This window comes from Homalodisca vitripennis, chromosome 5 (genome assembly GCF_021130785.1).
Source record: "Homalodisca vitripennis isolate AUS2020 chromosome 5, UT_GWSS_2.1, whole genome shotgun sequence".
In the NCBI taxonomy this organism is placed as follows: Eukaryota; Metazoa; Arthropoda; class Insecta; order Hemiptera; family Cicadellidae; genus Homalodisca; species Homalodisca vitripennis.
The window spans coordinates 67,156,504-67,222,755 of record NC_060211.1 but is presented as its reverse complement, the minus strand read 5'-3'; the positions used below and the strand labels follow the sequence as shown (position 1 = coordinate 67,222,755).

Genomic DNA, 66,252 nt, shown 5'->3' with positions numbered 1-66,252 from the left:
ATATTTTTATCAAGTTTGTATTGAAGATGAAACTTATTTATAACATTCTATCTGGGCTCTACAGGCTCAACCTTACCATCGAAATAAATTTCATTCAATTTCCTGTACTTCATTTTAAAGATTCTCCACTTCGACAAAGATTTTTCAGTTTGATATAAATTCACCTAATGGTAAAGAGAATCATGGCCTAGAAAAGGATCCTAAGATTAGAGAATTATAAACATGAATGAGGTGTACAAGATTACAATATGATTACATCTTATCTATACTTTTTGTAACTTCATGCAGGGAAAACATTTAATTTCAGCCATCCCAATGTAGTCTAAGCTGTCAAATCTGACTGAATAACAAGGATCAGGCTTGTTAAATGCAATACAGTAACTGGAAAACTAATTCTTTAAATTATTTTATGTTAGTGAACTCACCACACAGATTGCATTAGCCTGGTATAATTAATAAAATTATAATTCATGTATAAGTTTTACTAATTGTCTTCTTGAATGGTTCATAGGTAAACTTAAATATTTTATTCTTCTACACCAGCTTTACCTAGCTGAAAATACAAGGTGGTTTAATGTAAATAAATGGGATCCATTGAAAGTTTCTCCACCAAATATACACTTTGCTGTGTTGTTATTGCATTTAGCAAAATGCAGGCATTTTAAGAAAAATAATTATTTTTATAAGCAGCATAACATCAGATGCTAGTATGTTATCAGAAAAAACTAATACAACTGCAAGAATGAGTTTTATTATATTAATTGAATTTTAATAAAATAATACTGAAATTCATAAATCTTCCAGCCTCTTCAAATTTATTGAAATTATAGAAAAATACCTTAGTAAAGTAGTTAGTTATGGCTATAAAGCCATTTCTACTACTTAACCTCATAACATATACCGTAAATTTACAATAGTTGACTATAGATATAGTAAATTATTAATTTTATACTTTAAATAAATGTTATCAAAATTAAAATAGTAACTTTACACAGAAGCATTGTTCGAAAACCAAGATTAGTGTGCAACTGCCTACGTAGTACAATGATTATAATACTGATTTTTTCACATATTTCTAAATTATTAGGCACCCTTACCGTCCTTAACTCAACACAATTTAATTAAAGGCTGGTATGGGATTGCTAACCTCATACAAAATCATTTACCTACTTTACACCAGTAGTGGATGATTTGGTTAGTAGCTGGATAAGAAAAATAAATAACAAACTACACATAACTGTTCATGAGCATCTTCCATTGGATCATCGATTAGAAAAAATAACTCTTGAAAATTTCAAACTACCTAAAAAAGCTATAGACTCCTCAAAAAATGGTTTCACCTCGACCACAAATAAGCAATACATAACAGTATTTCCAGATATTCACCAATACGCTGATGGAACTCATGTGGAACTACCAGCCTTCCTTCTAAAGAAAAAGCGATTGATCCCTGTTGAAAAACTTCACAGACAAAAAGAGAATAAAATAGTAGACACCATATAAACAGATGAAATACAAACCAAGAAGACTTGCTTAATTGGATTAAATAAATGCAATGTCTCGAAAGTTACTGCTTGCAACAGTTCTCCTCTACAGTCACTGTCAATCCTAGTATCCAACCACCCCAAAAAATAATCCAGGATACAAAAGATCCAGGCACAAAAACTCCTCTAGCTCTACCTTTACATGCAGAGCTAGGAATGTATTGCTCAATGAAAACAATAAGCTCAGACTTGGCCTACAGAATCCTTGCAAATTCAAAGTTGGCCCATAAAACTCTTGGCCTTTTGACTATCACCGAAACGATTGACACAAATAACCTAACCCCTGGAGCCAGTCAAACCAGAAGAAAAAACTGAATCTCCAACCTTTGACTATTTCCATGATGACTGATAAAACTATCCTAACACCTGGAGCCACCAAGAGAAAAAAACTGAAACACCACCTTTTGACTATTCTAGAGTCAACCGACACCAACAACCTAACCCCTGGAGCCAGTCAAACCAGAAGAAAAAACTATTTTTATCCTTTGACAAATACTTACACCTTAACCCAAACGGAAGATAACTTTAACAACCCGAATAAAGCTTGAAGAAAAATATCTTTAGTGTTTCTATTCAAGCAGCAAAGTACCGAGTTGCATGTAACGTTGACTCTAGCTCCAACCCAAAATCACATCCCTTTAAGGTTCACAATGACCCACCTATGACTGCCAGACTACTGGGGAAAGATGAAACCTTTGAGGATTTTTTCACTCAAAATATTGAAGAAGCCATCAGATTACATACCAGTTCCAGGCAATTCTGACTTAACTTCTCCTTTTGGTGCTGAAACAGTTAACTACCTACCGAGGACCATTTTTTAGGCCAAATTCAGAGGAGCGCGCAACAAACAATCTTACCATCTTGCATCAAAATGTTGACTGCCAGTCTAACAAAATTGACATCATGAATCATTTTTTGAAAACAATTTACCCCCATATAAAAGTTTTAACAAAACTCGGACTGAAGGTTGACACACTTCACAACACTAACCTAATTGGTTACACATTAGAATCAGATTTTAGTCGGAAAGATCATAGAAAAGGAGGAGTAGCAATTTACTGTGGAGAATCTCTGTCATCAAATATAGAAGCAGTTCCCGTTACAGACCTTAGTCAAGAGCTTCTATGCGAGGTTGCCATGGTTAAAGTTCAAGCAAAACTACAGGCAGTATATATCTTAGGAACATATAGATCTCATGGTAATATAGAGGAATCTCTCGAGGAACTATGATTTAAAACTAAAAACACTGAGGCAACAGAAAGCTGCCAATGAAATCGCTCGCTCTGACAATAAATAAAAAACTATATGGGCAGTAAACCATGAGAGAAAGCGTAAAACTTCAAAATATCTTATAGAACTGCTCGATCCAATGAGTGAGGTTATCAGTGACCCCAAATTAATGGCTAATTATTTTAACTCTGTGTCCATAAAATTAGCGGACAATTACTGCAAATCCTAAACCAAACCCTATAGCAATTGCCCCATACCAAGAGACTCCAGTTTTGTTTTTATACCCAGTGACAGTGAAAGAAGTAAAGAAAGTGATCTCCTCATTAAAAAAATAAAACTTCAGCAGGAATTGATAATGTATCTGCTAAGTTCCTTAAAGTCTGTTGTAATGAACTGGCCTACCCACTAACCCTAATCATCAACATGTCTTTTAGAGAAGGAAAGTTTCTAGCACAGCTTAAACTAGCCAAAGTTATACCCCTTCTCAAGCAAGGTAATGCTAGGGAAGTGGGTAACTACCGTCCAATTTCGTTAATAACAACATTCTCCAAGGTAAGTGAAAAGGTGGTGCTATCCAGACTCATGAATCACCTTTTTAAGCACAATCTACTTACAAACTACCAGCATGGATTCATAAAAGGACGTTCTACAACCACTGCTGTGATAGTCCTTGTAGAGTTTATAATCGATCAATTGGAGGATGGCAACCCAACTACTACTTTACTATTAGACTTCAGTAAGGCATTTGATTGCCTTGACCATGCGCAGCTGCTGAATAAATTAGAAGCAGTCGGTTTACGTGACATGTCAGCTAGATGGTTCGGAGTTATCTGTCAAACAGGCAATAGCTGGTTGAACTAAAAAACACAGAGAAGGGCTTTAATCGAATAGTGAGATCCAAACCGCTTCCCGACTTAAGAGGTGTACCACAGGGATCCATCTTAGGGCCTATCCTTTTTTTTATTTACTAACGACCTCCCTAATAATAGAATATTCAACAGCCATAATGTATGCGGACGATACAGCACTCCTACTCAGTGACTCCACACCTGGTAGCCTAGAAGTCTCAGCCCATGTAGCAATGGAGATGGCTGTTCAGTCCTGCCATAACAGCAACCTCGTGGTAAATGAGAGTAAATGTAAGCAGCTCGTCATGGATCGCAGAAAAGAGGAGGTGGGAGTGGTGCCAAACATTGAATCATCAAATGAAGCCAAATACTGTATGTATATATATATATATTTATATATACACAGATCCGAGAAGCCTACTTTGGTCCAGGGAACCTAAGAATATCCATGTAAAGTTTCAGTACAATCAGCCCTGTAGTTTTTACGTGATCGAGTAAATCACACACACAGATACCATTAAATTTTAATATAATAGTATAGATGAATATACTCGTAAAAATCAGCAGTCTTACCTTGAAAACTTCTTCCTAGGATTCACTTGTTTAAAAGAAGCACATAACGGCCCATAAAAGTTCTTATATTTATACGTTTTCTATTGCACTGCAATCTTTCTAAGCGCATAGAGAGCATTCATGTTATCCATTTTGGGTCCAAGACAAAAGGATGTTCTTTTGATGAAATTGGAGAAATATTTCAGTTTCATAACAAAATTAATTTTTTTCACAAACCAAGTATTGTTTTTCTTTTAAAGTCAAGATTTTATAGTGCAGCACATAATGAAAACTGATGGGATTATTAAATATATAAAAAAATGCTAGTCTATTTATTGCGTTACAGAAATTAATGTTTGCCGAGTGGCGCAGGAGTGTGGGTTTTGAACCCACAATTGCTCCGACTGAGACACTGCACCAGCAGATCAACAAACGTCTACTTCTCTCGATGGGAGTTAAGTGTTTCCTTTAGTACTGATGAGGATTCTACTTAATATTCAATTAAGTATCACAATTAATATGAATTTACAAAGAAAGTATTACACCTTTTTTTCTTTCTAGCTTCCTCTTGGCCCTGAGCCACTGATGACTGAAGAAAATATGAATGAATTTTCAAGCACAATTTTTGTACTCACTTGAACACTTAAGTTCTATATGGTCAATTAAATTCAGTTAGTAATTCACTCAAATATGAATGCTCAATGTTCTTACTTGCTATTTCCGTACTTTTCTAGCTGTATTAACTGGAATTTGAGTTATTTACACATTTATTTTGTAAATAAAATAAAGCACACAGTTTTTATCTTATGCTAGAATTGGCCAATACAAAGTCAATTGGGGTGACAGGATAATTAATTTACAACAAGAGTACAAATAAAATAGTTTAAATATATATTCATGTAAAAATAACAAGGCACTTATGTAATAATGATTTATTAATACTGTTATATATTATATCTTGATAAATTAAGTATTTATAGCCTATGTTCTTTGTGATTTTCACTATATTTTATATACATATATAAGTAGCATTAAAAATAAACTTTATTATGTTTTTAAGACACAATATTAAACATAATACAATATTTTTACAATACGTGACTCAACAATTAAAAAATGACTTGGTTACAAATTAATTGTTATACAAACAAAATTTCATCAATTTCAGTAAAGGTGATTTCAGTTCTTAAAAAAAAAAACTAGTACAATAATATTGCTACAACATTTTTATCAACCAACAAACTTATTGATGAATGAAAATTGGAAATATTTTTTTAAACAAATAATAACGATTTTTAACATATCTCTCTTAATTATCTAGAACTAAACTTAGTTGTCAGACTGTTGGAATGGATATTTTACAAAAAAACCAACACCCAAAAATAATATATTAGCATACATAAAAAATTGCATTGAGAATTATTAACAAGTTCATAAAAGGAAATATTACTAATATTAATATAGATGACAATATTTGTATATGCAAGGAAGGGTGCGGTTAACTAAACATTAAATATAGATTGGAATAAAATGTTTGAAATACGTTTAGCTAACATTGATTTTGTATTTAATTTGAGAATCAGTGAGAGTATCCATAGTTGGTATCACAGAATTTAACAATCCACTGTTATAAACTTGTACAGTAAATGTTGAAAAATGGAAGTAAAGTTATACAGAAGGCAGACCCACATTAGATTCCATCTCCAACTGGGCGTATGGTTAATTCATTGACCTGAAACAAATAAGATAATAACTATCCACATCAATGTTTTGGAGTACTCTTTGCAGATTCTGAAAACCAAACAGCATTATATTAATTTCTGTTAATACATAAAGGAGAGATCTTTCCTGTCTTTAATAAATTTATATATAAAAATAGGCTACTGCATCATCCTTGTAGTGACTTTGAAATTTCAAAAACAGGAAATTTCTATTGAGCTCACTAATAAAAACATATGGTAAACGATAATTGATTATGCATTAGTAATATTCTCTTTTTGACTTTGATGTGTTATGAAAATTAGATTTTTAAGCATTCCAAGTTTAATGATCACTTTCAAGAAGTTTCATCCAGACCAAGTACCAGTGTTATTGGTGTGTCAGTTGACTATTGACTGTCTATTATCTTGCATCTCACTCCTCTCTGAAGCCACACTTTTGGTTTTTCATGTCATACTTCGGTTAGTGTGAGTCATGATCCCATTGTCAGTAGCTCATTGTAAAAATGCCTGCATTCTTATTCTTAGACAGGCCAAACATCTCTGATAAAACTTTGTTGTGAATGTCCCAATGACAGTAAATTAATAGTAACTGATCTTGAAAAAATTGATGAAATGTATCTGTGAGAAATGCTAAAACTAAGTGTCTAGTTGGCAAGGTTTCTATTTGTTGCAATTTTTTGAAATCTACAGGTAGACTACATGTTTGCATCATAATTTGCAGACCCAAAAGTAACAATTTTAAGATTGATTCTGGAAGATTGTTTCAAATCGGTTATTTTTTTATTACATTTGTTAAGAGGGTTTTTTCCTACCCTAATGGCATTTTAATCCAGTACATCATACATCTGTGAAATTGGTCCAAACCACTTATATTGACCATTATCGTTGTCTATTGTTTTCATTATTCCTATCTGGGATATATATATATATTCTTTTATTTTATTTGATGTAGTTCTACTGTTGGGTTCCTTAATGGCATATAGCTTTACAAATTTTAAAAAGACATCAACCATTGCTAATATATATTGAACATTCCCTCTTCCTCTAGGTAGTGGACGTATAAAATCTATTGATACTGAGTCTAACACGTTGTGGGACTAGTCTAACAAATTGCTTAAGTTCAAGTATTGGTTTACATTTATATTTAAGGTTGTAAAATTTCTTGTCTTAAATGGTCCCTCATTATAATTCCTAATAGTATCATCATTTAATATATTTAGCTGATTTAATAAGTTTTCAACATCTTTGGATCTTTCTACATTTTATGCTTCAGCAATAGCACTACTTATTGTCCTAGAAACATGCCTACTTAAATATGTCAAGAACATTCCCATATCGACCCTGGTTTCTAGATACTGACTTCTGTTGCAACATTCCAAAATATAGGTCACTAAATTGTCAGTCCCATGCCCATACGTTCCTTTTCCCATTAGTTCCTTCTCAAATTTCTTCTACTCAGCTATCAACCTATATTACTCTTGAAGCATCTATAAAACTGCTCAAAAATTTTCCAATTATTTATATGTTGCCTTGCCCATCTGCCAACTATTTTTCATACATTTTAAAATTATCAATATTTAAAAATCCCATCCTTCTTTGTTTCTCTCAATGTATTTTTTTCATGCCTCTAAAACCTCCATGGGGGTACATTGTTTTATGTTGGATGAAATTCCAATTAAAAATGTTTCTGTATTGGCCAGTTGATTTTGTCTGAACCCTGACATGTTTTGATTTCTCCTCATATTCTCTAATTCTGTTTGCTTGTTTGCTTATTTTTAAAGATTTTCGTACATTTTTTAATTTAAAGATTATTCAAAATTATTACCTGCATCCTCTATCTCTTGTAGGCTATTGCCTGTCGTTGACCTATTCTCCCAATCCTCTTCTACTTTGCTATTCAGATTGTCAATCCAAAGTCAAAGTCAAAATTTCTTTATTTACAATTTTCGTAGAGAAATGTATTGGCGTCAAAATACACAATGTTTAAGTTACACATTTACAGAATATAAGTTAGAGTTGAGCAGTCTTGATGTCTATAAGATGATCATCTTTCATGTAGATATTCTTCCAGTGTTTAGTACGGCCTGGTCACCAGCCATCTGTTCAGTGCCATCATCAGGTTTTTCACCTTCTGAGTCTTTATCTCGATTGGCAGCAGGTTGTAAAGCTTGCGTCCCATGTATGATGACTTCCTCCCATACAGTGAAAGATGGTGTGCTGGTAGGATGAAGTTGTCAGCATGTCGAGTGTTGTACTGGTGTACATCTGTTCCCCGAGGGAGTTCATTCATGTCGGCAAACATAATCACTTCTTGGATGTAGAGGGCCACAACTGTCAAGATGCGAAGATCCTTGAAACCTTCATGACAGCTGTCCTTTGGCAAGAAATTTTGCCTTGGGTTGCATGTCACCTTTTAGAAGAGCTGCAATTTCATCTCTTCTTTTACCAAATGCCAGTTGTTTGGTCTTGGTCATATTGACTACTACGTTGTTGGAGTACTGGTAAGCCATATTTAGTGCTGTATACGAATCAATTGCTAGTTCTTCTGTAGAGTTCCCAGTGAGCAGAAGAGTCAGTATACATTAAGGTAGAGCAGTAGGCAGTGGTTAATTTCAGTGGGAACGCAAGGGAACGGCGTTCCCTTACCTCCCAAGAGTGCCGGAACGCAAGGGAATGCTTTTAAAAACTACGAGTACAAGTTTTAGTTAAAAAAAATTGTAGGTAGGATCAATATTATGCTATGCTTTGTTTGCGAGTGACTCGTAAGCAGATAGTAAGCGCCCGTACAAGCAGTTGTGAGCTGTGCTGTGATGAGTCTTGCACGGAATCAGGCAGGAGGAAGGTGACGGGCGAGTCATCCTAGTTCGCGCATGCGCGGCTGCGCCTCTCAATAACAAAGCAATACCCACCCCACCCCCTTCCTTTCCCCCTCCATTCCTTCACCGCGCCACCGCCCCAGTGATCACAAGTGTGTTGACTAGTTGACTTGACCTTGGAGTGTTTCGCGTTTAAGTTACAAGTTGCATCGCATCCCATAACGCTTAAGTTCGTTTTTGAGGTGCAGGTCGTTGATTGTGTTCGTGTTTATGCTTATTAGTGCTGGTGCAGCTAAATAGTTTCCTAATTGACTATGACTACCAGAAAAATTGTTGATTTCTTTAAACCTAACCCTAAGAAACAAAAAGGTTATGCGAATAATGAGAACTGCAGTTCGGAAGCATTGACTACAACTTCAATTGTTGATCAAGATAAAAAAGAAGACGCAATCGGGATCAATGAGGATAATTGCGATTACCATTCCCCTTCGACTTCCTCGTCGGTCAAAATAGTATCCAGGTTGGTGGGTTTGGGATCTGATGCAGACGAAGCTAAGGTTAGTAATGAAAATAATGATTTTGTTAATAGGGGTGAACAGCCAGTTTGTTGGTCTGAAGAACAAATTGTTGAATTTAAAGCTAAAAATCCATGGTTAATTGTGAACAGAGAACTAGGTTGCAACGTTTGCCGTAGTGTGAGTACTCTAGGTGCAGAGAAAACGAAGGGCCTAAAGATTAGCGAAGAGTGGGTTTTAGGAACTGTTACCGCTTATGGAAACAATAAAAAAGACCAGCAATCCTCTCTTAGGAAAAAGATATTTTTACACCGTGGGTCTCGAGCTCATTCTTTAGCTGAAAAAATACTCATTGAAGCTAAGAAAGATACAATGAAAAAAGCTGTTGCTTCTATGCATAAAGAGCAGCAGATTGTAACTGAGCGCATTTTCCGCACGGCTTATAAGCAAGCTAAACTAAATAGGCCATTTTTTGAGTTTGAAACTGAAATTGATCTTCAAATAATGAATGGCTTAGATATGGGGCGAATCCTACATTCAAATGTTGCTTGCTCCAATATAATTCATCATATTTCTGATGAAATGAAATCAGACTTGATAAATGGCCTAATCAAGTCAGACTCTAAATTTTCCCTGCTTTTGGATGAAGCCACTTCAGTTTCAAACAAAAATGCTTTGGTGGTTTATATCAGAACTGTTCTAAAGGGAATGCAAAACCCTATGACAGTGTTCTTAACACTTTTTGAGCTAAATAGCACAACATCAGCTGGTATATTACAAGAACTTTTAAATCAGTTACAAGCATTAGGTCTAAGCTTTGAGTTCATGAAAGACCATATGATTGCTCTAACTTGTGATGGTGCTTCAGTGCTACTAGGCAAGAAATCTGGCCTTGCTATACAGCTTACTGAAACGTTCCCCAACTTGTTCATTTGGCATTGTTTGAACCATCGTTTAGAGCTTGCCGTGCACGATTCCATAGAAGAAGTAGCTGGAATCAATCATTTTAAGATATTCATGGATAAAATTAGAAACATGTTTAGTTTTCACCGAAAAACAGCAGGGAGTTGGCAGAAGTTGCTAAAGGACTAGAGGAGCAAATGTTGAAAATCGGCCGTGTTTTAGATACTCGTTGGGTAGCCTCCAGCTTAATGGCGGTGAAAGCAGTTTGGACAGATTTTAAAGCTTTGTACAATCATTTCATTGAAGCATCTGAAGACAAACAAAGGGACTCGAAGCAACGTTCAACTTACAAAGGGCTTTGTAGTACATTATCTTCTACAACTTTTGTACACAACCTGGCATTGATGTTCGATGCTCTAGAAGAGTTATCGGATTTGTCCTTACAGCTTCAAAAATCAAGCCTCAACCTTATCCAAGCCCACAGTGATGTAACACTGTTAATCAAAGTGTTTGAAAACCGAGTTGAAAACATGGGTAGACGTTCAGTGTAAGCTAAAATTGCTATTGACGATTTGATGTTTCAAGATGTTAAACTTTGTGTAAGATCCAAGATACCCAGTATTCCAGAAAAACAGTTCTATCGGAGCCTCGCTAACAACTTGACTTCAAGGTTGCTATCATCATCTTCAAATGCGGCTGAACACTACATCAAAATCATGAATGACATCAAAGTGATCCACCCCATGTATTGGCCAAAAGACTTATCCATCACCTACGGAGAATGTGAGATCCAGCGAATCTGCGATAGATTTAAGATTAGCAGCTCTCAGGATATAATTAGAGACTTCAGACACTTCAAGCAGGGACTGAAGCCTATGTTAAGTGGAGAGAAACCTACTATTCTAGAGCAACCGCCGTCGTTTAAGAAACTGATTTCCATCATAAATAGTATTGCAGTGTCTAGTGCTGAATGTGAACGTGGGTTTTCTGCAATGAATCTAATTATGTCTCCTCTTAGATCTTCACTCTACATTAGCACTGTTTGCGATTTATTGCGGATCAGGCTCCTAGGACCTCCTGTGGCTAGATACAATCCCGAGCGACACGTCAAAACCTGGCTGGCGAAGGGACACCATTCTGCACTTGACACCAAGTCAAAACAACGAGGGCAGAAAACTTACCATGAAGACAGCATTGCATTGTGGGAACTTTTTTCCTAAATCTGTTTTTTAAATATCTTTTAGAATTTCAGAAAATTAAGTTTTCATTAAAATAACTAGCCTATGCCTAACTTATAGTTGTGTTCTGAACTCAAGTTTCTGAGTTCTTTTTTGTACTTACAGTTAGTTTTGTGTATTGTTGTTTTGTTTCTTTTGTAGTTTTCACTTTAAAATATTAACAAACAACTAAAACTAAGTTTACCAACAGTCTTGGCATTGCCTTACAATATTATACTACAAATCCGTACATATTTGTTATAATAACTAATAAGCAAATAAAATAATAAACCTTAACTTTTTAAAACTACACTAAATTTTAAAAAATGAAACCGTGTTACTCCACTCTGTGTGTCATTTATTTTGTGTGTAATTAAACGCTTCCTTTTCCTTTCCAAGAAGTTGGTTTATTTTGAATGTATTAATATTGTTTTGTACCCATAAGGTATGCAATTTTTTTGTAAAATATGCAAATTTGTAAAAAAGCTGTTATATTAACAAACATCCATTTACATATTAATATGTATTATTATTACTACTGTAATGTGTATAAATAAAACTGTGAATAAGGCTCAATTTGTTTTTATTTTACCATTCATTAAAAAATTAATATTGGCGAGCTTCATTGATTCAAACAAAATGGTCAATGAGATCAAACCAAATATTTCTGGGAAATTTAAAGTAGGCAACAAGGTGTTAATGGAGTAGAGTAGAGTAGAGTAGAGAGTAAACTCAATAATTTAAATTCATGTTTTTATTTTCTTACATCCTAATCAAGCACCTTAAAGAAAATAAACAGCATTAAAATATCACTTGGTATTTTATAAAAATGAATGTATTATTATGTCTGGGTGGCCTAAAAACAAAGGTTTACAGTTATAATTTTCAAAAGTTTACCTGGGTGAGGGCCCCCCTCCTTCCTGGGGTGTATTCCATACCCACCGGTCTGAGCTTCCCGCTTTAAGAGTTCCCACACCTAAAATTTTAGAAATTAAGCACTGGCAGTAGGTATTTAGAAGATGTCATTAGTAAATAAAATAAACAGTACAAGGCCTAAGACTGATCCTTGTGGCACTCCTCGGCTTACAGGTAACAGTTCGGATCTATTGTTTTGTATTGTTCCTTTGTTATGATATCTCCATCACTTAGGTGCGTTCTTCCAAATAGCTTTTAAACCACCTGTAAGCAGAGTCAGAATACCCAGGCTTTGAAGCTTTTGTAGGATAAGGTTGTGCCCCAGACAATCAAAGGCTTTGCTGAAGTCAAGCATTATGCCAGTTACAAACTTTCCCGCTTCCAGCTGATCGCAAATGAATTCTGCTAGCTCAGCAATTGCAGTTGTTGTGGATGTGCCTTTCACAAACCCATGTTGATTATTAGTTAGCAAGTCTTGTTGTTTGAGGTAGTCCATCAGTCTCTTAAGTACGACTTTTTCTATTACTTTGGGGAAAGTGGAGATTAGTGAAATAGGTCTATTTAGTTGCTAGGTGCCCTTTGGCAGTTACTTTTATGCTTAGGATATATTTTTACAATTTTCAAGGTGTATGGAAACAGTCCCAATGAAAGTGACTTATTTATGATGCTGACCAGGGGGGGTGTAAGGGCTTCACTGCAATGTTTAAGTAACTTTGATGATACGTCATCAAGCCCTGCTGAGGTTTTGGATTTCATGTTTTTAATCATAGCTTGTACTTCTTCTGTAGTGGTGTTGTGAAGTTGAGTGAGCCTGCAATTTGCTACATGGGGTGTGAGTTGTCTTCCTTTTTTGTGCTATTAGTGGCAACCATTTGCTGTGCAACTTGGGTGATGAATTCATTGAACTTTTCAGCGATTTCATTTGGATTAGTTGTTTCCTCTCCATTTATCTTCATTTTCAGCTGTTATTTGCCTTGATCTGTACTCTACATTTCACTGTTTAATATTTGCCAGGTTGCTTTTGATTTATTCTCAGCTTTGTTCATACAGTAGGATGATGCCTGGCGTTTTAGCATATTCAGTCTAAGATCATAGTTTTTCTTAGCAAGGGCTGTGTCGGTTTTATGCAGGTCACTTCCTGTGGTCTGGTACTTTTTAAGGCATTAAAGATAAGTTTCTTTCAGTTTAAGAGCTTCACGGTCTTTATAGTTGAAATTTGGATTCCTCTATTTCTGGTTTTCTTTTTAGGGCAAGCTGCATCCATGTATAATACCAGAGTATTTAATCCTATATTTATCCTGTATTTAATTTAATCCTTTCTTTAATTTTCTTATTCAGTTTTTCCAACCTGTGGTTTAATATCTTTTGACCATTTCCAACCTGAAGAAATGTTTTCTCTATTTCTATCATGTCCTCCTCCCTTTTATTTTTATTTTCCTAATTTCTGTTGTGATTTTATCCCTAATCTGACATTTGTCTTCATTTTATTTGTTTCTACCTGTTCAGCTAACCCAGCTTTCACTCGTTCCTCCAAAATCTTTTAAGTCCTCACTAAGATTATCTAAACCTTTGTTCAAGTCCTCTTTTATTTCCTTTTCAACTTTATCTTAATGTACCACTCCTCTCTTATTTGATTTATATTCTGTCTCAATTGTTCATTGCTTTCTACATTCCATTTTTAGGTCCTCATTCATTCTATTCATTTAATTATTTTAAGTCCTTCTTTAAAACCTTGTTAAATTTTTTTTCATTTATTTAATTTCTTTATTAATCTTGTTCATTTTTTTATTTAGTTTATTTTTATCCAATTTATGATTTGTCTTTTTTAATTTCATATATTTTCTCACTATTTTCATCCATTTAACGATCTAAGCTATTCATTATAGTTCTCATAAATTCGATGAGACCTTCATCCCTACTTCTTTTATTACTATAGGGACCATTAAACATATTAGTCTCACTCCTGTCATCCGTTTCATCATCCTTCTCCAACAACCCTATTTTATAAATCACGGATACTTCCCATTCCTTATTTTGTGTTCCACTAGCAATGGGGGACAACCAACCTAAGAGCACAGTTTCTCCCGAGCTGTAGTGGCACAAATAATGGCAGATTTAATTCATTGTGATGACTTTCTATTGTAAATTTATTTAACCCTAGAGAGCTAACGTGTTCAAAAAGTTACGTTAAAGCTAACGTATCGTAAAAATTACAACAGGATTCAAAAAATGTACCAATGCATTTTATTTTACAAAAATGCCATTTAATTGCATATAAACACTTATAATACAGATTAATAAACCTTTTTAAAACTAAGTCTATGGTTAAATATCATCTGTACAATGGACACAGCATCTTCCACGATGCTCAGCACAGATTGGCTTGGCACATCGGCAGCAAAAGATTGACGTCATCCTCCGTTTTGCTGATGGACATATTCCACAAATTGTTCGACGTTGGTGCTGAGGGACATTAACTTTGTTTGTTTGAAGAGGTGCCTTAATTATTTCAGCAATTGATTCACGGAGTTTTCTTGGCAAGTTTGGGTAGTTCATACGGTGCTGAAGCCATGGTGTGATGAGGTCATATTGGATTTGCACTGCAAATTTTCTCCTTGAAAGCGGTTTCAGACCCATTTTCACCATGTTACTAGTGTAAATAACATAGGAATTTACTAGCATGATATTTATCATGCAAAAAATACACATAATGGCCACCGCCTCTTTCGGCTGCACGTCATTTGATAGCACATTTTATCCAAAGTATCAACTGCACCTTTGGTTGCGTTCTATGTCTCAATGATTAGAGGTTTTTTTGAGTCCTTATCAATAGCTTTTCATGACAAGACAATAGAAGCAACACATTTTTGGAATTCTTGACTGTATGAAACCATTATTTTCATTCCATCGAAACAAAACATACTGGTCCCAACTTTCCTATTTTTCGTGCACAACATTTCTGGAGGGATTTCTCTTTTGTTTTTTTTAAGAGTACAGACTATGTTCAATTTATATGGTTCTTCCAATAAGGAAGTTGCTAGAGATACTGATGTGAACCAGTTGTCAATGTTTATATTTCTGTTGGAACCATGACAAGTAGTAGACAGCTTTTTCACAAATAATTCGCCATGGGGCATGCGTTCTGTATTTAATGTTCTTCCTGAGTATGGAATGGCATCAACCATGAACTTTGTTGTATTGTCACACATTAAAACCAGTTTGATTCCGTATTTATCGGGCTTCCAAGGAATGTACATTCTAAATAAACAGTTTCTTCTAAATGCAAGTAGCTGCTCATCGATTGTCAAAAAGGACCCTGGCTTGTACGAAGCGACATGTTTGAATAAACATATCCCAGATTTCTCTTATATACCTTTTTTTTCGGCTCTACTTTCACTGGCATCGAAACGCAAACAATCCAGCAAGAAATCAAAACGTTCACAAGACATAGTAGCATTATATAGTTGACCACTAAATTCAGGATTAAACAGTTCATAAGAAGGTAAATGGTTGTCTTTTTTAGCTGCTGAAAGTATCACTAATCCTAGAAAAGCATCAAGTTCTATGTTGGATAGCTGAGCAACTGTAGTAGTTTATCTCCTATAGTTGGCACTTTTTTCCCCAATTTTTGAGTTGGTATGCAAAATAATGGTATCTTTCATCTCTTGAGTAAAGAAAATGTTAAATGTCTCACTTGGTTTGATTTTATTAGCGGTATTGGCAGTATCGTATGTGAATTATACAGGGTGTATATTATGTCTGGAAACACCCAAATATATCCTTTAATAATTTAAATATAAATTTGAAACCTCTTACAATCGTGATAGAGATTGGGCATCTACTTTTTGGAACAATGTTTTGTTATGTCACACCAACGGGGGACGTCCTGCCGAGGGTATCGTGAATATTCTTAATGAAAGCCTATACCTTGTGATACATAATTTTAAAGGTAATAGCTTACTGAATTGAATGCCACAAACCGCATCTCAAAGGAATTATTCTATCAGAAAATAGAGCATTTTTAGTATTGAAAATTTACTGATGTTCAACAATGTAATTTTAACATGGTTCTTGCCACAAAATGTGTTACACTAATTTTTTAGCATTTTTTAAATGTTCAATTAAAATAAAATAAACAATTTATTTTTAAGCTGGTTTCATTAGTACAAATTTACCAGTTTTTATTACAATGAATAAAACTTATGAGTCACTTTCTCTGATTAGTTATGAATCTGTACTTGGTGTTTTCCAGTCAGCAGGAAGGTTTAAAGAGACAAAGGTCACTAGCCTATGAGAAACATTATTGTGTTATTAATCATCTGGTCTACAGGTTTCAGTTTGTTGAGCATGGAGCTTTCACTAGACAGGTCTAAGCTTGGGAATTACAAATGGACAAAGGTCATATCATTCCTGTCGAGTTATTCAGTGTCTCTGAAGCATTGCTGTCAACAAGTTATCTAATTACAGTAGTTCAGTTTTTATTTGGCATTTTAATGGAATTGTCTGAAAGAGAACGAATTACTCTGTTGATGATGCGAGGATATGGCGATCGTCAAAGATCTTATCGGGAAGTTTGTAATTTGTTTAATGACACTTTCCCAGAAAGGAATCCCATAAGTGTTTCAACAATATCAAAAACTATTGAGCGTTTTGAAATGACAGGGAGTGTACGTAATCGGCCAAAGTCGGGTAGGATACAATCTGCAACAGATGAAGAACATGCACTAGATGTTTTGCAAACATTTATTGAAGACCCACATACATCGCTCAGAAAAGCTGCACAGCAACATGATATGCACCCTATGTCTGTGAGTAAGATTTTGAAAATTAATAAATACAAACCATTTAAAGTTCATTTAGTCCAACAGTTAAGTGAGGATGATTACGACAGAAGAGTTGAGTTTTGTGAACTTGTGATGCGCAAATGTGATGACAATTGAGATTTTCTGACCAACATACTATTTTCTGATGAGGCAACTTTTTTCCTAAATGGCAATGTTAACAGGCACAATTGCCGTTACTGGGCTAGTGAAAACCCACATTGGATTACTGAGTCCCATTCACAGCAACCACAAAAACTGAACGTATGGTGTGGAATTTTAGGTAACAAAATTGTTGGACCCTTTTTCATCAATGGAAATTTAAATGCCGAACTTTACTACAATATGCTCCAAAATGAAATAATCCCAGCTATTCAAATTGCATCAGGAGAATACTTTGATAATGTATGGTTTCAGCAGGATGGTGCTCCACCCCATTATGGGAGACAGGTAAGAGAGTATTTGGATTTAAGGTTTCCTCATAAATGGATTGGCCGAAGAGGAGAAATCGAATGGCCTCCAAGATCTCCGGATTTGTCACCAATCGATTATTTCCTATGGGGTCATTTAAAATCCAATGTTTATAGAAGAAAGCCTCATAATTTGGAAGACCTAAGAAACAGGATTATAGAGGAGATTGCTTTGATAACTGAAGAAATGTTAGGCAACTCTGTCGAATCATTTTACACAAGATTGGCTCATTGTCAAACCGTAGAAGGAACACAGTTCGAACAATTGCTTTGACACCAAATGCAGGTAAAACGTTTGTTGTAAGACTTTTCTAACAGCATACACTATTTTTTATTTGTAATAAGAAATCAATAACATAAGTATTTCCATAATTGTACTGTAATAAAAACTGGCAAATTTGTGCTAATAGAACCAGCTTAAAATGAAATTTTTGTTTTATTTAATTGAACATTTAAAAAAATGCTAAAAAATTAGTGTAACACATTTTGTGGCAAGAACCATGTTAAAATTACATTGTTGAACATCAGTAAATTTTCAATACTAAAAATGCTCTATTTTCTGATAGAATAATTCCTTTGAGATGCGGTTTGTGGCATTCAATTCAGTAAGCTATTACCTTTAAAATTATGTATCACAAGGTATAGGCTTTCATTAAGAATATTCACGATACCCTCGGCAGGACGTCCCCCGTTGGTGTGACATAACAAAACATTGTTCCAAAAAGTAGATGCCCAATCTCTATCACGATTGTAAGAGGTTTCAAATTTATATTTAAATTATTAAAGGATATATTTGGGTGTTTCCAGACATAATATACACCCTGTATTTTGTGCAGCAGAAACATTTCTACCAGTCACCAGTGTAGGCTTATTAGTCCAGCGATGTCCATTTTTACCCCTAAGGCTCACTTTATCACATAAAATTATGTGAGGATCAGATGTTTGAGCTGTAGAGCTCTGGGTCGGTGCAGCATCTATGATAGGCCCTGGCTGGCAAGATAAGGAGGCACTCGTACCTGGTTGTATTGATGTAGTTGTAGCCACTTCATCTACGGGATGTAAAGGTAGAGAGGCCGTGGTTTCTGGTAGTGGTATTGAAGTTGGGTTTTCAACGGCTGGTGCAGTTTTCTTTTTCCTCTTGGGGGGTGGAGGTAGTTCATCTGAACTGGAGTCATCTTGTAAAGTTTTCTTTGCAGGGGAAAAGGATGGATCAGCATCTGTGTCATCGCTGTCAATTTGGAATTCCACTTCATCAACTTCATCTTTCTCACTTTCCGAAACGTCACTTGTAGTCAAACATTCGTCATCATTCAAATACTTTAAAATTTGTTGTCTCGGTCAATTTACTTCGTTCCATTTCACGTATAGAGAATCACTACTTTTGCAACAATTAAACACAAGAAAAGAAGAAAAAAGACGCGCAGCTGCTTTTATAAAATTCCAAAAATCCAAGCGTAAAAGCTAATGTATCTTATTTCTTACGAACCTCTGTCTAATAAACCCACTTTGACGGCTGAAAAGTGACTAGCGGCAAGCTCCCCCCCCTCTTGGACATATTTACAAACGCAGGTGGCCGGAGTCCACTTGCCCAGCGCAAGGGGGTGTTCCATGAAAACTTCAAAACTCAAGTCGTAAGATATACGACACGTTAGCTTTCTAGGGTTAACAAGTACTTTAATTTTATTCAATTTAAAAACATTTAATTAATTTTTGACCTATTTATGTTTGATTATAAGCCTATTCGTAAGCTATTTTAGTTCTGACCACACTGCTCAAATTTGCAGGATTCACAGCTATGAATTGAAAACTTCGTCAGAGAATGCTTACAAAAGATGTTTCAGTCAATGGAACCTTGATACTCTTACATCTATCCTTTACAATAAAAATTAGGACCCAATTCATCTCGCTAATGACTCAGATGCAGCATACAATATCTTTCAAGGGATCCTACAAGCGTCTCTTGACATTGCCTGTCCCCAAAAGAAATGTATTAGGAAAAGAAAAAAGAGAACCTTCCCCTATGACAATGAAGCAGAAAATTTAAAATCTGACTTTCTAAAGGCTCTACATAAATATGAAACAACAGGAAATGTGCAAGACAACAAGATCATGGTAGAAAGGAAGAAAGATTACAACAAGAAACGCAGACAATTAAACCAAAACACAAATGCAAACTACATCAAATCAGCTGATAACAAGAATTAAGCCCTATGGAGCCTTATAAACAATGAAAAACAGGAAAACCCAAGTAAAATATCCACAAATGCATATTAAAATTAATAACAGAGAGACTGATAGCCCTCAGGAAATAGCTGAACATTTTAATACTTATTTTACTAATGTAGCCGAGCTGACGCTGAAAAAGAATAGAAAGGCCATAGGGTACCATGACACAAATGCACCTGACCTTCTAACAGAAATAATCTGCCAAGAGTCCTTAATTCTTTCACCAACAAACAATGACGAAGTCAGGGGTATTATAAACTCCCTTAAATCAAAACAGTCAAGTGGAATGGATGAATACTCATCTAAGCTTGTCAAATACTGCAGAAAAGAAATGAGTCCACCTCTTGTAAGTATAATAAACAAATCATTCAGCCTAGGCCAGTTTCCCTCTGCACTAAAGTTATCAAAAGTATACCCGAAGCACAAAAAAGGATCTACAAATGATGTGGAAAATTATCGTCCTATCTCTCTGATCTCAACATTTTCAAAAATTATTGAAAAAGTTGTCCTCATCAGACTTATGACACACCTCAAGAAGCTAAATTTAATCAACAACTGCCAACATGGATTGTCAAAAGAAAATCTACCATTTCTGACATTATCAGCCTAATTGAAGGCATTGTTGACCAAATAGACAAGGGACAACACATCTCCTCACTTCTTCTCGATTATAGTAAGGCATTTGACTGTTTGGGACATGACCTCATCTTAAGAAAACTAGCATTACTGGAAATCACAGACACAGCAAACAAATGGTTTGCAAGTTACCTGTCAGGACGAACCCAAGTAGTTGAGGTACAGACAACCACACTTGGAATTACAGAAACACACCAGTCAAAACCACTTCCTATCCTCCGAGGAGTTCCACAAGGATTTGTACTGGGCCCAGTCCTCTTTATTCTATTTGTAAATGATTTCCCAACACATACCCAAGATAATAATACATCATGCGTAAAGTACGCAGACGACACAACACTCCTGACAAGGAATCACACTGCAGAAGGTGTTTGTGTAGCTGCTACAGCCTTTGTAAACAAGGCTCTGAATTATTGTAAAACAAATGATCTGGCTATAAACCCACAAAAAACAATACAAATTAATTTTAGTAAAAAAGAGACACTACTCCCAGCATCGCCAATGTTAAGAGTTGAAACCATGTAAAATTTCTTGGAGTCATTCTGGACAGAAATCTAACCTGGACTGAACAAGTGAACAAAAATGTAGCATCTGGAATATATGTTGTTCGACACATTAAATGGATCAGCAACTTGGAATCACCCAAAACAGCTTACTACTCATTAGTAGAAACTCACATGAGGTATGGACTTTGGGGTGGCTCCTCAGTTGGAAACCTTAAGAGTTCTTACCTTACAGAAAAAAGCCATCAGAGTTATGGCTGACTTAGAACCAATGCAGAGATGCAGACATGCCTTCCATACACTCCAGATAATGACTGTTACTTGATATACATCCAAGAAGTTATCATATATGCACACTAGAAGAATCTCAAAACTGGAAATGACTTCCTTCACAACAACACACGTTATGCAACAAGCTAAACTCTACCCGTACACCGCACAGCACTTTTCGAGGAGAAACCAACCTACATTGGGCGAAAACTATGGAACTATCTACCACAAGCATTAAGAGAGCTTCAAGGTAACGCTTTAAAAAAAAGCACTCCATGACTTCCTTGTTGGACAGTCTTTCTACACCATTGACAAATACCTGAACCAAGACTGGAGGCCTCAACTGGAACTCAACAATCACCCTCAAATGTAATGCATCATTGGACTCAAAAATTATTTTTCCAAAACAAGTTTGTCTAATTTCTGACTCTATTACTGTTCTTTATGAATATGCTAATAACGAAGCTTGTCTATTGTGTGTAGTTTAAGTCTATGACTTGTTTATTCAATTCAGTTTTATTTCCGCATGGTAGCTATTTAATACTTTTAATTATATTCCCTCCTTTTATTAGTTTAGAAGTACTACAAAATAACAATTTTTGGACATAATATGTTAAATATTTCTGACCCCCTCTGATCTGGAGGATATTCCATACTCCTCACTCCCTGGTGTTCAGGACACCTCACAGAGAAAATTTCTTGGTGTGTCACTGATTTTGAATGCATAATCAATACTATTGAAAGTCCTCATAATGGCAGAACTGTTCTTTGACCTGCCTATTAGAACACTACTTATATTATAGCCAAACTATTAATATTATATCATCTAATCTTAAAACATGGCAGATTGTGGTCTGAAATAAATGTCAATACCTGAACATTAGGAGGTGTACCCAAGACATAATGGACAGCATCTGCGATGTCCTTGGCAGTGAGAGGTTCTATTGAAATGGTGATATCTTGCCCGCCTCTGAACGAATCAAACATCTCCGTCTCTACAATGCCTGGACTAATACTCTGAAAAAGATCATTCTTTTCAGAATCATTATATGTAAATTAATCAAAATTACATTTGTAAATCCCAGCTATACGAGAGCTATGTTTTATAACAATATGTCCGACCACCTCAAGAAAGAAAATGGACAGCGCTTAAGTAGAAAACTGACAACTTGACTGGAAGACAGAACTCTCAGCATAGAAAAAGAATTTATGGAGAGAGCCCTCGCTTGAATACGAATGCAATCTAGTGGAATAAATAAGAAACAGTTTTAAATAGTTTTCGATGTTCTCTTTAGATTGCAATTGCTCTTTTATTTATTTCTTTCAGACCCAATTGACGGTATTCAGGCCATATGACGGTACTCAATTAGTTGTATAAAGTAATTAGCTGATTCCATTTCTGTTTATGTAGTGAATACAGGTTGTAACCTCACTTTTCCGTTACCGGTTGCCTTGGTTGTAAACGTTTTGTAGTGTTTACCGTGAGTAAAAACGTGGCTGTTTGTGTAATTACTGATTACATAATGGCGCAAGAAAGACTTACAGACGAATTTTTGGCTAAGATGCTCCCCTGAGACTTACTGCTTGGCATTATCCCGCCACCATCCCTCCTGCAGATAAGAAGGACAAGCCTAAGAGAGCATGCCATGTGTGCAGATAGACCAGCAGCACCTCGCCGGGATACGATATGCCGGGATTGCGACGTTCCACTTTGTGTGCCAGACTATTCTCGCACCTTTCATACCATCAAAGATTTCTGAGGAAACTTGTGTACTGTTACTAATTTGTAACCTATACCTTAGTATGTTTATGAGAAAATACTGAATATTTGATTTTATTCTCAAATTTTGTAAATATAATAACTTTTGTGCATAAACAGATTAATTTCTGTATAAATACAAAAAACTTCAAAAACATTTAATTGAGTGTTTTTCATAACACATCTACTGCAGTAAACCCAAATCACCTAAAAAAACAATATCCAAAATTTTACAAAATACTCACTTTTTAGGGCACTCTTACTGCGAAAAACCTTCCAGTCAAAGGGTTAAACAAAAGTTATAAATAATTATTATATTATCTGTTTACTGCAGGTTATGTTTTAGAAACAAAACTTTTTTGTATACATATAGTTTTAAATTTGTAACAATTATATAACATTTTAAAAGTTTACTCAAAATAGTGTTTTTGTAAATAATAAATTATTTATACAATTAAAATATAGTACTTTGTATTTTTTTAGGTTTCAAGAAAAAAAAACTGTAAACAATTTTGTTTAAACCTTAAAACATTTGTAATTTTAAAGTGAAATTGAATTTGATCTGTAATTTGTAAAAATGTCATAAGATTTTATTACAGGAAATATATTTTGTGAACAATGTTTCAGTAATTATTGTTAAAAAATCTGCAAAAATACACAAAATAGCAGCAAATGCACTTTTGAATAATGGATAACAAATATGAACTGGTACCAACAGTTAATATCTGTCGAGGAATAATGATTATGTGAAAAATATTGCATCTACTATTACATACTTACGGTAACTTTAATTTTAGACTTTTCTGATGCAAGCTCTCTTCTTAGACCTTCACCGATGACCAGTGAAGCATGCTTTGATGAAGAATAGGGAGTGATTCCAGGGAAGTCAGGAATCCAATGAGAAGCCAGGCTAAAAAATAACAAGAGAATAATAATGGATACGCTACCAAGAAAATTTTGATTAATAATAAAATACCTTACAATGACAATGGCAATGGTGTTTCTGTAAATTTACCTGCACAGAGAAAAAAGGCATTTTATTTTTTTAAATAACCATTTATTCTTTTAAATGGTGGTTTTTACATTTAATAGTAAATTTGTATAAGAGAAAGTATAGATTTCAACCTTTTTTCTAGAATCTTATAGTCTTCTAGTTTGTTATTTTTCCTTCCAATGTTAGTGTAAGTCTACATATCTGCAATCTTATCTACTGTTAAAGGTGAATTACTTATAAGAGTCATTCTTCCCAAAACCAAACAATATATTAAAATAATCTTATTGAACTATGATAAGTGGATTTTTTAAATGCTGGTGCTCAACATGAAAACAAAACTAGTTTATGTGCTGCCCTGCTAGCAGTAGTTGGCTGTCCTAATTACTTTCTTTATTTTGATACCACCTGCAATAAATTGTGTAATTTAGCATTCAAATGTGATTTGCTAGAGATTAGGGTATGATAAAGGTGCATTATTTTAAAAAAGAAGGAAAATAAATATGAAATATTTGTGCCTAACAAACATGCTGTTAATAATGAAAGAAACAAAGCATCAAGGTATAACACAATTTACATCAAAAGATTTATTTGAAAACAAAATCTTATCCCTGTTTGAACTGCTTTTAATGAACAAATTTATATAAAAAATATAACAAGTCTATTTATTTAATATTGTCTGAGCAGCTAAATTCATGGAAGTTGCTTTGATTATGCATCCAAAACTTATATTCTGGCTATAGCAAATTAATAATGTAATGGAAGTGTAGCTAGGAAAAGACCAGGTGCAAATAGCAATGATTAAAATTAAAGTCGTCCTTTAACAGTATTGATTTTGCCATAAGAAACTCTATTTTGAATATAAATTATAAACCATTACTATTAACAGACAATCATATTTTTAACAATTCATTAGGATTGATACACTAATATCTAAGTTTCTAAAGTGAAAAGTTTATAGATTTGAGACAAGTTTCTATTTATAACCAAGTTTTAAATTTTATGAGTTGCTGTTTATGCGTTGGGAGTGTTTTTAACTTTTGAAATATTGGCATTGTGCTTTATGATCTCAGTGAGCCATCCGGTAGTGCTAATATTCATGCTACACGAGATTAAGTTGACGGTTACTGCAAATGATAACATTCATAATTGATGACTTTCTCAATGTATTTTATATAGTAATAAACTAAAAAAACCACATTATTAATCTATCCTTGATCTAGATACAAGAGTGGTTGACAATAAATTATTAAAGTAGTTTTGACATTACTTTCAGATTTAAAAAAATCAAAATACGGGTAAAAACATGTAAAATAAGTACAAGGACTCTTTTTGGATGCTATAAAACTCATCTGATGAAGTCATTGTTTGACTTTGCCAGATTTTTAGAGCTTTTCAGCAAGAAAAACAACACAATTTTGTTCCTGTGTTTTTGTTTTAAAAAGTAAATGTGCAAGTTTTATAAATATAGTTTTAGAAACAGGGTGTTTCTCCGTTCAATGGCTATCCAGTCAAGCTAGTGAGAGGTTACTGTCACTCCTTGTTGTTTTACAATAGCAGTTTAAAATGTGTGATGCAATTCCAGTGAGTTTTGAAGTGCGGTCAGTAACACAGTTTTTGTTGGCTAAGCGCAATAAACCAATTGATATCTATCCCCAACTCTGCGAAGTTTATGGGAACGATATGATTACTGAAGATGGAGTGTATCAGTGGTGCATTAGTTTTAAAAATGGCCAAAGCAATATGCATGATGATGATGTATGAAGTAGACGGCCAAGCATTGTGACCGATGAAATTGTCTCTAAAGTTGATGAGAAGATTAAGAAGACTGCTGGCTCACAATAAGAATTCTCACTTATTTGTCCTCAAATTTCAAGATTGTTACACGAAATTGTTGCACAGAAGTTAAGTTACCATACATTTTGTCCAAGATTGGTACTGAAAATCAACAACAGCAGATCAGACTCAAGAAATCCTGGATGCTTTTAAGTGGGAGGTGTGTTCACATCCGCCTTACAGTCCGGACCTTGCACCCAACAACTACCATCTCACCACCTGTTTCCAGCAATGAAGACCTGGCTTGTGATGCAGTGGTTTGATGACAATGTTGAAACTGAGGGTGAGAAATTTACATTAGTTGTAGACTCATGAGATAGAATTTTATAGCACTGTAATTTAAAAACTTGGTCACCGCTATGATATGCCTAAAATTGTATCGTGACTATGTTGAAAAAAAGTATTTTAGTGTCACCTTCAAATGTATATAATACAATTTTTTCTTGTACTTCTATTTTTGTAATGTACTTTCTGAATAGCCCTTGTATACTATCAGTTACCCGTTGCTTTGCACCCAATTTCATAAAAAACAAACTACACTTAGATATTTTATCAACATGCGATAAAGCACTCCAATCCTGTCTTCAAAATGATTTGGCCATACGTCAAAAACAAAACAGATAAATTTTAGTATGAACAAATACCCGATATCCAGACACCACAGTGGAAAGAAGTGCGCTAGGCAAGGATCTGATCTCAAGCCAAGGAGCATTTGTGCCAAACCTTAGTAAAATCCTAGTTCTCCAGAAAAAGAAGGCTATTAGGCCCTACAGACAGCTTTCCCTGCAGCTTTTAAATCCCTATACCTTCTAACAGTCACAGCACTATACACCCATACAGCTGTCAGCACGAATTATTTAAATATCAATGATACCATTATATTTATTTAAGTGACATCATAGCAGATGGCAATCTAACCTTTTCAAATATAAATAAATTAATCATTGCAAATGGTTTTAAAATGAGAGTTTTTATAGGATAAGAAGAACAGGTTTAGATTTACTAGATTGGAAGGATACCTTTTTTCTTCATAGAGTATCTATAAAGAAAACACAAAAATGGGATATTTCGTGCCCACTTTATTAACGATTCAATTTGAAGTCTCCAGTGTTACCAAATTGTAGGGGCAAAGAAGGTGCAGAAACTAATAGGTTACACTCTCACTGAGTCTATTTTACAATATACAGGCTGTGTCACCGTGCTCAGTGCCTCGTTTGAGCACGCACACTACTGTCCTTCCCCCCACTAGCAGTCACGGTACAGTCTCACTGGAAAGCGACCACTCCAGCTCACAACGCTCATTATTGTTTTCTTGCTCCCTGTTTGCGATCAACACCCTGTGTTTGTGTTGTGATACTTGTGGAAGTTTTAGAGCTGCCGACATGGCAACACCGACTGTATTTAAGTCGAAGCTGGACGGCAAAGTTCTGAAAAGTCAGACACGTGAAGTTATTCCTAATGTGATGGATTTTATGAGTAGAGAGGGTAAAGAGGGAACATTTGTTATTGACCCTAAGAAAGTGAGAGAAAGAGTGGCAACAGCTGTCGGTCTTTCGCGGCAAACTCTAACCCGTATAAGTGCCGAAAAAAGAAAATTAGCTGAAACAACGACTTCCTTTGAAACTCCAAAAAAAGTGAGAAAGGTGCCAAAAAAGGTGACTGGACTCGATGATTTTGATCTTGGTGTTATAAGACGGACAATCAACAATTTTTATTTGACAGAGTCTACCAACACTGAACAAAATTTGTTCAAAACTCGAAAGTGAAATACATTTTACCGGGTCTATCTCGAGTTTGAGAAGAATTGTTAGGAAAATGGGCTACAGATGGAGAAAGACCAAATCAAACAAACATATTCTCATGGAAACCCAGGATGTTGCTTACAAACGATTTGTATATTTGAGAAAAATTCAAGAATACCGGAAGGAGAAACGCCCCATAGTTTTTACGGACGAATCTTACATCGATTCAGCTCATGTTTCCGGAAAAGGTTGGTCCGATGACTCAAATGCAGGAGTGGCGGCCCCATTGTCCAAAGGCGAGCGACTTATTTTTCTACACGCAGGAGGAGAAATGGGCTTCGTGAAAAACTGTTTGACAATGTGGAGAGCCAACATAAAGACAGGAGATTATCACGACAATGTGAACGGCAAGATGTATTTTAAATGGCTGACAGAAAAATTAATTCCAAATTTACCTCCTCGGACTGTTGTGGTTATTGACAATGCATCTTATCACAATGTCCAAGTAGATAAGTGCCCAACTTCGAAGAACACTAAATCAGAAATGCAAGATTGGCTGATACAGAAGAATATTGCACTCTCATCGTCATCGCCGAAAGTGGAGCTCTATTAGTTGATTAGGCAATACAAACCGGCGCACATTCGCTATCAAATTGACGAGATTATGAGAGAACATGGACACGACATCCTTACGCTCCCTCCATATCATCCTGAACTCAATGCCATAGAGCTAATCTGGGCTGATGTAAAAAACTGGGTTGCAGCTCACAATGTGACTTTCAACATACATGATGTTGAGCGCCTTGTGAACCAGAAGTTTGAAACCATAACTGAAACGGACTGGAAAAAAATATGTGAAAATGTGAAGAAAATGGAAGAGAAGTTCATAGGAGTTCAAAGTCAACTGGAAGATACCATTGAATCTTTTTTTATCGATCTTGGTGCAGAGTCCAGTGAAGAGGACAACAGTGACTTTTCTGAAGATGACATTGAAGACGGGAATTTGTCAGGGATTGAAGAGTTGATTTCAATGTTTATTTCCAATCTACACCCATTATTGTTTATGGACAACGAGGAGGACAATATATCACTTTGGAATCTTTAATCCCACAATGTTGTAATTATTGTATATAATAAATATTGTTTTGTGAGTAAGTAAAATATGTAAATAACTTTTAATGCGGCCTCCGGCAGTCTCAAGTCTGCAATTGAGTATTGAAACTCTGAACGCAGAGAGAAAGTTATTTGTAACCATCCGAGGGAAATACCTTATCACAATAATTATGTCATGGATTTAAAGAAATATTATTTAAACATTTCTATGAAATCAATTTAAATAAATATTTTGGTTCATACTGTTTAATATAAATGTGTTTCCTCCATTGATAAAATAACGAAGATATTTTAATTTGTTGTGGAAGACACGAGGGCCAGAGGGACCTGCTAGAGTTGACTGTACCGAGTAAAAGTAGGGGAGGTGGAGTGGGAGCATTGGCGTTGTCTCTCAGGCCACCCTCTCCTACGCGCCGAGCATGGTGACACTACCTGTACTATATAACACACAATACTATCTGCACAGTCTATACAGTAGGTTACACATCAATAAATCTAACTTTGGTGTTTCAAATTACTCGGTATATTGAATATATACCGATCTCTATTACGTTGAATATGACAAGGGTGACTGTGTAAACTTTTTTAAATATACAAAAATGTTTCAATACTCATAACTTAATATTTAGATATCTACATTTTTAGTACTTAACATGTGGACTGTGGCAAACATCATAGTGCTTGTGTTCTGCTGTTCAACTACTTAAGATCACTCAATATGTAGATGCAGTGAAGGTATTAAACTTGCCTGTTAATGTTAATGATATGGCCATCATCCACATTACGTTCCTTCATTGAGTTGATTGCTTCTCGTGCACATGCTCCAACAGCAAAAACATTTAATTCAAACATCTTACGCCATTCTTCAATGTTGCCATCTAAAAGTTACAAAGATTACAGTCTTCAATATTGCCATGTAAAAGTTACAGACACTATAACCAACAATGATACTATCTAAAAGATTTAGATAAAGATTTTAATCCAAAAACGTACTTTTAAAAAGTAACCATTTAAAAGTTACAAAGATTACAGTTTTCAATGATAAATTACAGCAATTTCTTTCTATTTTTAGTGAATTTTACAATTCAACCCATCAAGATATCTCTACATGGCCCTTTTATGCCTGGTAAGTTATGAACTGCTATTCCATTATTTGTGAATTATTATTTTCCAGTAAATATAGTGCTTCAAACTTGTTTCGAACGCTTGTTTACATTACCAACTATTGCCTATGAAAATGTTCCAAATTTGATTTGTCAAGATGTTTGAACCTTTCAAATATTTCCAATCTTACAACAAACCTTAAAATTTAGCTCCTTTGGTTAAAAAAACTATAGCCATTTGAAGCCATGAACTTCAGCGATTTTGATAACAGATTATATTATTAGATTCATAAGAACAATAAATTACATTATGAAAACTACGTTTTAAGTTCTTCTTTTAAGGGGTAGCCTACGGCCGAGCACTTGAGCCTCTGTAAACAATAATATATTCTCAAATAATACATAGATATTCAAAAGATTGCTGACTTGTAAACTGTTCAACTTATCTAAAAAGTTTTTCAGACTGGCAAACCTGAGTATCTCAGAAAAACGTTTATTTTAAGGTATAAACACTCACAGTACTCAACAGGACAGCCTACTTCATTTGCCAAGGGTCTGAATAAAAAACCGGTAAGAAGCCTTTTAGATACTTTGGAGCAGAAATATACAATGTTTTGTCCCCTGCTTTGAAGAGCCTTAATTACCATTAGTTTAAAATTCATGTCAAATAGATTTTTATATTATTTTGTTTTAGTTTTAGAATGATAATTATTTATCTGTATGGCATGAAAAGAGTTGTCTTATAAATCAGAGTCTGTAACTTTGAAAAGCGCTTGTTGTTTAAAGACGTTATTTATTTATTTAACATTATACTCAATACCACATAAATTATTTGAGTAACTGGCGGGAATCTGAGTCAGACAATTAAAACAGCTGATTTATTATTTCTAAAACTCAGTTCTAACTTGACGCTAAGATTACGTAAAAGTCTTCCATGTATATTTATTACAACTTTACCATATAAATATAAAATAAACACTTACCTGTGGCATGGCTTGTTATGAGCACACCTGCATTATTCACCATAACATCCACACCACCTAAATTTTCTTTTATCCACTTAAATGCTTTCTTCAAATCCTCTTCTTTGGTGATATCAGTTTTTATTGGATGCAAGGTACCAGATTTGCCTTGCAGCTTGTTCTTCATGTCCTAAAAGATTTTGATTTTATTTTATTTTTCATTTGTTGTATTACTTAAAAGTATTATTTTCACATTATACCATATAAAATTAACATAAAATCAAAACTTTGAGTCAGCAACCCACTAACACAAGGAAAGATATATAGTAAAAACACAATTACCATTAGACTAATAGGTCTTTGCTCCACATAAGATCAATTCTTCTATTCCAACAAAATAAATTAGGCTTTCAAAATACCTGTACCTGTATTCATGCCAGTATTTAGTAATTCACCTCCCCCCACTCCTACTCACCTCTTCCCATCATACCCCAGTCAGTCCTGTGCAGTAACACATACAATAATTTATACTTCCCACATAACGGGCAAATCAGATTCATCATACATATAACATATATTTTTACTTTGTGGTTTTCTATAAATTATAACTACATCTCTTCAATAATCCACTATTAGTTTTAAAGTTTGTGTAATTTAACTTAAAAAGAAGTATTTAAAACATGATGTCTGTTTATTTCCACATGATTATAGACAACAATACCAATAATTACTGGAAGCAACTTGTTAGATTTTAAAAGTTTCTCCTTGAATTACAAAAATGACATTTAGCTTACTTAAGTAGTGGATTTCCTCTAGGTATCCTACGGGCAAAATCGTCCCAATGACTTCATCAAAACTTAGTCGGTTTGTTTGCCTAATTCAATACAAAACACTACCACACAAACATATAAAGTGTTACAAATATTATATATGATGTAAATATTTGAAAACGGCTTCTTAGCAAGCAATTAATTTTTAAACCTCACATTGACGGTCCAAAGCCCACATATAAACTACAAGGGTTCATCTACATAACCATATATATAAAAAGCTCGGTGGGGCACTGTGAGGTGACCAACTAAACTTCTCATTAAATATTAGAAATATTTGCTGAAGTAAATGTAAAAGATTAACATAGTAAATGATTTAATAGCATCCTAAATAGTATGCAATATTTATAATTTAGTGATTGAAATACACTTAAAGACATATCTAGAGAATAAAACATATGGTATGAAAATTATTATGCTAGACACTGGATAGCTTTACACTTCTAAAATACTACCGAATGGTCCTATTTATTCAGGTGTATTTTATATTGATTTCAAGAGTCCTTAAACGAAAGCAGACAGAATTTTTAACTCCTAGGATCGGAATGGTATTTCAGGACTTTCACTGTTAAGGATTGTTAGAGTTTAAAACACTTCAGCCATACTTCATTTTTGAGTTTTTGCCAGCTATTATCACAGAATACCATTTGTTCCAACAAAATCATTTACAAAGGAAATTCTATTTTATCTACAGCTTAGGTGAAACGTTTCTGAAAAGTTAGATAAACTTGGCTAAAACCGCTTCTTCTAAAAACTTACAAGCAAACGGTCTTCCCTCCTGGCCAGACCCACCACTACCATGCCACTCTCCACCAAGTCCTCCACTATGGCAGCTCCTATGCCGGCACTGGCTCCGGTCACAACAGCAACTCGTCCCTGCCACCTTTCCATATTTGTTCAGTTTTGTATTGTTAGGGACCAGAGACAAATTAATTTAAACCTGAAAATAAAAAGAGTTAAGTAATTTTTTGTATTAAATACTACTTAAAAAATCACTCACAGAATATTTAAATTAAAAAACAAACGCCTTTATTGATTTATTTATTTACACTTGCACGTGTCATATTAAAAATAAAGTAAAGTAAAGTAAAGGTCTTATTTTACCAGGCGAAGTTAGGGCTAAGAAGCCCTCTCTAACACAACCTGGTGACCGGCTTAAAGGTGACTTCTGAACCACCACCAATGGCCAGGCAAAAGCGGACTGCTTGCAAGGACATGATCGCTCAGTGGTCACCCATCCAAACAGCAGCCACGGTCTACGTTGCTCCCAACAAAATCAACTAGTTGTATTTCTTACTGACTTAAAAGAAAATGTTATCTATACTATATATAACCGTTTTAGAAAAAATCATCATTTAAATATATTTCAGAGCAATAACTTATATAAGCATGTCAATTTTGTTTTTGAATAAAAAAATTGCTGATATTGACCAGACCATTAAAAAAAGATACAAACAAGGTACAAAAAATCAACACTATAACGATTTTAACATTCAATAGGATAAGAATTAAATTTGAACTTTCATTGTAGTAGCCAATATATTTTAACAACTACAGGAATGTTTCATTACTTTAACATACAAGGTGTTGCACCCATGGAAATTTGCTGCAATTTTCAAATTTCTGTAGTATCATTATAATTAACAATATCACCAGTTTGGGAACTTGTTGTATCTTCTCAAATATTTCTTCACAAGATATTTACATCTTTTAATTGTTTTCACTTTGTTTAAAAAAATTATTAATATTTTGCTGTCCCATACATCAAAATGAGCAATATTCTCTGATGTAAACATTTAATATTATAAATACTATCAGTCACTTAGAATCAATTCAAGTTAATTTTGTATGTCACTCTTTTACAATAAGGCACATTTTATTTAGAAGAACAAAAATCCTTTTAACTTATATGCTTAGAAATTTTCTAACGCATGACCATCCACATAGTGTAAATTTTACACAAATGTACAGTACTTATAATATTGTTTTTATTAAAATGATTTTATTTACATGTAATTTAAAGTAGTATATTCTGAGACATAGTCAACCTATCACCTATCAGTGAGAAGATTTGCTATTGAAAGAACATAAAAAGAAGGTAAGAAGAAGGTATGTAAATGTGAGGAAATATCCTTCATACGACTTCTCGAGTCCAGGAAGGAGGCATGACCTCTAATTTGTTTAAGACAGGTGAAAGATCTGTGTACTATTGTTTATATCAATATTTATATGTACAGATAACCAATATATGTATGATATTTCTTTTTATATATTATCAGTGTCTATGAGATAGCACTCTGCAAATATTACTACACTAATGATGATCTAAGATCGAAAACTAGAATATATTGGTTTTTCACTGTAAATCATATTTGTAATATAAACCGGTGAAAAACTATAACTTTTTTATGTCAAGTAATTTTATGTAGGAACCAGAACACTTATTTTTTGGGGGGATTATTATTCTGAGCTCTAAAATTTGCAAGTAAAACCTTTAGTAATGAATGAAGTAAGTGAGCTGTGTAAGGAGAAGGTGTTTGAGTTTGGAACTGCTATGTTTATCGTACATAATGTAAAATTTATTATAATAGGAGTATACCGAGCTCCTATATAAGATGTAAATCTTTGTTTGGATAGACTTAGCATTTTAATTAAATGTGCATGTAAAAGAGTATCCAAGGTAGTTTTAGCATGAGATGTAAACATTAATATTCTAAAAGATAGTAACAAACATTTAAAATTTAAAAATGTTTAAAAAGCTACAACTTTACTTTATTTAGTTAACTTCCCAACAAGAGTTATGGTTCTACTTCTGCTTTGGATAATATATTTACCAATTCACAAGAGAACAAACAAAGTAAGTGGTGTCATTACCATGTTATCAGATCATGATGGGAAGTTATTGGAGCTATTAAATGTAAAACATCCATCAGATAATTTTGCTGTTGAAACACGCAGGAACTTCTCTAAGGAAAATGTAGACCTTTTTCAAAAGCTGTTATCAGAGAAAACTTAGTAGGAAGTATATAATGCTGATTGTGGAGACAAATATAATGTTTTAACAGAATATTCAAATATTGCTTTGACTGGTCTTTTTCTTATAAAAGCATCAAAGTAGACAATAAATATAAACATTGGGTAAATGAGCAACTAAAATCTGAAAAACAACAGCTAATACATCTTAATACATTTACAAGAGCAACAAATAACTGGGTATTATTAAAATACACCAGAGAAAAGAATAAACTATACAAGGAAGATCTATTAAAAACTAAAAGGAATGTTTTTATGAAAAAATTTAAAAATTTAGTGACATTGCTACTACCTGGAAAATAATAAAATTAGAAACCGGAAATAAGACAACTAAAGCTCTTCAATAATTATCAAGCCCCAATGTTAGCTATTCTGTGTTGGAGAATAACTGTAGTTATAATACAACTTTTCATTTGGTTCCAACCACCTAAGGGAAGTTCAAGAGGTGATTGAATCCTTTGATAACAATACTCATAGTTTTCATGAAATACCTGTTACTATAATTAAACATGACAAAACACAATTGTACCCAATACTGGTTCATTTAATTAACTCCTCTTTCGTGAATAGTAAATTTCCAGAAATACTTAAAATTTCAAAATCCCAATACATAAAAAAAATGATCCTAAAGTGGAAAATAATTATTGACTAGTTTCTTTGATTCCAATAATTGTAAAAGAAAATTGTTTACAACAGACTATAATCATATTTAGTAACTAATAATATATTCAACTCTGATTTAAATGAGAAGTAAATCAACTATCACTGCCTCAGTAAACTTTATTGAATCTTTCTTTAACTTAGTTGACAATAATGAAACAGTCATTGAAATATTCATGGACTTATCAAAGATATTTGACAATGTAAATCATCAGATATTCTATCAATATTAAGTCAGTTGGTGATCAAAAGAAATTCATTGAATTGGTTGATTTCATATTGTCATACCGACAACAATATAACAAATTTAAATCCCATCATAAAATCTTAATATATTGAAAACAATGTGGCATTCCGATGTGGAGAAAGAGGTGTATCATGCTATCGTATGGTGGAAGCTTTAAGTAAATGGACACAGCTTTTGACAGGACGATTCTTTACAGTTGTAACCAATCTACAATCTAATAGCTTCATGTTTGATACTAATCACAATGGAAAAATAAAAAAAGATACAATAATGAGGTGGAGATTATAACTATCATGTTTCAAATGTGATATCATCTACCCTCCTGGTAAGGACAATAAGCAGGTGATGCACTAATAAATATTCTTGGTTTCCCTTTGCTTTTCTATGTGCAAAATAAGACATCTGCAACAGTAACACAATGTCTAACCCAACTCTTCACTCTGTTCGGCACACCAAGCTATGTTCATTCTGACTTCCATGTTTCAAGAGAAGAGATCATCAGTTCTAACATCTCACAGACCCTAACAACTCTTAATGTAATGGTCAAGTAGAATGACACAATGGGATAATAAGGACAACAATAAATCTGACCTGAAATGGACTTAAAATGTCTCAATGGGAATCTGTATTACCAGATGTGTTACTTTCTATTTATTCTCTTATGTGCATCTCCACAAATTAATATATTTGCCATAGCTACTTATTATTATTGTATTATACTGTTCATTGTGAAAAAAAATTATGCCGAGTACAGTTAGGTTTGCAGTAAAAAAACTATTTTTTAGAGATTTTGGAAAAAAAGCTTGCAACACTAGGAAAACCGGCTTGGCGTTTAAGGAAAATATTAAGGGCAGTCGAAGGGTTAATCTGCTTAGATGTAGCTGAATTTTAAGATGACCAAAGCCTACATTTCAGTTGTTTAGACTGCTTTATTAAAATCCACATGCCCATAGATTTATAACAATTATTCAAACTGCAAAGAAAAATCAGATAAATGTAAATGATTTAATGTTTTATTAAACATGTTCTGTGATCATTCACTTACGATATGCGCTGCTGCATGTAAGTTTACGAAGCCATGGGTAACTGTTAGTAATGGTATTTGGGCGTGCCATTGCGAGTTGATGATAGTCTACTGATTAAAGCACCAAGGAAGACATGAATTGAAAGCAAAAGATAGCTTTGAATCAAAACATTCATGTCAGAATTCAGATGACTGACAAAACTCATAACCTAACCTCAGTCTCCCACTATGCCATTGATCGTTATGCTGGAATTAAATAATTGTTGGATACAAAATTACTTCTGAATTTCTACTGTACCAAATGATAAATTCACTACTAGCCCTTCAGATTAACTTTAATTTGAAAATAGTTCTAAATCATTCTCCAGACAATAATTTTCCATTCAAACGATTACAAATTGGTGCAACATTTTAAAAGTGGATCATGTAGCCTAAGTCCTTTTTTCGATGAGGAAAAAAGTGGAGCGGTTAAAGTTACAACTCTTTCTCTCGAATCAAGAAGTATCATTCCATTTCAAATCAATCTATGAAAAAATAATTTTTGACTTTGACCTCTCAGATTTTGGTTATTTTTTTGTATGGAAGTTGTACTTTCCAAGACTAATTGAAATGCACAATTTTACTTTTTATTTTGGTTTTTGAGTAACAGGCTTTTAAAAACCCACTAAAAGCCAGTTTTGGTCATATTAATATGTTCTTAACAACGTAGCTAAAACAGTATTAAAGCTAAAGAATTCAAATTTGGCATTCTTTACCATTTGAAATACTTCTTAATTTTATATATCACATTACAATATTTTGTACATTTCAATTTTTTTAATCCACCCAAAAACTAAAAATATCTTACATCAATTCAGCAACATTTTCGTTCAAACTGCTTCCAGAACAGACTGTCCACTTTTCAAAATCTAGCCTGTCTGTGTAATTGAATTCACACATTTCTAGAATGATTGAAAAGGTAAATATTGAAAAGATGTGGTCCTGCAGTGCTAATTCCAAACATAAACTAGTTATATTGTCAACATAAAAATTACTTACTAAACTTTGATTAAAAAATTAATTTGAAAATTATTAAAAATTTAACAAAAATATTTTCCATGTGTAAGTTAGGAAGTATTTACCAAATTAGAAGTAAAACATTGACTGGCAAAGGGAGATAATTTCACACATAACTGTTGCATTGATTTTAAAAAAGATTGAAGAGGACGTATTTTTGATTTTTCAAAAACCGTTTTGGGGTGGATTACAAAAAATTTGAATTATCCAAAAATGGAGATGGATGGTTTTCTTGTTTTACCAGAAGTACGGGGCCACTTAAGCTCGTACTAATGGCCAGGGGCATTTCTGATCGATACTTTCCCAACCTCAGATCACGTCCTAGACCGTCCAATATGACTTATATAGCCTAATAACAAATAGTACATAGGGACATAGTGGCCTACTTCTCGTGATTCTCTTCCTTTTGGGAGGTAGAAAACAAGAACCGATAGCCATAATGACATGTAATTTGCACAGTAAGTTAAAGCAAGTCTATTCTTTTTTGTAATGTAGTTTTTTGGCCCCAGTAAGAAAAATCCTTCCGAAAATAGCGGCCTTCAAATAATACTAAATTACGAATAAAAATATAAAAAAAAGAAACTGTGCCCTATCTTTATCTTTGAATAAAACATAAACTTAATTTACGTAGATCTTTTGAAGAAACTTCATAAAATCATAACTTTAGTTCAGTAAAACAGTCCTAATAGTACAAAAATAAAATAGCATCTAGGATTGGTTAGTGATTTGGAAAATTACATAATACGGACCTTAAACATAATATTATAAAAAGCACATGTCAAGCTACAAAAGCACTAGCACCTAATAAAGGCAGATTTAGTACTGATTTTCGAGAGTGGCCACTTTGCTTACCATTGTCCTTACACGAGTAGTAACATAAAACTTTGCATTTCGATACAACAAAACATGAAATGTTTAGAAGTAGAAACTCATACTCGATTTTAACTTGTTAAGATAAGTTAATTTTATGGTTATAATTCATGAATAATTCTTTCATAGAAATGTCTTTTTTAAAAGTTTACCTGAGGGCTAAGCCCCTATCACATCTGGATCAGCCACTGAGACCTAATGATTGGTGACTGCCATACCAGGGATTATCAACATTATCATTACGTCCATAAAGGTTATTGTAGTCCTACTGAAGAACTAAAAATCTACAATTTTGTTAAAAATTAGTATTACTTTGTCAGTGAAACACTATCAAATTAGGGTTACCTAAAGAAAACATTAACAAACTATGCTTTCCTTGCTCAGTTAGAAAGTTGGATTAATTTAATTCATGTTGTATTTATTATAACAATTGTTTTACCAACAACAACAATTTCATTAACATACATAACAACAGTGAGTCCTGCATCACCACTATCATATAAAATCTTCATATCTAAATACATTACACCTACCTATAACTAACAAAATGTTGAGTTATTCACGTACAAAATCAGTTGCACTGTTCCAAATCACTGTACTGTAGGTAACAAATTAAGAATATGCTACACTATACTGTCCTTTATCCTTATCAATCAAGGTTAAGCTGGGCTACTGATTACCGAGTGAAGCTAACCTCATGTCGTCTGCATCTGGCCAACTAGCTATAAGCCTGACGTAATGAACAAGCTCCCTGTGGGCCACCTGGATGGAGTGATCGTACACCTCGTAGAGAAAGAGTGGGGATGGAGGGGCCCCTCCTGCCAGCTACAGATAGTCCATGTATTGGAATAGCGGAATGAGCAGTACCATGCGTTCTCGCTACTAACTCTTCTGGATTTAATTTAGTTCAGTACCTAGCAAACCTATTAAAATGTATCAGTCTATTTTCAACTTATACTCTGAGTTAAACACCTTTCAGTAATTTGGTACAGCATACATTTATTTCAATTACTCTTTCAAGCTGAATGTTATAGGATGCAGCACAATTAAATTGATTTCATTAAACCTTGATTTTACAACGTAATTAATGACAGGCAATTAATTTTGTCTACATACAAATAAACCAATACAATGGAGTATCGAAAGACCCAACAGGACTTAAGGAAGTCTAATGTAACAAAAGTAATCTCGTTACATACAGTGGCGTAGCTAGAACAAATTCGAGGGTGGATTAAACATCCGGGAGGTTAAAAAGAGCCCTACTCGCAAAATTTAGAAATTTGTTTTTTTACAAGTGAATTCTTAAGCTAATTGTACTTTTTAAATTTGCTTATTCACTCAAATTTGATTGTAATCATTCATGCATGCAAACATTTAAACTTCTCAAAATATTCGAGAGCTTAGTGGTTAAATGATGATCTTCAGGGACTAAATACAAAAACAACTATTCAATTGAATATTTTGTATTTTAAAATGTAAACCAATAAAAATGTTTTGTAACATTATATTTGGTACTCAGTCATGTAGTTGTGATCGATTTTGTCATTTTTCTATAATTATGTTTTTGTTGAACATTTGCTCACAAGTTTCTTTTTTAATCCACTTAGTTTCTAGTTCTTAACACACCTACAGTGATAACTATTTATTACAGCTTTTGTAGCGTAATTATTAATTTATTTACTACCAATTAAGGACTCTATGTTGTTTTTGTCCTATTAATTTTAATAACTTTCCAATAAAACAAAAATATATATTTAACGTCGTTTTAAGCCTATATGAAAATATGATTAAATTATGACACTTGATTCGTTGTGTGCCATCTCGCATTTTGTAAAGTGTCTTTGGAGTTATTATAGAAAGTTCAATATTAATATAATTAATTCGATAAACATTAATGTAGTATACGTTCTGTATAATTTCTATGTCTTGCAGATATGTTCGGATATAAAACGACTCGTTAATTCGTAATAATAATAATAATTCTTTTATTGCATTTTGGCAATAATACATTCCATTGCAAAAGTCAGGTTTAAGTATTTGTAAAAATCCCTACTATACACATTCATACTTACAATACTCATTCAAACATACATCTCTTGTCCTTTCACGCCAACATTCATTCAACATGAGACTCGGGGCTCTACTAATTAATTTTTATGTAAATTTTGATTCTGTAAATTTTGATTCTAATTCCCCCAGCAGCCAGCCATGAACTCTTCGACAGAATAAAACGCATTCGACACCAGTAGGCGCTTCAGAAGAGCTTTAAACTGGTTTAAATTATCCGATTGTATAAGACCCTCAGGGAGCCGATTGAGAAATTTGACTCCAGCCTGTGACGGCAAGCGTTCGAAAGAAACCGTCCTATGCTGTTCTGCACGGTAACTCTCCCTGCCTCTAGTTTCGTAAGAGTGAATGTCACTACCCCGAATAAGAACACATTTCGATCGACAATACAGGGCAACCTCCAATATATAGAGGCAGGGCAGAGTCAGCAATCCGAGCTCCCTGAAAGCATCCCTGCACGACTCTCTGATGTTTAATTGGAAAATTATTCTGACAGCATTTTTGTAGTCTGAATACTCTTACTAGATTGTATTTGGCACAGCTGCCCCAAAGTCTTAAACCATATGTCAGGTATGGATAAATCAGGCCAAAATAAGCCATTCTTAAGACTTTTTGTGAACAATAGTTGGCAAGGTTACGCAGGGCGTAGATACCTGAAGTAACACGAGCACAGATATAGTCCACATGATTGTTCCAGGTTAGACCTTTGTCGAGGTACATCCCTAGGAACTTGGTAGAGTCAGTATTCTCCAAGAGCTCATTCTCTACAAAAACTGCCGGGTGGCATATATCTTCATTTTGTCGGAGACAAAAGTTGATGACATTAGATTTTGTACTGTTTGTTCTTAAGTTGATCTCAGAAAAATTTTGAATGCAGCAATTGACAGCAATGAAGGATTCAATTTCAAGATTTTCTTTCGAAGTTGATTTTATGCAGAGAGTCGTATCATCGGCATTATCTTTCCATTTTGGATCGATGGATTTATTCGATTTACATACAGGGGGGTGCAAAAGTAGGTATACAGTAATTAAATATGTTAAAGAATAAGTAGGTTTATTTCTACAAAAACTAAACTTTTACAATCTATTTTAAGAGCGTTAAGAAACAGAAATTAACTCTTAAAAGTGTTGTACTTCACCAATACACTTACTTCCTTTTGTGTTCAAATTGTTTGCCTTCACAGTCAACACACTGCTGTAACCTTGAAGTTATAAACACACTTTTCGGCAAAGTTCTTTATTTTCATCTATGTCTTGGCAAGCTTGGCGAATGAATTCAACCATCTGATTAAGATCACGAGGTTTTTTCGAAAAATCCTTGTCTTTGACAACTCCCCAAAAGAAAAAATCCATCGGTGTCAGATCGGGAGATCTTGCTGGCCATTCAACCGATCCTCTTCGACCGATCCACGAGTTAGGAAACTCCCGATTTAGTAGGTCACGCACGATTGTCGCATAGTGGGCAGGAGCTCCATCTTGTTGGAAGTAGAATTCCTCATTACCCTGCTGGATTTTGATTTGTGGTATAACGTCAGTCAGCATGTTCCTGTATGCATGTTGGTCTACAGTGTTATGAAAAATGACAGGTCCAATGACACCTTTACATGAAATGCTAGCCCAAACTGTTACTCCAGGTTGATTCAGCCACACAGACACAGTTGTGTCTATTGACTGCACTTGAAAGCTTAAAATTAGCCTCATCGCTCCAAACAATTTTTTGAATAATTCCCGCACCTTGAAGTTCCTCGTTTAACATTATCTCGCAAAACTGCAGTCGACGATCAGGGTCGTCCTCTATTAGCCCATGAATAAGTCTTGGAATGTACATTTTCAAACCTAACCGTTTCATTAGGCGTCCTAAAGATCTGCGTTCAATGCCCAGTTCAATTGATGCCCTTTTTCTTGACTTTTTTGGGCTTTGAACATAGGTCTGCGCGACAATCATTTCGTTTTCAGGAGTAGTGACAGTGATTGGTCGTCCAGCCTTTGGACCATTGCAGATACATCCTGTAAGGTTAAACTTATCTCTTAGTCTATAAATACTTAATCTGGTTGGTGGTGGTGTATCAAACTCTTCTCTCCATCTCTCTCGAACTCTTTCACAGTTTTCTGTCTTCCAATATTCTTTCAAAACCCACTTTCGTTGATCGTTGGTCATGTAACCAGCCATGATGACAGAAGTGTAATAATAACAACAGTAACAATGAGAAAACATTGCCAGCTGTTAGTAGCAAACGTATTACACAGCTGATCAGGTGGCTAACTTGGGTATTACCAACCAACTAAAACTGTATACCTACTTTTGCACCCCTCTGTATAGAAGAAAAAGAACCGGCCCAAGAATATATCCCTGTGGGACTCCATGAACCAGTTTATTTCTCCTCGACATGACACCCGAGATCTGCACACACTGTTATCTGTCCATAGAAATCTGTAATAGAAATCAGAACCGTTCCGAACTGAGGTCGCTATCTGCCGCATGTTCGGTGTTTGTCGGAACTGCTTGACTCTGATCAGCCGCATGTTCGGGATTTGTCTGTACAGATCGGCTATGCCCCCACTCTTCCTCTCCGAGGTGTATGATCACCCCATCCAGGTGGGCCACGAGGAGCTCGTGACTAAACGACTATTATGCTAGCTACCGGCACGACTAGTGGAAATGAATGTTATCTATTTCCTTGAACTAAACTGATCGTGGGGCTTCACTGCTGGCGTTGTCGATGACGTAACTAACTGTCCTTTCCTTGTTATAAACACAGGCAAGTCTGGGAATTTTCCGTACCTCCCAGTCAAGCTAGGGTTAAGGGCCTTTTCTCGGGAATATGTTTAATTAATAATTATATTAAATATTTCATGTTTGACAGTCTTTTGAGAACAAATTATTGTTATTTTACGTTTTACAACAACTTTTATAACTTAAGTCATTTTTGTAATAAATGGCAAGAAGAATACATTCAGTTCAGTGCAATGTACAGTGGACGGTGATCTGTATTACTAGACTTAAGCACCACAAAATACTTTTGAGATAATTAATTGCCCTCAAAGTTTTCGCTCTGTTGAAAATTGTCAAAACTGAATAAATAATTTGACTATAAACAAAAATTATTCTTTTAACCAGTAGTTCTATTTTTAATGGAATTTAAACATGTTACAGAAATAAAACAGAAAAAATATTTAATCATTTGGTTTAGCGATTCTTTTTTAGGAAAAGTACCGTAATAGTTTAGATTACGCAACACAAGACCTAACACCTCTTGTTACATTATCAAGTCTACTAATCTAGTAATGCATAACTAAAAACTCAACTTATTTTTATTATCTTAAAAACAAGAAAGTTATTAAATACAAAATTATTATAGCACTTTACCAGAAATTTTATCTACACATGGGCAGACACACAATAAAGCACCAATTATAAAAGTAAAAGTGTTATAACCAATATATTTATTTTTGTAAATTACTTTTTATAACAAAATATTAATAGAATTCAGCGCTCGTCTAATTTTATAGTATCCACTAAGAAATACTATGAGAAATAATTAAAATTATACTCTCAACAACTTTTCAGAAAATTAAAACATGCTCTTCTATTCAATTTCCTAGCTTTTTTAATTACTTTAAAATCATACTTTTTACAATAAAACATTGGTAGGCTACATTTTATAATAGAACAATATCCAGTAATGAACTTCACAAAAAATAATCTAATTTATTAACTTCTCTGTCCTCAAATCGTATAGGAAATATCCAAGAAATTAAAGAAGAGGGTTTCCTTTTCAGTTTCAAGGTATTTCATATCAAAATCCAAATTACCATTGAAACCCAATGTCATCCTCAGCTTCATTAGTGCTGAAGAAGCTCTGTAAAATGAATGACCTGCAATCATTGGGTATTAGGCTGATCAGTGGCTTGATATCATTAAATTTAGGTATGGATATTGCTTTACCACACATTGCTTTAAGGTGTTGATTAATGTCATCAGTTTCGGATGATGAGCATCGTTCAGTTTTCATGAAAAACCTTAAGGGCTTGTAACCTTTTTTCTTTAAACAAGTTTACTTTATCTGTGTTTATATCTTTCTTCCTGTTTGACAATGATCTTTGTTATGTGATCTGTTCCTTTAAATTCTTCTTTCTGCATCCTATAAACAGGGAGAGGATTCTTTTTCCTGCAGGTCTTCATAACATGTAGATAGTTTTGTAATCTGTTCATTCTCTGTTGGCACTTCAACGAATAGTAAAAATATATCTTCAAAAGATCTACAATAGGTTTAGCCTTAGATTTAATCAATGTTTCTTTTTTATGTTTTATAGATCAATGTGTCAAAAGTTATTTTTTATAAGTATGAAAATAATGTTTTAGAATAAGTTTAGTTATGTAGTTTTTAATCATTGACTATGTACCAGTTTTTATTACATTGTGATACCAGAAAACGTATTGTACAATAAATATTTGTCTATTGTCTATTGTCTATTCAACGCACATTAAATATTGCTGAAATCAGTATCATTGGGCAAAAAACTATGAATCACAGAGTTATTTTTTCAAAAATTTGGATGGCTTTCAAAAATTGTTTTGGAATGCGATTTTGCCCACCACAGCTATCAGACCATAAAACAATTCTTTTGGCTGAGTGAAAATTTTCTTTAAAATGTCTAATTAAACATTTTCTAAGATCTTGAGATCTTTGGTAAGCCTCTCCTTCCATCCAAACATAGCAATAACCATTATTATCTTTTCCACTATGGGTCCCATGATTGTATACACAAAGTTGCCTTTTATAGTAAACTTTGTTAGCAATCTAGTGAGTAGTAATATTTTTTCAAGATCAACACAAAATACATCAAAGTCTTGATCTTTTTCAAAACTTTTCATGTCTGTTTTTCTTAAGCTCTGAAACTCATAGCAAATACAAACCCATAAGATACGGTAAGTATCTAAAGCTAAAAATATTTAATCAACAAAAGCAGTAGCAAGAGCAATATAACGAGTCCTTACAAGCAGCATAGTATCACATTTTCAGTTATGAAATATAAAGAATAAACAATCCCCCTATCCAAGAATGATAAATCCACCACTACTTGATTGCTATCTTATTAAGAATATTATTAATAAATTAAATATTACATTAAGAAGTTTTAATATATAATATTAAATAATACATTAAGAACAATGAGTACTTGTCCTAAAACCAAACTTGCATATTACAATGGCTAATAAGTTACAAGGTATACAGTAGGTACACAACACATGTTGGGGTATAGTCCATTAACAATAAACAATTAAAGTAACAATAATAATCAATGAATAATAGGAATTACAATGAAACAGCCGATAGGAAATAGTAGAGAGTATTATAACAATCAATCATAAATAATATTACTAACAATATGATAAACAAAATAAATTGTAAGAATAACATATAACAGTATACGAGTAGATAAATAGTAAAAGATAACAGTGAACAATACTAATAGATAATACTTTAAATAAGTTAAAAGCTATAGATTCATCAATACTAGTCTCAAAAGACTTCAAGGGCTCATCTTCTGATTTGTTGGAAGCTATCACAATCAGAGGCAAGCTGGTTTCCCAGGTGGACAAATATTACTAATGGACTATTAACTCAAAGTTTGTGGAGTGATGCTTGTCACTTAGTAGATTGCGAAATTTAGTGTTGATGAGACTTTGAAGTCTAATTTAGACAGGAGATCTGAGGATTGATCGGTATGTTAGAACTTAGGCCTCCCTAAAAATCATTCATGAAGTTCTTCGAGGTTTCCCAAAAACCACTCAACCTGTATAAGCCCATGGACATGAAGGTGGCCGGAATCTTTCTTTTACATACACATCCTGTATCTACAAACTGTCGATACCATCTGTGAATGTTCCACCCATTCAGAGGATCAATTTGGTACCTCGACCTGAAATGTCTTTACACTATAATCACAAATTAGACTTAGTTTTTGTAATTTTGTTTTGGTTTTATACATGTGTAATTTCTGTGAAATCACTTCTTTCAGAAAGGTATGACCATATATTATTAATTCCTCTCACTCCAATGTCATGTAACTTTTGGAACAAAATGGAATGCAACACAGTGAAATGTGTTTGACATGACCATAAAGATTCTCTACACTTTCACCTCTATCGATAGACTCTATTATAGGTTCTAAAAATGAAACTACTGCAGACAAAACTGACTTCCCTTGATGAAATCTGTGTTGCAAGTTATCAAGGACATGATGATGTTTTTCTAATATTCATAAAATCACGTGCACATGGCTTTTTCATATATTTTTTGAAATTACTAAACACAAAGATACTAGCCTGTAATTTACATATCTTTGTCATTGCCTTTTTTGTGTATAGGTATTATTTAAGATAGTTTAAGCTTCTAAGGAAATATGTCTGATACTAGAGAAGAATTAACCAAATGAACTAAAACTATACACAATTGTTATTTAGTTGCTATTATCACTGTCACTGGGATCTCATCATGTCCACTTATGAAACTTATGAAAAAATCAATAATACCGCTTATCTCATGTTGACTAAAGGTTTTATAAGGGGTTTATAGCGGAAGATTTGCTCGTAGCACTGGTTATTTGTACTATTGTGCTGTTGTTGTTGACTTGGAATGCTAATTAACTGAGTCTTACACAACTTATTCTGAACTAAGTTGACAAAAAAGTCATTAAAGTCACCACTTATCTTAGCAGGATGGAGTTTTCCCATCCAAAATAATGTTGTAATTTTGAATTTTTGTATATATTTTTATTTTCAATTTCTGAGTTTAAAAATGTCCAAGTTGTTTTAGCAATGTAATCTGAATTCAATATGCGCTTATAAAAAAAGACTTTTAGTTTTTTCATGCTTTTTTATGAATTTTAGATTTAATTTTTAAAGTTGATAAAGGTTCTGTAATTTTTATTGACAGCTTGTTTTTCTAAAGTTAATAAGGCTCTTCTTTTGTTCTCTAAAAAAAATATAAATTTAAAGAATAATATAAAATTAAATACCGTATAAAGAATAAATTTGTCATCCAAAATGTTCTATCCAGATTTTTATTTAAATTATTTTTGGAAAAGAAGAATTAAAGTAATGCATAAAAGTTTGTAAAACCTAATTAGATATAGTAGATGTTAAGCCAATCTCCCACTTCCTAGCTTTTAACAAAACTATTGATATTTTCTTTGAACAATTGATGTGTTATTGTGCTAGATTTTGATTTTTCTAACAGCTGGTATTTACCCAGCAAGGATTCACTTCTGGCTGGTAAATACCTTCCAATTGAACCTACCACTGGGCACAGCAAAAACCAATGTGTCACTTAAATATGAGCAACCTTATTATATCCAGGAGTGGCATATCACTAACCTTAAATGTCGAGATTCTGGGGTGTAAGGATAATTTGATAGGTCTAGTCTACTGCGGGAGATGACTGTTGGAGTTTGGTGGGGTTTGCTGAGCCTCAACAAGGGTATGCCACCCCCTGCCTGATTTGACTAGAGAGGCTGGTTCAAATCTGGCCTCCCCTTCTTCAGAGGGGACATGACTTTGAAATTAGTGCCCTAATTCTTCCTCATGGATATCAGTAGAAGGTGGCCCCAACCCTCTAACCTTACCCATCCTGAAGTCCTGTCACTTCGGAAGCAGCGCTAAGGTTCTTATAGGACTAAGTGCAATTTATAAGCTTATCCTAAGAGAGAGAAAAAAAAACAAAATCAAAAATAAAACAGCTGGCATTAATGGATAACTCTAGGAGATGTCCATCATGATCAAATAAAGTTGTAATAATGCTTTCAATTTTTAACTGATTGGAAGGTATGCTTGTCAGAAAATTGTCTAAAATTTACATGGAATTGGGACAGACTCTTGTAGGAAAATATACTAACTAATTTATACCATGGCTTTTTAGAATATTTTTTAATCTCAGGTGCTCTTTAGAATTGATTAATATGTTAATATTAAATTTATGTTACCTGCAAAAATCAGATAACATAAATATTAAAAGGTTTAATTTATCTATAATTCAAAAGCATTACTGCTGGGTGATCGATATATCCCTACTAGTGTACATTTATAAAACTCAACAGAATATTCAAATGTTTATCTTCGAAAATTCCAGTCACTATCAGGATGACCACCTGCCTCCACTTCACACATGTGTTTGAAAGTAAAGGTATATCGCCCTTTGTGGTTGAATCTCTACAGTGACAAGCATTGATTAATTAGTTATTTAAATGTAGTCTTTCTGTTAATTTTGATTCAGATTATGTTCAGATAAAACTATTATTTTTGAATTTAGCTCATCCAAAGTAACTTGCAATGCTTCTGCATTCGCCATAAAACTTTTTATACTCTGAAAGAAGATTTTCAATGATTTGTTATGTTTTTGTGGTATATTATAAATTGAGGATTCGCTTAAATTGGAATTTCTTTTTGTTCGACTAATAAGTTTAAATTGAAGTCAAGAGGCCCCTCTAAAGAATCAGCTGAATTTCTAAGAGCATGACTGCTTAAGATTTTTTGTTCAAAACATTCTTAAATTACTACCAACATGTTTTTGATTTTCCTCTTCGCTATTTGGAGTGTTGAAGCCCCAAAATCCATCTGAAAGTCAAGAAGTGGTGGTCTGGTGGTCTGTGGTCAGGAGTAGGCAGCAATGGTGGACAGTCAATCTGTGGACTGGAGATCGGAGTTCCCCAGTGATACTGGTGTCACAGTTTGAGATGGTTGAACCGCCTCTTTCTCCAAGCCACACACAGAGTCTTTCTTGGTCCTCATTGCCATTTCCAGTTCATATTCGAGTTTTTCAATTACATTCAAATGTCTATTTTTTCACTTGCATGTAGATTTTCCTTCATGCACAATAATACAAATTTTCATGATATAATAAACGTTTATATTTAGGGTACCCAGAAGAGGACCAAAATAGTATTTTTCTGTATGCTAATGATGCAAAATAACTGGAAATTCAACTGACTACATAAAAATAACAGCTACAAAAACTAGTTTTCTCATAACCAAAACTTTCTTTCAAATACAAACTGCTGCTTAGTTAATAAAAACTAACATTATGTATTTTATGGGAAAACCTAATATAAGTTGATCTTTTAGCTGTGTACCTTGTTGAGTTGAAGTCAAAAAGAATCAATGCACATATATGGTACATTAGGCTCTACTACCATGTTTATCGTGTTGCTGACAGACTTTTGCCTGGTTTGTGCCTTAAATAATTTTGTAAATTAAAATACATTTTACAAAAATATACTATTTAAACATTATATTATAAATTATTTGGGCTAAATATCTGTGGTAGATCATCAATAATAAACATGAACCAATCATGATCTTGACATAAAAAATACTAATATTATGTTAATTTTACATTAGAACAAAACTGTGTAATACAAATTTGAATTCTAAATATACCAATTTCAGTAAATGACCTGGTTTCTATAAAAGATTTATAAATGGCTATTATATTTACATAATAATCTTTTCTACTGGCCATAAACATTATCAATGAAATCAGTACCATATTGAAAACATTCTAAACTTACATATTAATAATTGCTAAATTCTCTTTATAAATACCTAAATTTACACTCTGCTGCTATGCAGTTGGAAAGGATTTACTCTAATCAATGATAGACCCTAAACCATTATATTACAATATGGCAAAAGTTGAACTAATAAAATGAATTAAAAGTCTGTAAGGGGTTAAATATTAAATAGAAAAAATTAACAATAGTATGTTTTTTTATTAACAAGGAGGAATCAGGATCACCAAACATCAAAATTAGACTTTTGGTTATAACACGTTTTTTTTAGAGTCCTTCAACATAAATGTATATGCGTACCGTATAGTATATAAGCAAACTATATCAATGTCATAAATATTAGGTAGAGTAAGAGAGCCAAATGCATAAATAAATGCATGAGAGCCATGTGTAGATGAAAGCAGGTTGACCGGTAAAAGTAAACCATATTAAATTCTTTCTTGAACTGGCCGAATAATTAGCTCGGTGACCTAAAACAAATAAAATAATTATTACAATAAAAAATGGAGTATTCTAAATGGATTTTTGAGATCAAAGAGGTCTTTATTGATTTGTTTTAAAGATGAGGTGAGGCCTTTCTCATATTTAATGATTTCCTTCAGGGAAATAGGCTGCTGCAGTCTCACTCTGAAGACAGTCAACAAGTTCAATCAGAAACATTGTTTTAAGACATTTTTCTTTTCTTTGCTCGACCAAATATTTTCTGATACCATACTATATTCAGTACTATTTAGAACATGTTTTAGTGATGGAGTTACTCCTATTTTCCAATTGGTTTAAGTTATGATAAATAATTGGGTTTAAAGTATTAAATTTTAATGGTAATGTGAACTATCGTGTAGATATGGCTGAGCCCAGGATCAATTCTGATTGGCGTGCCAATTTACATTCTAGATGAAGCATTTTTGATCAAAGCATTTGAGGATTTTTTTACTGTACTGTTGGTTAAAACATCCAAAGATAAAAATATCCATGCGAACCTATATTCTCTGAGTTTTCAGTTTCAAGGTATTTCATATCAAAATCCAAATTACCATTGAAACCCAATGTCATCCTCAGCTTCATTAGTGCTGAAGAAGCTCTGTAAAATGAATGACCTGCAATCATTGGGTATTAGGCTGATCAGTGGCTTGATATCATTAAATTTAGGTATGGATATTGCTTTACCACACATTGCTTTAAGGTGTTGATTAATGTCATCAGTTTCGGATGATGAGCATCGTTCAGTTTTCATGAAAAACCTTAAGGGCTTGTAACCTTTTTTCTTTTGTCTTTAACAAGTTTACTTTATCTTTGTTTATATCTTTCTTCCTGTTTGACAATGATCTTTGTTATGTGATCTGTTCCTTTAAACTCTTCTTTCTGCATCCTATAAACAGGGAGAGGATTCTTTTTCCTGCAGGTCTTCATAACATGTAGATAGTTTTGTAATCTGTTCATTCTCTGTTGGCACTTCAACGAATAGTAAAAATATATCTTCAAAAGATCTACAATAGGTTTAGCCTTAGATTTAATCAATGTTTCTTTTTTATGTTTTATAGATCAATGTGTCAAAAGTTATTTTTTATAAGTATGAAAATAATGTTTTAGAATAAGTTTAGTTATGTAGTTTTTAATCATTGACTATGTACCAGTTTTTATTACATTGTGATACCAGAAAATGTATTGTACAATAAATATTTGTCTATTGTCTATTGTCTATTCAACGCACATTAAATATTGCTGAAATCAGTATCATTGGGCAAAAAACTATGAATCACAGAGTTATTTTTTCAAAAATTTGGATGGCTTTCAAAAATTGTTTTGGAATGCGATTTTGCCCACCACAGCTATCAGACCATAAAACAATTCTTTTGGCTGAGTGAAAGTTTTCTTTAAAATGTCTAATTAAACATTTTCTAACATCTTGAGATCTTTGGTAAGCCTCTCCTTCCATCCAAACATAGCAATAACCATTATTATCTTTTCCACTATGGGTCCCATGATTGTATACACAAAGTTGCCTTTTATAGTAAACTTTGTTAGCAATCTAGTGAGTAGTAATATTTTTTCAAGATCAACACAAAATACATCAAAGTCTTGATCTTTTTCAAAACTTTTCATGTCTGTTTTTCTTAAGCTCTGAAACTCATAGCAAATACAAACCCATAAGATACGGTAAGTATCTAAAGCTAAAAATATTTAATCAACAAAAGCAGTAGCAAGAGCAATATAACGAGTCCTTACAAGCAGCATAGTATCACATTTTCAGTTATGAAATATAAAGAATAAACAATCCCCCTATCCAAGAATGATAAATCCACCACTACTTGATTGCTATCTTATTAAGAATATTATTAATAAATTAACTATTACATTAAGAAGTTTTAATATATAATATTAAATAATACATTAAGAACAATGAGTACTTGTCCTAAAACCAAACTTGCATATTACAATGGCTAATAAGTTACAAGGTATACAGTAGGTACACAACACATGTTGGGGTATAGTCCATTAACAATAAACAATTAAAGTAACAATAATAATCAATGAATAATAGGAATTACAATGAAACAGCCGATAGGAAATAGTAGAGAGTATTATAACAATCAATCATAAATAATATTACTAACAATATGATAAACAAAATAAATTGTAAGAATAACATATAACAGTATACGAGTAGATAAATAGTAAAAGATAACAGTGAACAATACTAATAGATAATACTTTAAATAAGTTAAAAGCTATAGATTCATCAATACTAGTCTCAAAAGACTTCAAGGGCTCATCTTCTGATTTGTTGGAAGCTATCACAATCAGAGGCAAGCTGGTTTCCCAGGTGGACAAATATTACTAATGGACTATTAACTCAAAGTTTGTGGAGTGATGCTTGTCACTTAGTAGATTGCGAAATTTAGTGTTGATGAGACTTTGAAGTCTAATTTAGACAGGAGATCTGAGGATTACGTGTAACTTCATAATCTTACAAAGCAAGATTACATCAGCCGCGTCATGGCAAGTAGGACATAACTGTCAGGGTTGCCAATATGAAGCTTACTGAATGACTTCTATTCAATTATTGGATATTACCATTATGCCTGTGGCTTTTGGCTTATTCAAGTCTTCACTTCACAATCACAATCTACCACACTACAATCTGTAATCAAGTTATTTCGATTTGACCAAGGACTTCGATATGGTCAATCGCAGTATTTTGCTAAAAAAAGCTCACCCCATTTGGGATTAGAGGTGTATCGTACTTCTTGGGTTGGGAGTGACGTAGATTGTGGCGATTCTGGGGGCTATATGTTTTTGAAAAGATGGAGATTTTCTGTAACAAAGATATAAATTGATCGGTATGTTAGAACTTAGGCCTCCCTAAAAATCATTCATGAAGTTCTTCGAGGTTTCCCAAAAACCACTCAACCTGTATAAGCCCATGGACATGAAGGTGGCCGGAATCTTTCTTTTACATACACATCCTGTATCTACAAACTGTCGATACCATCTGTGAATGTTCCACCCATTCAGAGGATCAATTTGGTACCTCGACCTGAAATGTCTTTACACTATAATCACAAATTAGACTTAGTTTTTGTAATTTTGTTTTGGTTTTATACATGTGTAATTTCTGTGAAATCACTTCTTTCAGAAAGGTATGACCATATATTATTAATTCCTCTCACTCCAATGTCATGTAACTTTTGGAACAAAATGGAATGCAACACAGTGAAATGTGTTTGACATGACCATAAAGATTCTCTACACTTTCACCTCTATCGATAGACTCTATTATAGGTTCTAAAAATGAAACTACTGCAGACAAAACTGACTTCCCTTGATGAAATCTGTGTTGCAAGTTATCAAGGACATGATGATGTTTTTCTAATATTCATAAAATCACGTGCACATGGCTTTTTCATATATTTTTTGAAATTACTAAACACAAAGATACTAGCCTGTAATTTACATATCTTTGTCATTGCCTTTTTTGTGTATAGGTATTATTTAAGATAGTTTAAGCTTCTAAGGAAATATGTCTGATACTAGAGAAGAATTAACCAAATGAACTAAAACTATACACAATTGTTATTTAGTTGCTATTATCACTGTCACTGGGATCTCATCATGTCCACTTATGAAACTTATGAAAAAATCAATAATACCGCTTATCTCATGTTGACTAAAGGTTTTATAAGGGGTTTATAGCGGAAGATTTGCTCGTAGCACTGGTTATTTGTACTATTGTGCTGTTGTTGTTGACTTGGAATGCTAATTAACTGAGTCTTACACAACTTATTCTGAACTAAGTTGACAAAAAAGTCATTAAAGTCACCACTTATCTTAGCAGGATGGAGTTTTCCCATCCAAAATAATGTTGTAATTTTGAATTTTTGTATATATTTTTATTTTCAATTTCTGAGTTTAAAAATGTCCAAGTTGTTTTAGCAATGTAATCTGAATTCAATATGCGCTTATAAAAAAAGACTTTTAGTTTTTTCATGCTTTTTTATGAATTTTAGATTTAATTTTTAAAGTTGATAAAGGTTCTGTAATTTTTATTGACAGCTTGTTTTTCTAAAGTTAATAAGGCTCTTCTTTTGTTCTCTAAAAAAAATATAAATTTAAAGAATAATATAAAATTAAATACCGTATAAAGAATAAATTTGTCATCCAAAATGTTCTATCCAGATTTTTATTTAAATTATTTTTGGAAAAGAAGAATTAAAGTAATGCATAAAAGTTTGTAAAACCTAATTAGATATAGTAGATGTTAAGCCAATCTCCCACTTCCTAGCTTTTAACAAAACTATTGATATTTTCTTTGAACAATTGATGTGTTATTGTGCTAGATTTTGATTTTTCTAACAGCTGGTATTTACCCAGCAAGGATTCACTTCTGGCTGGTAAATACCTTCCAATTGAACCTACCACTGGGCACAGCAAAAACCAATGTGTCACTTAAATATGAGCAACCTTATTATATCCAGGAGTGGCATATCACTAACCTTAAATGTCGAGATTCTGGGGTGTAAGGATAATTTGATAGGTCTAGTCTACTGCGGGAGATGACTGTTGGAGTTTGGTGGGGTTTGCTGAGCCTCAACAAGGGTATGCCATCCCCTGCCTGATTTGACTAGAGAGGCTGGTTCAAATCTGGCCTCCCCTTCTTCAGAGGGGACATGACTTTGAAATTAGTGCCCTAATTCTTCCTCATGGATATCAGTAGAAGGTGGCCCCAACCCTCTAACCTTACCCATCCTGAAGTCCTGTCACTTCGGAAGCAGCGCTAAGGTTCTTATAGGACTAAGTGCAATTTATAAGCTTATCCTAAGAGAGAGAAAAAAAAAACAAAATCAAAAATAAAACAGCTGGCATTAATGGATAACTCTAGGAGATGTCCATCATGATCAAATAAAGTTGTAATAATGCTTTCAATTTTTAACTGATTGGAAGGTATGCTTGTCAGAAAATTGTCTAAAATTTACATGGAATTGGGACAGACTCTTGTAGGAAAATATACTAACTAATTTATACCATGGCTTTTTAGAATATTTTTTAATCTCAGGTGCTCTTTAGAATTGATTAATATGTTAATATTAAATTTATGTTACCTGCAAAAATCAGATAACATAAATATTAAAAGGTTTAATTTATCTATAATTCAAAAGCATTACTGCTGGGTGATCGATATATCCCTACTAGTGTACATTTATAAAACTCAACAGAATATTCAAATGTTTATCTTCGAAAATTCCAGTCACTATCAGGATGACCACCTGCCTCCACTTCACACATGTGTTTGAAAGTAAAGGTATATCGCCCTTTGTGGTTGAATCTCTACAGTGACAAGCATTGATTAATTAGTTATTTAAATGTAGTCTTTCTGTTAATTTTGATTCAGATTATGTTCAGATAAAACTATTATTTTTGAATTTAGCTCATCCAAAGTAACTTGCAATGCTTCTGCATTCGCCATAAAACTTTTTATACTCTGAAAGAAGATTTTCAATGATTTGTTATGTTTTTGTGGTATATTATAAATTGAGGATTCGCTTAAATTGGAATTTCTTTTTGTTCGACTAATAAGTTTAAATTGAAGTCAAGAGGCCCCTCTAAAGAATCAGCTGAATTTCTAAGAGCATGACTGCTTAAGATTTTTTGTTCAAAACATTCTTAAATTACTACCAACATGTTTTTGATTTTCCTCTTCGCTATTTGGAGTGTTGAAGCCCCAAAATCCATCTGAAAGTCAAGAAGTGGTGGTCTGGTGGTCTGTGGTCAGGAGTAGGCAGCAATGGTGGACAGTCAATCTGTGGACTGGAGATCGGAGTTCCCCAGTGATACTGGTGTCACAGTTTGAGATGGTTGAACCGCCTCTTTCTCCAAGCCACACACAGAGTCTTTCTTGGTCCTCATTGCCATTTCCAGTTCATATTCGAGTTTTTCAATTACATTCAAATGTCTATTTTTTCACTTGCATGTAGATTTTCCTTCATGCACAATAATACAAATTTTCATGATATAATAAACGTTTATATTTAGGGTACCCAGAAGAGGACCAAAATAGTATTTTTCTGTATGCTAATGATGCAAAATAACTGGAAATTCAACTGACTACATAAAAATAACAGCTACAAAAACTAGTTTTCTCATAACCAAAACTTTCTTTCAAATACAAACTGCTGCTTAGTTAATAAAAACTAACATTATGTATTTTATGGGAAAACCTAATATAAGTTGATCTTTTAGCTGTGTACCTTGTTGAGTTAAAGTCAAAAAGAATCAATGCACATATATGGTACATTAGGCTCTACTACCATGTTTATCGTGTTGCTGACAGACTTTTGCCTGGTTTGTGCCTTAAATAATTTTGTAAATTAAAATACATTTTACAAAAATATACTATTTAAACATTATATTATAAATTATTTGGGCTAAATATCTGTGGTAGATCATCAATAATAAACATGAACCAATCATGATCTTGACATAAAAAATACTAATATTATGTTAATTTTACATTAGAACAAAACTGTGTAATACAAATTTGAATTCTAAATATACCAATTTCAGTAAATGACCTGGTTTCTATAAAAGATTTATAAATGGCTATTATATTTACATAATAATCTTTTCTACTGGCCATAAACATTATCAATGAAATCAGTACCATATTGAAAACATTCTAAACTTACATATTAATAATTGCTAAATTCTCTTTATAAATACCTAAATTTACACTCTGCTGCTATGCAGTTGGAAAGGATTTACTCTAATCAATGATAGACCCTAAACCATTATATTACAATATGGCAAAAGTTGAACTAATAAAATGAATTAAAAGTCTGTAAGGGGTTAAATATTAAATAGAAAAAATTAACAATAGTATGTTTTTTTATTAACAAGGAGGAATCAGGATCACCAAACATCAAAATTAGACTTTTGGTTATAACACGTTTTTTTTAGAGTCCTTCAACATAAATGTATATGCGTACCGTATAGTATATAAGCAAACTATATCAATGTCATAAATATTAGGTAGAGTAAGAGAGCCAAATGCATAAATAAATGCATGAGAGCCATGTGTAGATGAAAGCAGGTTGACCGGTAAAAGTAAACCATATTAAATTCTTTCTTGAACTGGCCGAATAATTAGCTCGGTGACCTAAAACAAATAAAATAATTATTACAATAAAAAATGGAGTATTCTAAATGGATTTTTGAGATCAAAGAGGTCTTTATTGATTTGTTTTAAAGATGAGGTGAGGCCTTTCTCATATTTAATGATTTCCTTCAGGGAAATAGGCTGCTGCAGTCTCACTCTGAAGACAGTCAACAAGTTCAATCAGAAACATTGTTTTAAGACATTTTTCTTTTCTTTGCTCGACCAAATATTTTCTGATACCATACTATATTCAGTACTATTTAGAACATGTTTTAGTGATGGAGTTACTCCTATTTTCCAATTGGTTTAAGTTATGATAAATAATTGGGTTTAAAGTATTAAATTTTAATGGTAATGTGAACTATCGTGTAGATATGGCTGAGCCCAGGATCAATTCTGATTGGCGTGCCAATTTACATTCTAGATGAAGCATTTTTGATCAAAGCATTTGAGGATTTTTTTACTGTACTGTTGGTTAAAACATCCAAAGATAAAAATATCCATGCGAACCTATATTCTCTGAGTTTTCAGTTTCAAGGTATTTCATATCAAAATCCAAATTACCATTGAAACCCAATGTCATCCTCAGCTTCATTAGTGCTGAAGAAGCTCTGTAAAATGAATGACCTGCAATCATTGGGTATTAGGCTGATCAGTGGCTTGATATCATTAAATTTAGGTATGGATATTGCTTTACCACACATTGCTTTAAGGTGTTGATTAATGTCATCAGTTTCGGATGATGAGCATCGTTCAGTTTTCATGAAAAACCTTAAGGGCTTGTAACCTTTTTTCTTTTGTCTTTAACAAGTTTACTTTATCTTTGTTTATATCTTTCTTCCTGTTTGACAATGATCTTTGTTATGTGATCTGTTCCTTTAAACTCTTCTTTCTGCATCCTATAAACAGGGAGAGGATTCTTTTTCCTGCAGGTCTTCATAACATGTAGATAGTTTTGTAATCTGTTCATTCTCTGTTGGCACTTCAACGAATAGTAAAAATATATCTTCAAAAGATCTACAATAGGTTTAGCCTTAGATTTAATCAATGTTTCTTTTTTATGTTTTATAGATCAATGTGTCAAAAGTTATTTTTTATAAGTATGAAAATAATGTTTTAGAATAAGTTTAGTTATGTAGTTTTTAATCATTGACTATGTACCAGTTTTTATTACATTGTGATACCAGAAAATGTATTGTACAATAAATATTTGTCTATTGTCTATTGTCTATTCAACGCACATTAAATATTGCTGAAATCAGTATCATTGGGCAAAAAACTATGAATCACAGAGTTATTTTTTCAAAAATTTGGATGGCTTTCAAAAATTGTTTTGGAATGCGATTTTGCCCACCACAGCTATCAGACCATAAAACAATTCTTTTGGCTGAGTGAAAGTTTTCTTTAAAATGTCTAATTAAACATTTTCTAACATCTTGAGATCTTTGGTAAGCCTCTCCTTCCATCCAAACATAGCAATAACCATTATTATCTTTTCCACTATGGGTCCCATGATTGTATACACAAAGTTGCCTTTTATAGTAAACTTTGTTAGCAATCTAGTGAGTAGTAATATTTTTTCAAGATCAACACAAAATACATCAAAGTCTTGATCTTTTTCAAAACTTTTCATGTCTGTTTTTCTTAAGCTCTGAAACTCATAGCAAATACAAACCCATAAGATACGGTAAGTATCTAAAGCTAAAAATATTTAATCAACAAAAGCAGTAGCAAGAGCAATATAACGAGTCCTTACAAGCAGCATAGTATCACATTTTCAGTTATGAAATATAAAGAATAAACAATCCCCCTATCCAAGAATGATAAATCCACCACTACTTGATTGCTATCTTATTAAGAATATTATTAATAAATTAACTATTACATTAAGAAGTTTTAATATATAATATTAAATAATACAGCGTTTCCCAAACGGTGGGTCGCGACCCACTAGTGGGTCGCGGGCGGATTTAAGGTGGGTCGCGGCGTTTTTTAAAGTAAGTGACTGTTACATCTATTTACGATGGAGAATTTGCTGAAAGCTGGATTTTGTGTTAAGAGAAAACTGGAATCTACTGATGAAGGTAAGCTTAATCGTCCGTCTACTAGCAATGACGTTATAGTGCCTTCGAGTATTTTCAAATTTTAAGAAAGGGAAAAAAATGTTTCGAAAATATTGTCCTGAATACCTTCAATATGGATTTACGTTCATAGGTACGGAAGAATAACCTTTACCACAATGCGTACTTTGTTTCGAAACCTTGGCTAACGAAAGTTTCATACCTTCAAAAACTTCAGAGGCACATTTCAACAAAACATCCAAAATGCTTGAATAAACCTTTGATGTTTTTTCAAAGTAAGAAAAAAGAACTTATTTCGACTCGGTCAAATTATGGAGAATGTGTCATGTGGGCAAGGCAATAAAAAAAATTATTATGGCCTCTTACCAGCTGTCTTTGCTAATAGCAAAAAATATGGCTCCGCACACAGCAGGCGAGGGAGAACCTTATTTTGCCCGGAGCAAAAATAATTTTGTCACTTCTGCTTGATGAAAAATCAGGTCAACATATAGGTCAAATACCCCTATCCAACACTACAGTGAAATGAAACGTACAATTAAGGAAATGTTTGCTAACGTAAAGGAGATTTTAATATCTGCTGTGAAAGAAAGTGACTTTTATTCTTTACAATTAGACGAAAGATATTGCTGACAATGCTAATTTGTTATGTTTTGTAAGGTTTAATCTCAATGGATCAGTTGAAGAAGACATTTTATTTTGCCAATTACTAAAGACCAGTACAACTGGCTAAGACATTTTCAAAACTCCTTGGATTGTTTTATTCGCGAACATGGAATTAATTGGTCGAAATGTGTTGGGCTTACAACCGATGGAGCTCGTTCTATGTCGGGAAAATGTAACGGGCCTCGTAGGTAAAGTCAAGGAAGTAGCTCCGTTAGTTGAATGGACCCACTGTAGCATCCATAGGGAGGCTTTGGCGGTTTAAGGGAATGAATCCAGAACTCAAAAGCACTCTTGATGACGCCGTAAAAAATTGTGAACTTAATAAAAGCACATTAAAAAAACTCTCGGATGTTCGCTGTAATGTGTGATGAAATGGGAAGCGGCCATAAGCAGTTACTTGTACAATTGTTAAGTGCGTTGGTTGTCACGGGGAAAGGTGCTTTCCAGATTGTTCGAACTTCGAGACGAGATTGTTTTTGGTTCAAATTGAACACGATGGCAAGGAAAAGGCCAAACATTTTCTTTGCGATTGCCTCAATGATGAGCCTTGGCTGATAAAACTGTCATACCTAGCTGACATTTTTAGCTCTCTAAACATCCTTTAATCTTACATTACAAGGAGAAGATGTACATCGATTCTTTGTTCAAGATAAAGTGGATGCTACTATTAAGAAAATTTATAGATGGCATACAAGCAAATAAATTTTGATGCATTCCCATTGATGAACGAATTTGTGGATTTCCATGAGCTGACAATCGATTCAGTAACCTCAGAAATTATAATTGAACACTTACAAGGCTTGTCATCCGAACTGAGGCGATACATTCCACCAATAGCAGCGACTAATAAGTAGATACAAAATCCATTCGACGAGGATAATTTAAAGAACGTTCAACTTAGCAGCATTTGAGGTATGTACACATTTTTACATGAAATTTTTGCTTATATTTTATTTTTATTCAGAATTTTTAATGCCAATTATAATTTTTTTTTTATTGTAATTAAGTATCACACTATATCAATTTTTTTCTGAATTTTCAATGGTAGCTATTTTTGTTATTTTAGGAAAAAATTAAACTCTTTCAGAAGTAGGTGACAACTGGTTGACCTACAAGCTTTAGTTTTTAAGCGTTGCAAAATTACCTTCTATAAAAAATATAATTTTTCTTCTTTCAGGAAGATGCTTTAATTGAGTAGTCCTGTGATTCCACCATGAAAACCATGTTCAAGAAGAAAGGTTTGACCTCATTTTGGCTGAATGCTAAGCAAAGCTATCCAGTTTTGTATGAAAAGGCAATGATATTCCTAATTGTTTTTTCGACAACATATCTTTGTCAGCGTGCCTTTCCAACCTTGGTTCACATCAAGAATAAGTATAGAAACAGACTGGTGGACGTTGAAAGTGAAAGTGATTTACGCCTCCAAAATATCTAATTTTAATCCTAACATTGAATTACTTGTTCAATCAAAACAATGCAGAAGTCACACTATTATTATAGAAAAGATATTTGTAATCTTGAATAATCAATAAACTCTTTCTATGTTTTCAATACTAAACTGTGTACATATTTATTTTACATTTTAATTTTTTTTCTATACATGTATATAAATATAAATCATGTGTATTTTATATTAATGTTATATATACATAATATTCATATGTATATATAAAATCACGGGTGAGGGATGGGTCGCGAATTTGAAAAAAACATTTGGAAGTGGGTCGCCAAACACGAAAGGTTGGGAACCACTGAAATAATACATTAAGAACAATGAGTACTTGTCCTAAAACCAAACTTGCATATTACAATGGCTAATAAGTTACAAGGTATACAGTAGGTACACAACACATGTTGGGGTATAGTCCATTAACAATAAACAATTAAAGTAACAATAATAATCAATGAATAATAGGAATTACAATGAAACAGCCGATAGGAAATAGTAGAGAGTATTATAACAATCAATCATAAATAATATTACTAACAATATGATAAACAAAATAAATTGTAAGAATAACATATAACAGTATACGAGTAGATAAATAGTAAAAGATAACAGTGAACAATACTAATAGATAATACTTTAAATAAGTTAAAAGCTATAGATTCATCAATACTAGTCTCAAAAGACTTCAAGGGCTCATCTTCTGATTTGTTGGAAGCTATCACAATCAGAGGCAAGCTGGTTTCCCAGGTGGACAAATATTACTAATGGACTATTAACTCAAAGTTTGTGGAGTGATGCTTGTCACTTAGTAGATTGCGAAATTTAGTGTTGATGAGACTTTGAAGTCTAATTTAGACAGGAGATCTGAGGATTACGTGTAACTTCATAATCTTACAAAGCAAGATTACATCAGCCGCGTCATGGCAAGTAGGACATAACTGTCAGGGTTGCCAATATGAAGCTTACTGAATGACTTCTATTCAATTATTGGATATTACCATTATGCCTGTGGCTTTTGGCTTATTCAAGTCTTCACTTCACAATCACAATCTACCACACTACAATCTGTAATCAAGTTATTTCGATTTGACCAAGGACTTCGATATGGTCAATCGCAGTATTTTGCTAAAAAAAGCTCACCCCATTTGGGATTAGAGGTGTATCGTACTTCTTGGGTTGGGAGTGACGTAGATTGTGGCGATTCTGGGGGCTATATGTTTTTGAAAAGATGGAGATTTTCTGTAACAAAGATATAAATTGATCGGTATGTTAGAACTTAGGCCTCCCTAAAAATCATTCATGAAGTTCTTCGAGGTTTCCCAAAAACCACTCAACCTGTATAAGCCCATGGACATGAAGGTGGCCGGAATCTTTCTTTTACATACACATCCTGTATCTACAAACTGTCGATACCATCTGTGAATGTTCCACCCATTCAGAGGATCAATTTGGTACCTCGACCTGAAATGTCTTTACACTATAATCACAAATTAGACTTAGTTTTTGTAATTTTGTTTTGGTTTTATACATGTGTAATTTCTGTGAAATCACTTCTTTCAGAAAGGTATGACCATATATTATTAATTCCTCTCACTCCAATGTCATGTAACTTTTGGAACAAAATGGAATGCAACACAGTGAAATGTGTTTGACATGACCATAAAGATTCTCTACACTTTCACCTCTATCGATAGACTCTATTATAGGTTCTAAAAATGAAACTACTGCAGACAAAACTGACTTCCCTTGATGAAATCTGTGTTGCAAGTTATCAAGGACATGATGATGTTTTTCTAATATTCATAAAATCACGTGCACATGGCTTTTTCATATATTTTTTGAAATTACTAAACACAAAGATACTAGCCTGTAATTTACATATCTTTGTCATTGCCTTTTTTGTGTATAGGTATTATTTAAGATAGTTTAAGCTTCTAAGGAAATATGTCTGATACTAGAGAAGAATTAACCAAATGAACTAAAACTATACACAATTGTTATTTAGTTGCTATTATCACTGTCACTGGGATCTCATCATGTCCACTTATGAAACTTATGAAAAAATCAATAATACCGCTTATCTCATGTTGACTAAAGGTTTTATAAGGGGTTTATAGCGGAAGATTTGCTCGTAGCACTGGTTATTTGTACTATTGTGCTGTTGTTGTTGACTTGGAATGCTAATTAACTGAGTCTTACACAACTTATTCTGAACTAAGTTGACAAAAAAGTCATTAAAGTCACCACTTATCTTAGCAGGATGGAGTTTTCCCATCCAAAATAATGTTGTAATTTTGAATTTTTGTATATATTTTTATTTTCAATTTCTGAGTTTAAAAATGTCCAAGTTGTTTTAGCAATGTAATCTGAATTCAATATGCGCTTATAAAAAAAGACTTTTAGTTTTTTCATGCTTTTTTATGAATTTTAGATTTAATTTTTAAAGTTGATAAAGGTTCTGTAATTTTTATTGACAGCTTGTTTTTCTAAAGTTAATAAGGCTCTTCTTTTGTTCTCTAAAAAAAATATAAATTTAAAGAATAATATAAAATTAAATACCGTATAAAGAATAAATTTGTCATCCAAAATGTTCTATCCAGATTTTTATTTAAATTATTTTTGGAAAAGAAGAATTAAAGTAATGCATAAAAGTTTGTAAAACCTAATTAGATATAGTAGATGTTAAGCCAATCTCCCACTTCCTAGCTTTTAACAAAACTATTGATATTTTCTTTGAACAATTGATGTGTTATTGTGCTAGATTTTGATTTTTCTAACAGCTGGTATTTACCCAGCAAGGATTCACTTCTGGCTGGTAAATACCTTCCAATTGAACCTACCACTGGGCACAGCAAAAACCAATGTGTCACTTAAATATGAGCAACCTTATTATATCCAGGAGTGGCATATCACTAACCTTAAATGTCGAGATTCTGGGGTGTAAGGATAATTTGATAGGTCTAGTCTACTGCGGGAGATGACTGTTGGAGTTTGGTGGGGTTTGCTGAGCCTCAACAAGGGTATGCCACCCCCTGCCTGATTTGACTAGAGAGGCTGGTTCAAATCTGGCCTCCCCTTCTTCAGAGGGGACATGACTTTGAAATTAGTGCCCTAATTCTTCCTCATGGATATCAGTAGAAGGTGGCCCCAACCCTCTAACCTTACCCATCCTGAAGTCCTGTCACTTCGGAAGCAGCGCTAAGGTTCTTATAGGACTAAGTGCAATTTATAAGCTTATCCTAAGAGAGAGAAAAAAAAACAAAATCAAAAATAAAACAGCTGGCATTAATGGATAACTCTAGGAGATGTCCATCATGATCAAATAAAGTTGTAATAATGCTTTCAATTTTTAACTGATTGGAAGGTATGCTTGTCAGAAAATTGTCTAAAATTTACATGGAATTGGGACAGACTCTTGTAGGAAAATATACTAACTAATTTATACCATGGCTTTTTAGAATATTTTTTAATCTCAGGTGCTCTTTAGAATTGATTAATATGTTAATATTAAATTTATGTTACCTGCAAAAATCAGATAACATAAATATTAAAAGGTTTAATTTATCTATAATTCAAAAGCATTACTGCTGGGTGATCGATATATCCCTACTAGTGTACATTTATAAAACTCAACAGAATATTCAAATGTTTATCTTCGAAAATTCCAGTCACTATCAGGATGACCACCTGCCTCCACTTCACACATGTGTTTGAAAGTAAAGGTATATCGCCCTTTGTGGTTGAATCTCTACAGTGACAAGCATTGATTAATTAGTTATTTAAATGTAGTCTTTCTGTTAATTTTGATTCAGATTATGTTCAGATAAAACTATTATTTTTGAATTTAGCTCATCCAAAGTAACTTGCAATGCTTCTGCATTCGCCATAAAACTTTTTATACTCTGAAAGAAGATTTTCAATGATTTGTTATGTTTTTGTGGTATATTATAAATTGAGGATTCGCTTAAATTGGAATTTCTTTTTGTTCGACTAATAAGTTTAAATTGAAGTCAAGAGGCCCCTCTAAAGAATCAGCTGAATTTCTAAGAGCATGACTGCTTAAGATTTTTTGTTCAAAACATTCTTAAATTACTACCAACATGTTTTTGATTTTCCTCTTCGCTATTTGGAGTGTTGAAGCCCCAAAATCCATCTGAAAGTCAAGAAGTGGTGGTCTGGTGGTCTGTGGTCAGGAGTAGGCAGCAATGGTGGACAGTCAATCTGTGGACTGGAGATCGGAGTTCCCCAGTGATACTGGTGTCACAGTTTGAGATGGTTGAACCGCCTCTTTCTCCAAGCCACACACAGAGTCTTTCTTGGTCCTCATTGCCATTTCCAGTTCATATTCGAGTTTT

At 33.4% G+C, this 66,252-nt stretch overlaps 1 protein-coding gene across 4 annotated transcripts; it reads right to left on the bottom strand.

Moving 5' to 3' along the window:
- Positions 1 to 5,543: 5,543 nt before the first annotated feature.
- LOC124362319 (farnesol dehydrogenase-like) lies at positions 5,544 to 39,186 on the bottom strand. 4 transcript variants are annotated; one of them, XM_046816724.1, is made up of 8 exons: positions 38,980 to 39,186; positions 32,282 to 32,462; positions 30,714 to 30,882; positions 29,376 to 29,505; positions 23,726 to 23,855; positions 22,060 to 22,203; positions 12,244 to 12,322; positions 5,544 to 5,906 (listed from the first exon to the last, which is right to left on the bottom strand). In XM_046816724.1, the coding sequence occupies exons 2-8, from the start codon at positions 32,411 to 32,413 to the stop codon at positions 5,899 to 5,901; spliced, it is 792 nt and encodes a 263-aa protein (XP_046672680.1). In that variant the 5' UTR covers positions 32,414 to 32,462; positions 38,980 to 39,186; the 3' UTR covers positions 5,544 to 5,898. The 4 variants fall into 4 exon arrangements, with proteins under 4 accessions (XP_046672680.1, XP_046672679.1, XP_046672682.1 ...); XM_046816723.1 differs by having other exon boundaries at positions 38,946 to 39,185; XM_046816726.1 differs by having other exon boundaries at positions 39,107 to 39,124.
- Between the last annotated feature and the right edge of the window lie 27,066 nt (positions 39,187 to 66,252).

Excerpts from the sequence above, each read along its gene's own strand:
- LOC124362319 (XM_046816724.1), bottom strand. The coding sequence starts at position 32,413 with ATGGAAAGGTGGCAGGGACGAGTTGCTGTTGTGACCGGAGCCAGTGCC. Across the intron at positions 23,856-29,375 it reads CATATCATTAACATTAACAG|CCTGGCTTCTCATTGGATTC; the intron begins GCAAGTTTAATA and ends GTTATTTTTTAG. Across the intron at positions 12,323-22,059 it reads GTACACCTCCTAATGTTCAG|GTGTGGGAACTCTTAAAGCG; the intron begins GTATTGACATTT and ends CTAAAATTTTAG.